The 72,089-nt window shown below is 39.8% G+C and overlaps 3 protein-coding genes across 3 annotated transcripts; 2 read left to right on the top strand and 1 right to left on the bottom strand.

Annotated features, from left to right (window-relative positions):
- Positions 1–47,723: 47,723 nt before the first annotated feature.
- LOC135157047 (uncharacterized) lies at positions 47,724–54,707 on the bottom strand. The gene is made up of 2 exons (XM_064111493.1): positions 53,920–54,707; positions 47,724–51,498 (listed from the first exon to the last, which is right to left on the bottom strand). The coding sequence occupies exons 1-2, from the start codon at positions 54,086–54,088 to the stop codon at positions 50,513–50,515; spliced, it is 1,155 nt and encodes a 384-aa protein (XP_063967563.1). The 5' UTR covers positions 54,089–54,707; the 3' UTR covers positions 47,724–50,512.
- Positions 54,708–55,615: 908 nt separating this feature from the next.
- LOC129267906 (uncharacterized) lies at positions 55,616–68,693 on the top strand. Its single transcript, XM_064111660.1, has 8 exons — positions 55,616–55,661; positions 59,692–59,840; positions 60,290–60,777; positions 61,548–61,713; positions 62,196–62,404; positions 63,087–63,200; positions 64,141–64,242; positions 65,086–68,693. The coding sequence occupies exons 2-8, from the start codon at positions 59,756–59,758 to the stop codon at positions 65,416–65,418; spliced, it is 1,497 nt and encodes a 498-aa protein (XP_063967730.1). The 5' UTR covers positions 55,616–55,661; positions 59,692–59,755; the 3' UTR covers positions 65,419–68,693.
- On the top strand, positions 56,967–58,826 carry LOC135156960 (uncharacterized). The gene has a single exon (XM_064110994.1). It carries the CDS (start codon positions 56,967–56,969, stop codon positions 58,824–58,826), a length of 1,860 nt encoding a protein of 619 aa, XP_063967064.1.
- Positions 68,694–72,089: the final 3,396 nt, after the last annotated feature.

The following is a 72,089-nucleotide window of genomic DNA, read 5'->3' as shown; positions in this document are numbered from 1 at the left end:
TATTATATACGTGTATTCCAACAAGTCCACTTTGGTCTGGTAATACATTCGCCGCTAATCGAAATCACCATTTTATGTCTTGAAAATCAACCAAATTGATCTTTATTTATCACTTCATCGATTTAGGGGTGAACATTGGTGCACAGAAAAGGGTGACGGTGTCTACGATGCCCCGAAAGGTAGGGGGTGCATGGACGAATATATAGCGCGTGTTATATAATTATGTATTATATACGTGTATTCCAACAATTCCACTTTGGTCTGGTAATACATTCGCCGCTAATCGTAATCACCTTTTTATGTCTTTGAAAATCGACCAAATTGATCTTTATAAATCACTTCATCGATATAGGGGTGAACATTGGTGCACAGAAAAGGGGGACGGGGTCTACGATGCCCCGAAAGGTAGGGGGTGCATGGACGAATATAGAGCGCGTGTTATATAATTATGTATTATATACGTGTATTCCAACAATTCCACTTTGGTCTGGTAATACATTCGCCGCTAATCGAAATCACCTTTTTATGTCTTGAAAATCAACCAAATTGATCTTTATTAATCACTTCATCGATTTAGGGGTGAACATTGGTGCACAGAAAAGGGGGACGGGGTCTACGATGCCCCGAAAGGTAGGGGGTGCATGGACGAAAATATAGCGCGTGTTATATAATTATGTATTATATACGTGTATTCCAACAATTCCACTTTGGTCTGGTAATACATTCGCCGCTAATCGAAATCACCATTTTATGTCTTGAAAATCAACCAAATTGATCTTTATTAATCACTTCATCGATTTAGGGGTGAACATTGGTGCACAGAAAAGGGGGACGGGGTCTACGATGCCCCGAAAGGTAGGGGGTGCATGGACGAAAATATAGCGCGTGTTATATAATTATGTATTATATACGTGTATTCCAACAATTCCACTTTAGTCTGGTAATACATTCGCCGCTAATCGAAATGACCATTTTATGTCTTGAAAATCAACCAAATTGATTTTTATTAATCACTTTATCGATTTAGGGGTGAACATTGGTGCACAGAAAAGGGTGACGGGGTCTACGATGCCCCGAAAGGTAGGGGGTGCATGGACGAAAATATAGCGCGTGTTATATAATTATGTATTATATACGTGTATTCCAACAATTCCACTTTGGTCTGGTAATACATTCGCCGCTAATCGAAATCACCTTTTTATGTCTTGAAAATCAACCAAATTGATCTTTATTAATCACTTCATCGATTTAGGGGTGAACATTGGTGCACAGAAAAGGGGGACGGGGTCTATGATGCCCCGAAAGGTAGGGGGTGCATGGACGAAAATATAGCGCGTGTTATATAATTATGTATTATATACGTGTATTCCAACAAGTCCACTTTGGTCTGGTAATACATTCGCCGCTAATCGAAATCACCTTTTTATGTCTTGATAATCGACCAAATTGATCTTTATAAATCACTTCATCGATCTAGGGGTGAACATTGGTGCACAGAAAAGGGGGACGGTGTCTACGATGCCCCGAAAGGTAGGGGGTGCATGGACGAAATTATAGCGCGTGTTATATAATTATGTATTATATACGTGTATTCCAACAATTCCACTTTGGTCTGGTAATACATTCGCCGCTAATCGAAATCACCTTTTTATGTCTTGAAAATCAACCAAATTGATCTTTATTAGTCACTTCATCGATTTAGGGGTGAACATTGGTGCACGGAAAAGGGGGACGGGGTCTACGATGCCCCGAAAGGTAGGGGGTGCATGGACGAAAATATAGCGCGTGTTATATAATTATGTATTATATACGTGTATTCCAACAATTCCACTTTTGTCTGGTAATACATTCGCCGCTCATCAAAATCACCATTTTATGTCTTGAAACACTCAATCGGACCATGACATTAAACATGCAAAGGATAATACTGTTGTGGTAGAAGATGCTATGATGAGACAGGGCGTCCAAACCACAATCGACTCTCGGCATACAGGAAATAACGAAAAAGACGAAAATCCAGCAAGTAAGCACAATACAAAGAATTCTTCGCAGACACAAATGAAAGCAGATGTGCTGATAATTGGAGACTCTATGACTAAACAAATAAGACCATCAAAACTTTCTCGAAGTAAGAAAATAGTTTGCAGAACTTTGAACGGAGCTAGGATTGAAGATGCGTACAGTGATGTACATAAACTAGCCAATGAATACGGAGTGAGCGAAGTTGTGGTGCATCTCGGCACAAATAACATTAGATGCGATGAGGCAGATGAAATAATCGCCAAGACAATATCCCTTCTTGAACAAATATATGAAATTCCAGGAGTCAAAACCATTGCTGTATCAACCATCATGCACAGACAGAACGAAGACCACAGAGAATACACCAAAGTTTCAGATGTGAACGCAGCTATCAAACTTTCAGCCAATCAGCGAGGCTGGTTCATCATTAGCAACGACAACATCGTCCCCGACCGTCACTTGAACGTAGATGGCGTGCATCTAAATCGTACCGGGACAATCACCTTCGCACAAAATATTATCAGTTTTCTCCGGCGTACATCGAGATCTGCATCGAATGACTCGCGATATAGGTCCTATGATGCTGACTTTCCTCCTCTGAATAACGACGGAATCCCATGGAATGGAGCAGATGGTGCATTGACATCAACTCGTGATTTGTATCCACGTTGGACGCCATATGAAGACTCTCAAATGAGCAATGAACCTCCACCTTTTCCTTGGCGAAGTTATACCAAGTCACGACGGAAACCAGAGAACAGAATGTTTCCAAAGGATTGGATGGACTGTCTCACGACAGCAAAGAACCTTCTAAACAATCCTCACAGTTAAATGTTAACAATTGTGATGAAAACAGCTCTATGAGTACTTTTTCATTTTACCCACAACATGATGTAAATTGGGCCCATACATGTAAATATTTCGGAACCCAGGATAAATTGTTTAGATTTCTTCCAAAGAAGGGTTTAAAGTTATGTCACATTAATATAAATTCACTAGTGTCAAAGCTATCTGAACTTAAATTTTTCCTACGAAATCATCCTTTCCATGTTGTTGCCATCTCGGAGACCAAATGTGATGGTACAATATCTGATTCTGAATTAGATATTGAACACTACAATGTTTTCCGCAAAGACCGCAATCGACATGGAGGAGGTGTAGCACTCTACGTGAAAGATGACATAAATTGTTTGTATGACAATTATATCGTGTGTGACGATATTGAAGCTCTTTGGGTTAAACTGTCAATAAAACACTCAAAAACAATGCTTATATGTGTTATATACAGACCACCGAACTCGGCGTCTAATTTTTTTGATTTATTGAACAGAATGTTAAATCAAGCTATTACAAACACAGATGTAGAAATTATATTACTTGGAGATCTGAACTGTGATATGTCTCCATGCTATATTGATTCTTTGTCTCGATCTCTTGATGAAATCATGACTGGTTTTTTGTTTGATCAATTAATTGATATACCAACACGAGTGACGACAACGTCACAAACTATTATTGATCTTATATATTCCACTGATATAGACAACCACTTAATGAATGGAGTAATAAAAACATCTTTCAGTGATCACTATACGATTTTTACTGTCTACGGTGATATAGATATTAATCAAAAAGAAAATATTATAGAATGGAGAGATTTCAAAGGCTTTGAATTCTCTGAATTTCAGTCTTTATTATCCCAAGTTCATTTTGAAGATGTATATCAATGTGAAGATGTAAATTGTGCATGGGACATATGGTACAAGCCGCTGATGGAAATTATAAACAAATGTGCACCATACAAAAGAAAACGTATACGAAATAAGGCGTGTCCGTGGGTGACAGGTGATGTAATTGCATTGATGAATACAAGGGATTACTTACATGAAAAAGCAATCAAACTGTCGTCATCATATCTTTGGAATCAATATAAAAGGTATAGAAACCTGGTGACAAGGGAACTCAATAAGCTTAAAAAATCATATATTACCTCTTTATTAGATGTTAAATCAGGTAACGCAAATGCACTGTGGGATGTTATGCGGCGTCTGACTAAGAAAAAGCAACCTAAAAATATGACATTGAACGTAAACGATGCCGAAATATCTGACTTGAAAGAAATTGTTGAGCTCTTCAATACATATTTTATTGACTCAGTTCAGGAACTCACTAACAATTTTGAACAAAGTGTTGAGAATTCCAAAGAATGTGAACACATCAATGAAGAAAATTCGGAAAAGCAGACAAAAAGTGATTTGTTTAATTTCTCTATTATTTCTATAGATTTCGTCATCAAAGAGATAAAATCTTATAGTTGCAAAAAAGCAACTGGATATGACGAACTCTCCGTCAAAATACTGAAATATATTTGTGATATTCCTTGTGTAATTGGAAGCTTAGTATATATATTGAATCTGTCCTTAAAGTCTTCTGTATACCCTGATGCTTGGAAAATAGCCAGAGTCCAACCGATTCCAAAAGGAGGGGATTCAGCCACACTGAAAAATTACAGGCCTGTATCTATACTGCCGATTTTATCTAAAATAATCGAAAGGGCAGTGTATTTAAACGTATTTGATTATATATCTCAGAAAGACTACTTATATAAGAATCAGTTTGGGTTTCGCCCTAAGCATTCATGCGAAACAGCTTTATTATGCATGGTGAATCAATGGTCAGAGAATGTAGATAAAGGACACCTGAATGGTATAGCTTTTATAGACCTTCGACGTGCATTTGATACGGTTAACCACTCCCTACTATTAGATAAATTATATCAATATGGATTCTCATCTAGTGTCATCAAATGGTTTGATTCTTACTTGAAAAACCGCCAACAATATGTATCTTTAGGAAAAGAAAAATCTACTCTACGAAACATTACAATGGGTGTGCCACAGGGTTCGATCTTAGCCCCGATACTTTTCACTTTATTCATTAATGATCTCCCAAACGCTATACCAAATGGCACCGTTTACATGTATGCTGACGATACTACTATTTCTGTTTGGGGGGGATCGAAGCAAGAGGTTGAGCTAAAACTGTCAAAAGCTCTTAGGGATTTGGACTCTTGGCTCAATAAAAACAATTTGATTTTGAATAGTGACAAGACCAAAACGATGCTACTAGGATCAAAACAAAAGCTAAGGTCACTAGACAGCAATATGCTATCGATAGTGTTAAATGGATGTCAATTGGAATGTGTAAATGAATATAAATGTTTAGGAGTTATCATAGATAACAATCTCGACTTTAAAAAACACGTTGACAGCATATCTTTAATTGTAAAACAAAAACTAGGAACTATTCGCCGCTGTAAACAGTATTTTGATAAAGCACAATTGAATAAGCTGTATTGGGCTTTTGTAATGCCCCATATAATGTATTGCTGTACCGTCTGGTCGGAAAGATCTGAAATTAATCACAGTAAGTTAGAGAGATTACATAAGAGGGCAGCATACATGGTATCTAACTTCTCTTGGGAAACTCCATCTGAACAAATTTTCAAAATATTATCCTGGCCCAAAATACGCAATGTCTTTTTTAGAGCATCTCGCTTAATGGTTCATAAATGTTTACACGAAGCTGCTCCCCAGGTGCTTTGTGATAAGTTTATTTATATAGAGAAAATATCCTCCCGAACAACTAGAAGCACAAATAAGATGATAATCAGGGTGCCATATGCTCGTACAACCTTTTATCAGAAATCATTTTTTGTCACAGGCCCATTACATTGGAATAAACTACCCGAACACCTCCGATTCATAGAAAACATTAAACAGTTCAAACGGGAAATGGCTAAATGGGAAAAAACCTTTAATATGTAATAGGGACTAATGGTGGAATCTATTTTATTCTTTCTCCTCATTTTGTACATATTTTATATCTTTTCATGTGTATATAATGTTTTCGTTTAGTTTTAGGTAACATCTGTACAGTATCATATTTTATTTGTTCTGTTATTTTCCATAGTTAATTATGCTTATTTCATTTCATTTTTTTTTTTTTCTTCAATATTAGTATTTATGCTCTATTCTTTGTTTATACTTGAATATGTTACCATGTTTTATATTTGTGTTTGTTCACGAAGGGCCTCAACGAAAACCAGCTTGTTGCTGATTGAGCTACCCTTCTTTTAAATATTTGAAATAAATAAATAAATAAATAAATTGGTGCACAGAAAAGGGGGACGGGGTCTACGATGCCCCGAAAGGTAGGGGGTGCATGGACGAAAATATAGCGCGTGTTATATAATTATGTATTATATACGTGTATTCCAACAATTCCACTTTGGTCTGGTAATACATTCGCCGCTAATCGAAATCACCATTTTATGTCTTGAAAATCGACCAAATTGATCTTTATAAATCACTTCATCGATCTAGGGGTGAACATTGGTGCGCAGAAAAGGGGGACGGGGTCTACGATGCCCCGAAAGGTAGGGGGTGCATGGACGAAAATATAGCGCGTGTTATATAATTATGTATTATATACGTGTATTCCAACAATTCCACTTTGGTCTGGTAATACATTCGCCGCTAATCGAAATCACCATTTTATGTCTTGAAAATCAACCAAATTGATCTTTATTAATCACTTCATTGATTTAGGGGTGAACATTGGTGCACAGAAAAGGGGGACGGGGTCTACGATGCCCCGAAAGGTAGGGGGTGCATGGACGAAAATATAGCGCGTGTTATATAATTATGTATTATATACGTGTATTCCAACAATTCCACTTTGGTCTGGTAATACATTCGCCGCTAATCGAAATCACCATTTTATGTCTTGAAAATCAACCAAATTGATCTTTATTAATCATTTCATCGATTTAGGGGTGAACATTGGTGCACAGAAAAGGGGGACGGGGTCTACGATGCCCCGAAAGGTAGGGGGTGCATGGACGAAAATATAGCGCGTGTTATATAATTATGTATTATATACGTGTATTCCAACTATTCCACTTTGGTCTGGTAATACATTCGCCGCTAATCGAAATCACCATTTTATGTCTTGAAAATCAACCAAATTGATCTTTATTAATCACTTCATCGATTTAGGGGTGAACATTGGTGCACAGAAAAGGGGGACGGGGTCTACGATGCCCCGAAAGGTAGGGGGTGCATGGACGAAAATATAGCGCGTGTTATATAATTATGTATTATATACGTGTATTCCAACAATTCCACTTTGGTCTGGTAATACATTCGCCGCTAATCGAAATCACCTTTTTATGTCTTGAAAATCGACCAAATTGATCTTTATAAATCACTACATCGATCTAGGGGTGAACATTGGTGCACAGAAAAGGGGGACGGGGTCTACGATGCCCCGAAAGGTAGGGGGTGCATGGACGAAAATATAGCGCGTGTTATATAATTATGTATTATATACGTGTATTCCATTAATTTCACTTTGGTCTGGTAATACATTCGCCGCTAATCGAAATCACCTTTTTATGTCTTGAAAATCGACCAAATTGATCTTTATAAATCACTTCATCGATCTAGGGGTAAACATTGGTGCACAGAAAAGGGGGACGGGGTCTACGATGCCCCGAAAGGTAGGGGGTGCATGGACGAAAATATAGCGCGTCTTATATAATTATGTATTATATACGTGTATTCCAACAATTCCACTTTGGTCTGGTAATACATTCACCGCTAATCGAAAGCACCTTTTTATGTCTTGAAAATCGACCAAATTGATCTTTATAAATCACTTCATCGATCTAGGGGTAAACATTGGTGCACAGAAAAGGGGGACGGGGTCTACGATGCCCCGAAAGGTAGGGGGTGCATGGACGAAAATATAGCGCGTGTTATATAATTATGTATTATATACGTGTATTCCAACAATTCCACTTTGGTCTGGTAATACATTCGCCGCTAATCGAAATCACCATTTTATGTCTTGAAAATCAACCAAAGTGATCTTTATTATTCACTTCATCGATTTAGGGGTGAACATTGGTGCACAGAAAAGGGGGACGGGGTCTACGATGCCCCGAAAGGTAGGGGGTGCATGGACGAAAATATAGCGCGTGTTATATAATTATGTATTATATACGTGTATTCCAACAATTCCACTTTGGTCTGGTAATACATTCGCCGCTAATCGAAATCACCTTTTTATGTCTTGAAAATCGACCAAATTGATCTTTATAAATCACTACATCGATCTAGGGGTGAACATTGGTGCACAGAAAAGGGGGACGGGGTCTACGATGCCCCGAAAGGTAGGGGGTGCATGGACGAAAATATAGCGCGTGTTATATAATTATGTATTATATACGTGTATTCCAACAATTCCACTTTGGTCTGGTAATACATTCGCCGCTAATCGAAATCACCTTTTTATGTCTTGAAAATCGACCAAATTGATCTTTATAAATCACTTCATCGATCTAGGGGTAAACATTGGTGCACAGAAAAGGGGGACGGGGTCTACGATGCCCCGAAAGGTAGGGGGTGCATGGACGAAAATATAGCGCGTGTTATATAATTATGTATTATATACGTGTATTCCAACAATTCCACTTTGGTCTGGTAATACATTCACCGCTAATCGAAAGCACCTTTTTATGTCTTGAAAATCGACCAAATTGATCTTTATAAATCACTTCATCGATCTAGGGGTGAACATTGGTGCACAGAAAAGGGGGACGGGGTCTTCGATGCCCCGAAAGGTAGGGGGTGCATGGACGAAAATATAGCGCGTGTTATATAATTATGTATTATATACGTGTATTCCAACAATTCCACTTTGGTCTGGTAATACATTCGCCGCTAATCGAAATCACCTTTTTATGTCTTGAAAATTGACCAAATTGATCTTTATAAATCACTTCATCGATCTAAGGGTGAACATTGGTGCAAAGAAAAGGGGGACGGGGTCTACGATGCCCCGAAAGGTAGGGGGTGCATGGACGAAAATATAGCGCATGTTATATAATTATGTATTATATACGTGTATTCCAACAATTCAACTTTGGTCTGGTAATACATTCGCCGCTAATCGAAATCACCTTTTTATGTCTTGAAAATCAACCAAATTGATCTTTATTAATCACTTCATCGATTTAGGGGTGAACATTGGTGCACAGAAAAGGGGGACGGGGTCTACGATGCCCCGAAAGGTAGGGGGTGCATGGACGAAAATATAGCGCGTGTTATATAATTATGTATTATATACGTGTATTCCAACAATTCCACTTTGGTCTGGTAATACATTCGCCGCTAATCGAAATCACCTTTTTATGTCTTGAAAATCGACCAAATTGATCTTTATAAATCACTTCATCGATCTAGGGGTAAACATTGGTGCACAGAAAAGGGGGACGGGGTCTACGATGCCCCGAAAGGTAGGGGGTGCATGGACGAAAATATAGCGCGTCTTATATAATTATGTATTATATACGTGTATTCCAACAATTCCACTTTGGTCTGGTAATACATTCACCGCTAATCGAAAGCACCTTTTTATGTCTTGAAAATCGACCAAATTGATCTTTATAAATCACTTCATCGATCTAGGGGTAAACATTGGTGCACAGAAAAGGGGGACGGGGTCTACGATGCCCCGAAAGGTAGGGGGTGCATGGACGAAAATATAGCGCGTGTTATATAATAATGTATTATATACGTGTATTCCAACAATTCCACTTTGGTCTGGTAATACATTCGCCGCTAATCGAAATCACCATTTTATGTCTTGAAAATCAACCAAAGTGATCTTTATTAATCACTTCATCGATTTAGGGGTGAACATTGGTGCACAGAAAAGGGGGACGGGGTCTACGATGCCCCGAAAGGTAGGGGGTGCATGGACGAAAATATAGCGCGTGTTATATAATTATGTATTATATACGTGTATTCCAACAATTCCACTTTGGTCTGGTAATACATTCGCCGCTAATCGAAATCACCTTTTTATGTCTTGAAAATCGACCAAATTGATCTTTATAAATCACTACATCGATCTAGGGGTGAACATTGGTGCACAGAAAAGGGGGACGGGGTCTACGATGCCCCGAAAGGTAGGGGGTGCATGGACGAAAATATAGCGCGTGTTATATAATTATGTATTATATACGTGTATTCCAACAATTCCACTTTGGTCTGGTAATACATTCGCCGCTAATCGAAATCACCTTTTTATGTCTTGAAAATCGACCAAATTGATCTTTATAAATCACTTCATCGATCTAGGGGTAAACATTGGTGCACAGAAAAGGGGGACGGGGTCTACGATGCCCCGAAAGGTAGGGGGTGCATGGACGAAAATATAGCGCGTGTTATATAATTATGTATTATATACGTGTATTCCAACAATTCCACTTTGGTCTGGTAATACATTCACCGCTAATCGAAAGCACCTTTTTATGTCTTGAAAATCGACCAAATTGATCTTTATAAATCACTTCATCGATCTAGGGGTGAACATTGGTGCACAGAAAAGGGGGACGGGGTCTTCGATGCCCCGAAAGGTAGGGGGTGCATGGACGAAAATATAGCGCGTGTTATATAATTATGTATTATATACGTGTATTCCAACAATTCCACTTTGGTCTGGTAATACATTCGCCGCTAATCGAAATCACCATTTTATGTCTTGAAAATCAACCAAATTGATCTTTATAAATCACTTCATCGATCTAGGGGTGAACATTGGTGCACAGAAAAGGGGGACGGGGTCTACGATACCCCGAAAGGTAGGGGGTGCATGGACGAAAATATAGCGCGTGTTATATAATTATGTATTATATACGTGTATTCCAACAATTCCACTTTGGTCTGGTAATACATTCACCGCTAATCGAAAGCACCTTTTTATGTCTTGAAAATCGACCAAATTGATCTTTATAAATCACTTCATCGATCTAGGGGTGAACATTGGTGCACAGAAAAGGGGGACGGGGTCTACGATGCCCCGAAAGGTAGGGGGTGCATGGACGAAAATATAGCGCGTGTTATATAATTATGTATTATATACGTGTATTCCAACAATTCCACTTTGGTCTGGTAATACATTCGCCGCTAATCGAAATCACCTTTTTATGTCTTGAAAATCAACCAAATTGATCTTTATTAATCACTTCATCGATTTAGGGGTGAACATTGGTGCACAGAAAAGGGGGACGGGGTCTACGATGCCCCGAAAGATAGGGGGTGCATGGACGAACATATAGCGCGTTTTATATAATTATGTATTATATACGTGTATTCCAACAATTCCATTTTGGTCTGGTAATACATTCGCCGCTAATCGAAATCACCATTTCATGTCTTGAAAATCAACCAAATTGATCTTTATTAATCACTTCATCGATTTAGGGGTGAACATTGGTGCAGAGAAAAGGGGGACGGGGACTACGATGCCCCGAAAGGTAGGGGGTGCATGGACGAAAATATAGCGCGTGTTATATAATTATGTATTATATACGTGTATTCCAACAATTCCACTTTGGTCTGGTAATACATTCGCCGCTAATCGAAATCACCATTTTATGTCTTGAAAATCAACCAAATTGATTTTTATTAATCACTTTATCGATTTAGGGGTGAACATTGGTGCACAGAAAAGGGTGACGGGGTCTACGATGCCCCGAAAGGTAGAGGGTGCATGGACGAAAATATAGCGCATGTTATATAATTATGTATTATATACGTGTATTCCAACAAGTCCACTTTGGTCTGGTAATACATTCGCCGCTAATCGTAATCACCTTTTTATGTCTTGAAAATCGACCAAATTGATCTTTATAAATCACTTCATCGATCTAGGGGTGAACATTGGTGCACAGAAAAGGGGGACGGTGTCTACAATGCCCCGAAAGGTAGGGGGTGCATGGACGAAATTATAGCGCGTGTTATATAAATATGTATTATATACGTGTATTCCAACAATTCCACTTTGGTCTGGTAATACATTCGCCGCTAATCGAAATCACCTTTTTATGTCTTGAAAATCAACCAAATTGATCTTTATTAATCACTACATCGATTTAGGGGTGAACATTGGTGCACAGAAAAGGGGGACGGGGTCTACGATGCCCCGAAAGGTAGGGGGTGCATGGACGAAAATATAGCGCGTGTTATATAATTATGTATTATATACGTGTATTCCAACAATTCCACTTTGGTCTGTTAATACATTCGCCGCTAATCGAAATCACCTTTTTATGTCTTGATAATCGACCAAATTGATCTTTATAAATCACTTCATCGATCTAGGGGTGAACATTGGTGCACAGAAAAGGGGGACGGTGTCTACGATGCCCCGAAAGGTAGGGGGTGCATGGACGAAATTATAGCGCGTGTTATATAATTATGTATTATATACGTGTATTCCAACAATTCCACTTTGGTCTGGTAATACATTCGCCGCTAATCGAAATCACCTTTTTATGTCTTGAAAATCAACCAAATTGATCTTTATTAGTCACTTCATCGATTTAGGGGTGAACATTGGTGCACGGAAAAGGGGGACGGGGTCTACGATGCCCCGAAAGGTAGGGGGTGCATGGACGAAAATATAGCGCGTGTTATATAATTATGTATTATATACGTGTATTCCAACAATTCCACTTTTGTCTGGTAATACATTCGCCGCTCATCAAAATCACCATTTTATGTCTTGAAAATCAACCAAATTGATCTTTATTAATCACTACATCGATTTAGGGGTGAACATTGGTGCACAGAAAAGGGGGACGGGGTCTACGATGCCCCGAAAGGTAGGGGGTGCATGGACGAAAATATAGCGCGTGTTATATAATTATGTATTATATACGTGTATTCCAACAATTCCACTTTGGTCTGGTAATACATTCGCCGCTAATCGAAATCTCCATTTTATGTCTTGAAAATCAACCAAATTGATCTTTATTAATCACTTCATTGATTTAGGGGTGAACATTGGTGCACAGAAAAGGGGGACGGGGTCTACGATGCCCCGAAAGGTAGGGGGTGCATGGACGAAAATATAGCGCGTGTTATATAATTATGTATTATATACGTGTATTCCAACAATTCCACTTTGGTCTGGTAATACATTCGCCGCTAATCGAAATCACCATTTTATGTCTTGAAAATCAACCAAATTGATCTTTATTAATCACTTCATCGATTTAGGGGTGAACATTGTTGCACAGAAAAGGGGGACGGGGTCTACGATGCCCCGAAAGGTAGGGGGTGCATGGACGAAAATATAGCGCGTGTTATATAATTATGTATTATATACGTGTATTCCAACTATTCCACTTTGGTCTGGTAATACATTCGCCGCTAATCGAAATCACCATTTTATGTCTTGAAAATCAACCAAATTGATCTTTATTAATCACTTCCTCGATTTAGGGGTGAACATTGGCGCACAGAAAAGGGGGACGGGGTCTACGATGCCCCGAAAGGTAGGGGGTGCATGGACGAAAATATAGCGCGTGTTATATAATTATGTATTATATACGTGTATTCCAACTATTCCACTTTGGTCTGGTAATACATTCGCCGCTAATCGAAATCACCATTTTATGTCTTGAAAATCAACCAAATTGATCTTTATTAATCACTTCATCGATTTAGGGGTGAACATTGGTGCACAGAAAAGGGGGACGGGGTCTACGATGCCCCGAAAGGTAGGGGTGCATGGACGAAAATATAGCGCGTGTTATATAATTATGTATTATATACGTTTATTCCAACAATTCCACTTTGGTCTGGTAATACATTCGCCGCTAATCGAAATCACCTTTTTATGTCTTGAAAATCGACCAAATTGATCTTTATAAATCACTTCATCGATCTAGGGGTGAACATTGGTGCACAGAAAAGGGGGACGGGGTCTACGATGCCCCGAAAAGTAGGGGGTGCATGGACGAAAATATAGCGCGTGTTATATAATTATGTATTATATACGTGTATTCCAACAATTCCACTTTGGTCTGGTAATACATTCACCGCTAATCGAAAGCACCTTTTTATGTCTTGAAAATCGACCAAATTGATCTTTATAAATCACTTCATCGATTTAGGGGTGAACATTGGTGCACAGAAAAGGGGGACGGTGTCTACGATGCCCCGAAAGGTAGGGGGTGCATGGACGAAAATATAGCGCGTGTTATATAATTATGTATTATATACGTGTATTCCAACAATTCCACTTTGGTCTGGTAATACATTCGCCGCTAATCGAAATCACCTTTTTATGTCTTGAAAATCTACCAAATTGATCTTTATAAATCACTACATCGATCTAGGGGTGAACATTGGTGCACAGAAAAGGGGGACGGGGTCTACGATGCCCCGAAAGGTAGGGGGTGCATGGACGAAAATATAGCGCGTGTTATATAATTATGTATTATATACGTGTATTCCATTAATTCCACTTTGGTCTGGTAATACATTCGCCGCTAATCGAAATCACCTTTTTATGTCTTGAAAATCGACCAAATTGATCTTTATAAATCACTTCATCGATCTAGGGGTGAACATTGGTGCGCAGAAAAGGGGGACGGGGTCTACGATGCCCCGAAAGGTAGGGGGTGCATGGACGAAAATATAGCGCGTGTTATATAATTATGTATTATATACGTGTATTCCAACAATTCCACTTTGGTCTGGTAATACATTCGCCGCTAATCGAAATCACCATTTTATGTCTTGAAAATCAACCAAATTGATCTTTATTAATCACTTCATTGATTTAGGGGTGAACATTGGTGCACAGAAAAGGGGGACGGGGTCTACGATGCCCCGAAAGGTAGGGGGTGCATGGACGAAAATATAGCGCGTGTTATATAATTATGTATTATATACGTGTATTCCAACAATTCCACTTTGGTCTGGTAATACATTCGCCGCTAATCGAAATCACCATTTTATGTCTTGAAAATCAACCAAATTGATCTTTATTAATCACTTCATCGATTTAGGGGTGAACATTGGTGCACAGAAAAGGGGGACGGGGTCTACGATGCCCCGAAAGGTAGGGGGTGCATGGACGAAAATATAGCGCGTGTTATATAATTATGTATTATATACGTGTATTCCAACTATTCCACTTTGGTCTGGTAATACATTCGCCGCTAATCGAAATCACCATTTTATGTCTTGAAAATCAACCAAATTGATCTTTATTAATCACTTCCTCGATTTAGGGGTGAACATTGGTGCACAGAAAAGGGGGACGGGGTCTACGATGCCCCGAAAGGTAGGGGGTGCATGGACGAAAATATAGCGCGTGTTATATAATTATGTATTATATACGTGTATTCCAACAATTCCACTTTGGTCTGGTAATACATTCGCCGCTAATCGAAATCACCTTTTTATGTCTTGAAAATCGACCAAATTGATCTTTATAAATCACTACATCGACCTAGGGGTGAACATTGGTGCACAGAAAAGGGGGACGGGGTCTACGATGCCCCGAAAGGTAGGGGGTGCATGGACGAAAATATAGCGCGTGTTATATAATTATGTATTATATACGTGTATTCCATTAATTTCACTTTGGTCTGGTAATACATTCGCCGCTAATCGAAATCACCTTTTTATGTCTTGAAAATCGACCAAATTGATCTTCATAAATCACTTCATCGATCTAGGGGTGAACATTGGTGCACAGAAAAGGGGGACGGTGTCTACGATGCCCCGAAAGGTAGGGGGTGCATGGACGAAATTATAGCGCGTGTTATATAATTATGTATTATATACGTGTATTCCAACAATTCCACTTTGGTCTGGTAATACATTCGCCGCTAATCGAAATCACCTTTTTATGTCTTGAAAATCAACCAAATTGATCTTTATTAGTCACTTCATCGATTTAGGGGTGAACATTGGTGCACGGAAAAGGGGGACGGGGTCTACGATGCCCCGAAAGGTAGGGGGTGCATGGACGAAAATATAGCGCGTGTTATATAATTATGTATTATATACGTGTATTCCAACAATTCCACTTTTGTCTGGTAATACATTCGCCGCTCATCAAAATCACCATTTTATGTCTTGAAAATCAACCAAATTGATCTTTATTAATCACTACATCGATTTAGGGGTGAACATTGGTGCACAGAAAAGGGGGACGGGGTCTACGATGCCCCGAAAGGTAGGGGGTGCATGGACGAAAATATAGCGCGTGTTATATAATTATGTATTATATACGTGTATTCCAACAATTCCACTTTGGTCTGGTAATACATTCACCGCTAATCGAAATCTCCATTTTATGTCTTGAAAATCAACCAAATTGATCTTTATTAATCACTTCATTGATTTAGGGGTGAACATTGGTGCACAGAAAAGGGGGACGGGGTCTACGATGCCCCGAAAGGTAGGGGGTGCATGGACGAAAATATAGCGCGTGTTATATAATTATGTATTATATACGTGTATTCCAACAATTCCACTTTGGTCTGGTAATACATTCGCCGCTAATCGAAATCACCATTTTATGTCTTGAAAATCAACCAAATTGATCTTTATTAATCACTTCATCGATTTAGGGGTGAACATTGTTGCACAGAAAAGGGGGACGGGGTCTACGATGCCCCGAAAGGTAGGGGGTGCATGGACGAAAATATAGCGCGTGTTATATAATTATGTATTATATACGTGTATTCCAACTATTCCACTTTGGTCTGGTAATACATTCGCCGCTAATCGAAATCACCATTTTATGTCTTGAAAATCAACCAAATTCATCTTTATTAATCACTTCCTCGATTTAGGGGTGAACATTGGCGCACAGAAAAGGGGGACGGGGTCTACGATGCCCCGAAAGGTAGGGGGTGCATGGACGAAAATATAGCGCGTGTTATATAATTATGTATTATATACGTGTATTCCAACAATTCCACTTTGGTCTGGTAATACATTCGCCGCTAATCGAAATCACCATTTTATGTCTTGAAAATCAACCAAATTGATCTTTATTAATCACTTCATCGATTTAGGGGTGAACATTGGTGCACAGAAAAGGGGGACAGGGTCTACGATGCCCCGAAAGGTAGGGGTGCATGAACGAAAATATAGCGCGTGTTATATAATTATGTATTATATACGTTTATTCCAACAATTCCACTTTGGTCTGGTAATACATTCGCCGCTAATCGAAATCACCTTTTTATGTCTTGAAAATCGACCAAATTGATCTTTATAAATCACTTCATCGATCTAGGGGTGAACATTGGTGCACAGAAAAGGGGGACGGGGTCTACGATGCCCCGAAAAGTAGGGGGTGCATGGACGAAAATATAGCGCGTGTTATATAATTATGTATTATATACGTGTATTCCAACAATTCCACTTTGGTCTGGTAATACATTCACCGCTAATCGAAAGCACCTTTTTATGTCTTGAAAATCGACCAAATTGATCTTTATAAATCACTTCATCGATTTAGGGGTGAACATTGGTGCACAGAAAAGGGGGACGGGGTCTACGATGCCCCGAAAGGTAGGGGGTGCATGGACGAAAATATAGCGCGTGTTATATAATTATGTATTATATACGTGTATTCCAACAATTCCACTTTGGTCTGGTAATACATTCGCCGCTAATCGAAATCACCTTTTTATGTCTTGAAAATCAACCAAATTGATCTTTATTAATCACTTCATCGATTTAGGGGTGAACATTGGTGCACAGAAAAGGGTGACGGGGTCTACGATGCCCCGAAAGGTAGAGGGTGCATGGACGAAAATATAGCGCATGTTATATAATTATGTATTATATACGTGTATTCCAACAAGTCCACTTTGGTCTGGTAATACATTCGCCGCTAATCGTAATCACCTTTTTATGTCTTGAAAATCGACCAAATTGATCTTTATAAATCACTTCATCGATCTAGGGGTGAACATTGGTGCACAGAAAAGGGGGACGGTGTCTACAATGCCCCGAAAGGTAGGGGGTGCATGGACGAAATTATAGCGCGTGTTATATAAATATGTATTATATACGTGTATTCCAACAATTCCACTTTGGTCTGGTAATACATTCGCCGCTAATCGAAATCACCTTTTTATGTCTTGAAAATCAACCAAATTGATCTTTATTAATCACTACATCGATTTAGGGGTGAACATTGGTGCACAGAAAAGGGTGACGGTGTGTACCATGCCCCGAAAGGTAGGGGGTGCATGGACGAAATTATAGCGCGTGTTATATAATTATGTATTATATACGTGTATTCCAACAATTCCACTTTGGTCTGGTAATACATTCGCCGCTAATCGAAATCACCTTTTTATGTCTTGAAAATCAACCAAATTGATCTTTATTAATTACTTAATCGATTTAGGGCTGAACATTGGTGCACAGAAAAGGGGGACGGGGTCTACGATGCCCCGAAAGATAGGGGGTGCATGGACGAACATATAGCGCGTTTTATATAATTATGTATTATATACGTGTATTCCAACAATTCCATTTTGGTCTGGTAATACATTCGCCGCTAATCGAAATCACCATTTTATGTCTTGAAAATCAACCAAATTGATCTTTATTAATCACTTCATCGATTTAGGGGTGAACATTGGTGCACAGAAAAGGGGGACGGGGACTACGATGCCCCGAAAGGTAGGGGGTGCATGGACGAAAATATAGCGCGTGTTATATAATTATGTATTATATACGTGTATTCCAACAATTCCACTTTGGTCTGGTAATACATTCGCCGCTAATCGAAATCACCATTTTATGTCTTGAAAATCAACCAAATTGATTTTTATTAATCACTTTATCGAATTAGGGGTGAACATTGGTGCACAGAAAAGGGTGACGGGGTCTACGATGCCCCGAAAGGTAGGGGGTGCATGGACGAAAATATAGCGCGTGTTATATAATTATGTATTATATACGTGTATTCCAACAATTCCACTTTGGTCTGGTAATACATTCGCCGCTAATCGAAATCACCTTTTTATGTCTTGAAAATCGACCAAATTGATCTTTATAAATCACTTCATCGATCTAGGGGTGAACATTGGTGCACAGAAAAGGGGGACGGTGTCTACGATGCCCCGAAAGGTAGGGGGTGCATGGACGAAATTATAGCGCGTGTTATATAATTATGTATTATATACGTGTATTCCAACAATTCCACTTTGGTCTGGTAATACATTCGCCGCTAATCGAAATCACCTTTTTATGTCTTGAAAATCGACCAAATTGATCTTTATTAATCACTTCATCGATTTAGGGGTGAACATTGGTGCACAGAAAAGGGGGACGGGTTCTACGATGCCCCGAAAGGTAGGGGGTGCATGGACGAAAATATAGCGCGTGTTATATAATTATGTATTATATACGTGTATTCCAACAATTCCACTTTGGTCTGGTAATACATTCGCCGCTAATCGTAATCACCTTTTTATGTCTTGAAAATCGACCAAATTGATCTTTATAAATCACTTCATCGATATAGGGGTGAACATTGGTGCACAGAAAAGGGGGACGGGGTCTACGATGCCCCGAAAGGTAGGGGGTGCATGGACGAATATAGAGCGCGTGTTATATAATTATGTATTATATACGTGTATTCCAACAATTCCACTTTGGTCTGGTAATACATTCGCCGCTAATCGAAATCACCTTTTTATGTCTTGAAAATCAACCAAATTGATCTTTATTAATCACTTCATCGATTTAGGGGTGAACATTGGTGCACAGAAAAGGGGGACGGGGTCTACGATGCCCCGAAAGGTAGGGGGTGCATGGACGAAAATATAGCGCGTGTTATATAATTATGTATTATATACGTGTATTCCAACAATTCCACTTTGGTCTGGTAATACATTCGCCGCTAATCGAAATCACCATTTTATGTCTTGAAAATCAACCAAATTGATCTTTATTAATCACTTCATCGATTTAGGGGTGAACATTGGTGCACAGAAAAGGGGGACGGGGTCTACGATGCCCCGAAAGGTAGGGGGTGCATGGACGAAAATATAGCGCGTGTTATATAATTATGTATTATATACGTGTATTCCAACAATTCCACTTTAGTCTGGTAATACATTCGCCGCTAATCGAAATGACCATTTTATGTCTTGAAAATCAACCAAATTGATTTTTATTAATCACTTTATCGATTTAGGGGTGAACATTGGTGCACAGAAAAGGGTGACGGGGTCTACGATGCCCCGAAAGGTAGGGGGTGCATGGACGAAAATATAGCGCGTGTTATATAATTATGTATTATATACGTGTATTCCAACAATTCCACTTTGGTCTGGTAATACATTCGCCGCTAATCGAAATCACCTTTTTATGTCTTGAAAATCAACCAAATTGATCTTTATTAATCACTTCATCGATTTAGGGGTGAACATTGGTGCACAGAAAAGGGGGACGGGGTCTATGATGCCCCGAAAGGTAGGGGGTGCATGGACGAAAATATAGCGCGTGTTATATAATTATGTATTATATACGTGTATTCCAACAAGTCCACTTTGGTCTGGTAATACATTCGCCGCTAATCGAAATCACCATTTTATGTCTTGAAAATCAACCAAATTGATCTTTATTAATCACTTCATCGATTTAGGGGTGAACATTGGTGCACAGAAAAGGGTGACGGTGTCTACGATGCCCCGATAGGTAGGGGGTGCATGGACGAAAATATAGCGCGTGTTATATAATTATGTATTATATACGTGTATTCCAACAATTCCACTTTGGTCTGGTAATACATTCGCCGCTAATCGAAATCACCATTTTATGTCTTGAAAATCAACCAAATTGATTTTTATTAATCACTTTATCGATTTAGGGGTGAACATTGGTGCACAGAAAAGGGTGACGGGGTCTACGATGCCCCGAAAGGTAGCGGGTGCATGGACGAAAATATAGCGCGTGTTATATAATTATGTATTATATACGTGTATTCCAACAAGTCCACTTTGGTCTGGTAATACATTCGCCGCTAATCGAAATCACCATTTTATGTCTTGAAAATCAACCAAATTGATCTTTATTAATCACTTCATCGATTTAGGGGTGAACATTGGTGCACAGAAAAGGGTGACGGTGTCTACGATGCCCCGATAGGTAGGGGGTGCATGGACGAAAATATAGCGCGTGTTATATAATTATGTATTATATACGTGTATTCCAACAATTCCACTTTGGTCTGGTAATACATTCGCCGCTAATCGAAATCACCATTTTATGTCTTGAAAATCAACCAAATTGATTTTTATTAATCACTTTATCGATTTAGGGGTGAACATTGGTGCACAGAAAAGGGTGACGGGGTCTACGATGCCCCGAAAGGTAGGGGGTGCATGGACGAAAATATAGCGCGTGTTATATAATTATGTATTATATACGTGTATTCCAACAATTCCACTTTGGTCTGTTAATACATTCGCCGCTAATCGAAATCACCTTTTTATGTCTTGATAATCGACCAAATTGATCTTTATAAATCACTTCATCGATCTAGGGGTGAACATTGGTGCACAGAAAAGGGGGACGGTGTCTACGATGCCCCGAAAGGTAGGGGGTGCATGGACGAAATTATAGCGCGTGTTATATAATTATGTATTATATACGTGTATTCCAACAATTCCACTTTGGTCTGGTAATACATTCGCCGCTAATCGAAATCACCTTTTTATGTCTTAAAAATCAACCAAATTGATCTTTATTAGTCACTTCATCGATTTAGGGGTGAACATTGGTGCACGGAAAAGGGGGACGGGGTCTACGTTGCCCCGAAAGGTAGGGGGTGCATGGACGAAAATATAGCGCGTGTTATATAATTATGTATTATATACGTGTATTCCAACAATTCCACTTTTGTCTGGTAATACATTCGCCGCTCATCAAAATCACCATTTTATGTCTTGAAAATCAACCAAATTGATCTTTATTAATCACTACATCGATTTAGGGGTGAACATTGGTGCACAGAAAAGGGGGACGGGGTCTACGATGCCCCGAAAGGTAGGGGGTGCATGGACGAAAATATAGCGCGTGTTATATAATTATGTATTATATACGTGTATTCCAACAATTCCACTTTGGTCTGGTAATACATTCGCCGCTAATCGAAATCTCCATTTTATGTCTTGAAAATCAACCAAATTGATCTTTATTAATCACTTCATTGATTTAGGGGTGAACATTGGTGCACAGAAAAGGGGGACGGGGTCTACGATGCCCCGAAAGGTAGGGGGTGCATGGACGAAAATATAGCGCGTGTTATATAATTATGTATTATATACGTGTATTCCAACAATTCCACTTTGGTCTGGTAATACATTCGCCGCTAATCGAAATCACCATTTTATGTCTTGAAAATCAACCAAATTGATCTTTATTAATCACTTCATCGATTTAGGGGTGAACATTGTTGCACAGAAAAGGGGGACGGGGTCTACGATGCCCCGAAAGGTAGGGGGTGCATGGACGAAAATATAGCGCGTGTTATATAATTATGTATTATATACGTGTATTCCAACTATTCCACTTTGGTCTGGTAATACATTCGCCGCTAATCGAAATCACCATTTTATGTCTTGAAAATCAACCAAATTGATCTTTATTAATCACTTCATCGATTTAGGGGTGAACATTGGCGCACAGAAAAGGGGGACGGGGTCTACGATGCCCCGAAAGGTAGGGGGTGCATGGACGAAAATATAGCGCGTGTTATATAATTATGTATTATATACGTGTATTCCAACAATTCCACTTTGGTCTGGTAATACATTCGCCGCTAATCGAAATCACCATTTTATGTCTTGAAAATCAACCAAATTGATCTTTATTAATCACTTCATCGATTTAGGGGTGAACATTGGTGCACAGAAAAGGGGGACGGGGTCTACGATGCCCCGAAAGGTAGGGGTGCATGGACGAAAATATAGCGCGTGTTATATAATTATGTATTATATACGTTTATTCCAACAATTCCACTTTGGTCTGGTAATACATTCGCCGCTAATCGAAATCACCTTTTTATGTCTTGAAAATCGACCAAATTGATCTTTATAAATCACTTCATCGATCTAGGGGTGAACATTGGTGCACAGAAAAGGGGGACGGGGTCTACGATGCCCCGAAAAGTAGGGGGTGCATGGACGAAAATATAGCGCGTGTTATATAATTATGTATTATATACGTGTATTCCAACAATTCCACTTTGGTCTGGTAATACATTCACCGCTAATCGAAAGCACCTTTTTATGTCTTGAAAATCGACCAAATTGATCTTTATAAATCACTTCATCGATTTAGGGGTGAACATTGGTGCACAGAAAAGGGGGACGGTGTCTACGATGCCCCGAAAGGTAGGGGGTGCATGGACGAAAATATAGCGCGTGTTATATAATTATGTATTATATACGTGTATTCCAACAATTCCACTTTGGTCTGGTAATACATTCGCCGCTAATCGAAATCACCTTTTTATGTCTTGAAAATCTACCAAATTGATCTTTATAAATCACTACATCGATCTAGGGGTGAACATTGGTGCACAGAAAAGGGGGACGGGGTCTACGATGCCCCGAAAGGTAGGGGGTGCATGGACGAAAATATAGCGCGTGTTATATAATTATGTATTATATACGTGTATTCCATTAATTCCACTTTGGTCTGGTAATACATTCGCCGCTAATCGAAATCACCTTTTTATGTCTTGAAAATCGACCAAATTGATCTTTATAAATCACTTCATCGATCTAGGGGTGAACATTGGTGCGCAGAAAAGGGGGACAGGGTCTACGATGCCCCGAAAGGTAGGGGGTGCATGGACGAAAATATAGCGCGTGTTATATAATTATGTATTATATACGTGTATTCCAACAATTCCACTTTGGTCTGGTAATACATTCGCCGCTAATCGAAATCACCATTTTATGTCTTGAAAATCAACCAAATTGATCTTTATTAATCACTTCATTGATTTAGGGGTGAACATTGGTGCACAGAAAAGGGGGACGGGGTCTACGATGCCCCGAAAGGTAGGGGGTGCATGGACGAAAATATAGCGCGTGTTATATAATTATGTATTATATACGTGTATTCCAACAATTCCACTTTGGTCTGGTAATACATTCGCCGCTAATCGAAATCACCATTTTATGTCTTGAAAATCAAACAAATTGATCTTTATTAATCACTTCATCGATTTAGGGGTGAACATTGGTGCACAGAAAAGGGGGACGGGGTCTACGATGCCCCGAAAGGTAGGGGGTGCATGGACGAAAATATAGCGCGTGTTATATAATTATGTATTATATACGTGTATTCCAACTATTCCACTTTGGTCTGGTAATACATTCGCCGCTAATCGAAATCACCTTTTTATGTCTTGAAAATCAACCAAATTGATCTTTATTAATCACTTCCTCGATTTAGGGGTGAACATTGGTGCACAGAAAAGGGGGACGGGGTCTACGATGCCCCGAAAGGTAGGGGGTGCATGGACGAAAATATAGCGCGTGTTATATAATTATGTATTATATACGTGTATTCCAACAATTCCACTTTGGTCTGGTAATACATTCGCCGCTAATCGAAATCACCTTTTTATGTCTTGAAAATCGACCAAATTGATCTTTATAAATCACTACATCGATCTAGGGGTGAACATTGGTGCACAGAAAAGGGGGACGGGGTCTACGATGCCCCGAAAGGTAGGGGGTGCATGGACGAAAATATAGCGCGTGTTATATAATTATGTATTATATACGTGTATTCCATTAATTTCACTTTGGTCTGGTAATACATTCGCCGCTAATCGAAATCACCTTTTTATGTCTTGAAAATCGACCAAATTGATCTTTATAAATCACTTCATCGATCTAGGGGTGAACATTGGTGCACAGAAAAGGGGGACGGTGTCTACGATGCCCCGAAAGGTAGGGGGTGCATGGACGAAATTATAGCGCGTGTTATTATGTATTATATACGTGTATTCCAACAATTCCACTTTGGTCTGGTAATACATTCGCCGCTAATCGAAATCACCTTTTTATGTCTTGAAAATCAACCAAATTGATCTTTATTAGTCACTTCATCGATTTAGGGGTGAACATTGGTGCACGGAAAAGGGGGACGGGGTCTACGATGCCCCGAAAGGTAGGGGGTGCATGGACGAAAATATAGCGCGTGTTATATAATTATGTATTATATACGTGTATTCCAACAATTCCACTTTTGTCTGGTAATACATTCGCCGCTCATCAAAATCACCATTTTATGTCTTGAAAATCAACCAAATTGATCTTTATTAATCACTACATCGATTTAGGGGTGAACATTGGTGCACAGAAAAGGGGGACGGGGTCTACGATGCCCCGAAAGGTAGGGGGTGCATGGACGAAAATATAGCGCGTGTTATATAATTATGTATTATATACGTGTATTCCAACAATTCCACTTTGGTCTGGTAATACATTCGCCGCTAATCGAAATCTCCATTTTATGTCTTGAAAATCAACCAAATTGATCTTTATTAATCACTTCATTGATTTAGGGGTGAACATTGGTGCACAGAAAAGGGGGACAGGGTCTACGATGCCCCGAAAGGTAGGGGGTGCATGGACGAAAATATAGCGCGTGTTATATAATTATGTATTATATACGTGTATTCCAACAATTCCACTTTGGTCTGGTAATACATTCGCCGCTAATCGAAATCACCATTTTATGTCTTGAAAATCAACCAAATTGATCTTTATTAATCACTTCATCGATTTAGGGGTGAACATTGTTGCACAGAAAAGGGGGACGGGGTCTACGATGCCCCGAAAGGTAGGGGGTGCATGGACGAAAATATAGCGCGTGTTATATAATTATGTATTATATACGTGTATTCCAACTATTCCACTTTGGTCTGGTAATACATTCGCCGCTAATCGAAATCACCATTTTATGTCTTGAAAATCAACCAAATTCATCTTTATTAATCACTTCCTCGATTTAGGGGTGAACATTGGCGCACAGAAAAGGGGGACGGGGTCTACGATGCCCCGAAAGGTAGGGGGTGCATGGACGAAAATATAGCGCGTGTTATATAATTATGTATTATATACGTGTATTCCAACAATTCCACTTTGGTCTGGTAATACATTCGCCGCTAATCGAAATCACCATTTTATGTCTTGAAAATCAACCAAATTGATCTTTATTAATCACTTCATCGATTTAGGGGTGAACATTGGTGCACAGAAAAGGGGGACGGGGTCTACGATGCCCCGAAAGGTAGGGGTGCATGGACGAAAATATAGCGCGTGTTATATAATTATGTATTATATACGTTTATTCCAACAATTCCACTTTGGTCTGGTAATACATTCGCCGCTAATCGAAATCACCTTTTTATGTCTTGAAAATCGACCAAATTGATCTTTATAAATCACTTCATCGATCTAGGGGTGAACATTGGTGCACAGAAAAGGGGGACGGGGTCTACGATGCCCCGAAAAGTAGGGGGTGCATGGACGAAAATATAGCGCGTGTTATATAATTATGTATTATATACGTGTATTCCAACAATTCCACTTTGGTCTGGTAATACATTCACCGCTAATCGAAAGCACCTTTTTATGTCTTGAAAATCGACCAAATTGATCTTTATAAATCACTTCATCGATTTAGGGGTGAACATTGGTGCACAGAAAAGGGGGACGGGGTCTACGATGCCCCGAAAGGTAGGGGGTGCATGGACGAAAATATAGCGCGTGTTATATAATTATGTATTATATACGTGTATTCCAACAATTCCACTTTGGTCTGGTAATACATTCGCCGCTAATCGAAATCACCTTTTTATGTCTTGAAAATCTACCAAATTGATCTTTATAAATCACTACATCGATCTAGGGGTGAACATTGGTGCACAGAAAAGGGGGACGGGGTCTACGATGCCCCGAAAGGTAGGGGGTGCATGGACGAAAATATAGCGCGTGTTATATAATTATGTATTATATACGTGTATTCCATTAATTCCACTTTGGTCTGGTAATACATTCGCCGCTAATCGAAATCACCTTTTTATGTCTTGAAAATCGACCAAATTGATCTTTATAAATCACTTCATCGATCTAGGGGTGAACATTGGTGCGCAGAAAAGGGGGACGGGGTCTACGATGCCCCGAAAGGTAGGGGGTGCATGGACGAAAATATAGCGCGTGTTATATAATTATGTATTATATACGTGTATTCCAACAATTCCACTTTGGTCTGGTAATACATTCGCCGCTAATCGAAATCACCATTTTATGTCTTGAAAATCAACCAAATTGATCTTTATTAATCACTTCATTGATTTAGGGGTGAACATTGGTGCACAGAAAAGGGGGACGGGGTCTACGATGCCCCGAAAGGTAGGGGGTGCATGGACGAAAATATAGCGCGTGTTATATAATTATGTATTATATACGTGTATTCCAACAATTCCACTTTGGTCTGGTAATACATTCGCCGCTAATCGAAATCACCATTTTATGTCTTGAAAATCAACCAAATTGATCTTTATTAATCAATTCATCGATTTAGGGGTGAACATTGGTGCACAGAAAAGGGGGACGGGGTCTACGATGCCCCGAAAGGTAGGGGGTGCATGGACGAAAATATAGCGCGTGTTATATAATTATGTATTATATACGTGTATTCCAACTATTCCACTTTGGTCTGGTAATACATTCGCCGCTAATCGAAATCACCATTTTATGTCTTGAAAATCAACCAAATTGATCTTTATTAATCACTTCCTCGATTTAGGGGTGAACATTGGTGCACAGAAAAGGGGGACGGGGTCTACGATGCCCCGAAAGGTAGGGAGTGCATGGACGAAAATATAGCGCGTGTTATATAATTATGTATTATATACGTGTATTCCAACAATTCCACTTTGGTCTGGTAATACATTCGCCGCTAATCGAAATCACCTTTTTATGTCTTGAAAATCGACCAAATTGATCTTTCTAAATCACTACATCGATCTAGGGGTGAACATTGGTGCACAGAAAAGGGGGACGGGGTCTACGATGCCCCGAAAGGTAGGGGGTGCATGGACGAAAATATAGCGCGTGTTATATAATTATGTATTATATACGTGTATTCCATTAATTTCACTTTGGTCTGGTAATACATTCGCCGCTAATCGAAATCACCTTTTTATGTCTTGAAAATCGACCAAATTGATCTTTATAAATCACTTCATCGATCTAGGGGTGAACATTGGTGCACAGAAAAGGGGGACGGGGTCTACGATGCCCCGAAAGGTAGGGGGTGCATGGACGAAAATATAGCGCGTCTTATATAATTATGTATTATATACGTGTATTCTAACAATTCCACTTTGGTCTGGTAATACATTCACCGCTAATCAAAAGCACCTTTTTATGTCTTGAAAATTGCCCAAATTGATCTTTATAAATCACTTCATCGATCTAGGGGTAAACATTGGTGCACAGAAAAGGGGGACGGGGTCTACGATGCCCCGAAAGGTAGGGGGTGCATGGACGAAAATATAGCGCGTGTTATATAATTATGTATTATATACGTGTATTCCAACAATTCCACTTTGGTCTGGTAATACATTCGCCGCTAATCGAAATCACCATTTTATGTCTTGAAAATCAACCAAAGTGATCTTTATTAATCACTTCATCGATTTAGGGGTGAACATTGGTGCACAGAAAAGGGGGACGGGGTCTACGATGCCCCGAAAGGTAGGGGGTGCATGGACGAAAATATAGCGCGTGTTATATAATTATGTATTATATACGTGTATTCCAACAATTCCACTTTGGTCTGGTAATACATTCGCCGCTAATCGAAATCACCTTTTTATGTCTTGAAAATCGACCAAATTGATCTTTATAAATCACTACATCGATCTAGGGGTGAACATTGGTGCACAGAAAAGGGGGACGGGGTCTACGATGCCCCGAAAGGTAGGGGGTGCATGGACGAAAATATAGCGCGTGTTATATAATTATGTATTATATACGTGTATTCCAACAATTCCACTTTGGTCTGGTAATACATTCGCCGCTAATCGAAATCACCTTTTTATGTCTTGAAAATCGACCAAATTGATCTTTATAAATCACTACATCGATCTAGGGGTGAACATTGGTGCACAGAAAAGGGGGACGGGGTCTACGATGCCCCGAAAGGTAGGGGGTGCATGGACGAAAATATAGCGCGTGTTATATAATTATGTATTATATACGTGTATTCCATTAATTTCACTTTGGTCTGGTAATACATTCGCCGCTAATCGAAATCACATTTTTATGTCTTGAAAATCGACCAAATTGATCTTTATAAATCACTTCATCGATCTAGGGGTGAACATTGGTGCACAGAAAAGGGGGACGGGGTCTACGATGCCCCGAAAGGTAGGGGGTGCATGGACGAAAATATAGCGCGTCTTATATAATTATGTATTATATACGTGTATTCCAACAATTCCACTTTGGTCTGGTAATACATTCACCGCTAATCGAAATCACCTTTTTATGTCTTGAAAATCGACCAAATTGATCTTTATAAATCACTTCATCGATCTAGGGGTGAACATTGGTGCACAGAAAAGGGGGACGGGGTCTACGATGCCCCGAAAGGTAGGGGGTGCATGGACGAAAATATAGCGCGTCTTATATAATTATGTATTATATACGTGTTTTCCAACAATTCCACTTTGGTCTGGTAATACATTCACCGCTAATCAAAAGCACCTTTTTATGTCTTGAAAATTGCCCAAATTGATCTTTATAAATCACTTCATCGATCTAGGGGTAAACATTGGTGCACAGAAAAGGGGGACGGGGTCTACGATGCCCCGAAAGGTAGGGGGTGCATGGACGAAAATATAGCGCGTGTTATATAATTATGTATTATATACGTGTATTCCAACAATTCCACTTTGGTCTGGTAATACATTCGCCGCTAATCGAAATCACCATTTTATGTCTTGAAAATCAACCAAAGTGATCTTTATTAATCACTTCATCGATTTAGGGGTGAACATTGGTGCACAGAAAAGGGGGACGGGGTCTACGATGCCCCGAAAGGTAGGGGGTGCATGGACGAAAATATAGCGCGTGTTATATAATTATGTATTATATACGTGTATTCCAACAATTCCACTTTGGTCTGGTAATACATTCGCCGCTAATCGAAATCACCTTTTTATGTCTTGAAAATCGACCAAATTGATCTTTATAAATCACTACATCGATCTAGGGGTGAACATTGGTGCACAGAAAAGGGGGACGGGGTCTACGATGCCCCGAAAGGTAGGGGGTGCATGGACGAAAATATAGCGCGTGTTATATAATTATGTATTATATACGTGTATTCCATTAATTTCACTTTGGTCTGGTAATACATTCGCCGCTAATCGAAATCACCTTTTTATGTCTTGAAAATCGACCAAATTGATCTTTATAAATCACTTCATCGATCTAGGGGTGAACATTGGTGCACAGAAAAGGGGGACGGGGTCTACGATGCCCCGAAAGGTAGGGGGTGCATGGACGAAAATATAGCGCGTCTTATATAATTATGTATTATATACGTGTATTCCAACAATTCCACTTTGGTCTGGTAATACATTCACCGCTAATCGAAAGCACCTTTTTATGTCTTGAAAATTGCCCAAATTGATCTTTATAAATCACTTCATCGATCTAGGGGTAAACATTGGTGCACAGAAAAGGGGGACGGGGTCTACGATGCCCCGAAAGGTAGGGGGTGCATGGACGAAAATATAGCGCGTGTTATATAATTATGTATTATATACGTGTATTCCAACAATTCCACTTTGGTCTGGTAATACATTCGCCGCTAATCGAAATCACCATTTTATGTCTTGAAAATCAACCAAAGTGATCTTTATTAATCACTTCATCGATTTAGGGGTGAACATTGGTGCACAGAAAAGGGGGACGGGGTCTACGATGCCCCGAAAGGTAGGGGGTGCATGGACGAAAATATAGCGCGTGTTATATAATTATGTATTATATACGTGTATTCCAACAATTCCACTTTGGTCTGGTAATACATTCGCCGCTAATCGAAATCACCTTTTTATGTCTTGAAAATCGACCAAATTGATCTTTATAAATCACTACATCGATCTAGGGGTGAACATTGGTGCACAGAAAAGGGGGACGGGGTCAACGATGCCCCGAAAGGTAGGGGGTGCATGGACGAAAATATAGCGCGTGTTATATAATTATGTATTATATACGTGTATTCCAACAATTCCACTTTGGTCTGGTAATACATTCGCCGCTAATCGAAATCACCTTTTTATGTCTTGAAAATCGACCAAATTGATCTTTATAAATCACTTCATCGATCTAGGGGTAAACATTGGTGCACAGAAAAGGGGGACGGGGTCTACGATGCCCCGAAAGGTAGGGGGTGCATGGACGAAAATATAGCGCGTGTTATATAATTATGTATTATATACGTGTATTCCAACTATTCCACTTTGGTCTGGTAATACATTCACCGCTAATCGAAAGCACCTTTTTATGTCTTGAAAATCGACCAAATTGATCTTTATAAATCACTTCATCGATCTAGGGGTGAACATTGGTGCACAGAAAAGGGGGACGGGGTCTACGATGCCCCGAAAGGTAGGGGGTGCATGGACGAAAATATAGCGCGTGTTATATAATTATGTATTATATACGTGTATTCCAACAATTCCACTTTGGTCTGGTAATACATTCGCCGCTAATCGAAATCACCATTTTATGTCTTGAAAATCAACCAAATTGATCTTTATTAATCACTTCATTGATTTAGGGGTGAACATTGGTGCACAGAAAAGGGGGACGGGGTCTACGATGCCCCGAAAGGTAGGGGGTGCATGGACGAAAATATAGCGCGTGTTATATAATTATGTATGATATACGTGTATTCCAACAATTCCACTTTGGTCTGGTAATACATTCGCCGCTAATCGAAATCACCATTTTATGTCTTGAAAATCAACCAAATTGATCTTTATTAATCACTTCATCGATTTAGGGGTGAACATTGGTGCACAGAAAAGGGGGACGGGGTCTACGATGCCCCGAAAGGTAGGGGGTGCATGGACGAAAATATAGCGCGTGTTATATAATTATGTATTATATACGTGTATTCCAACTATTCCACTTTGGTCTGGTAATACATTCGCCGCTAATCGAAATCACCATTTTATGTCTTGAAAATCAACCAAATTGATTTTTATTAATCACTTCCTCGATTTAGGGGTGAACATTGGTGCACAGAAAAGGGGGACGGGGTCTACGATGCCCCGAAAGGTAGGGGGTGCATGGACGAAAATATAGCGCGTGTTATATAATTATGTATTATATACGTGTATTCCAACAATTCCACTTTGGTCTGGTAATACATTCGCCGCTAATCGAAATCACCATTTTATGTCTTGAAAATCAACCAAATTGATCTTTATTAATCACTTCATCGATTTAGGGGTGAACATTGGTGCACGGAAAAGGGGGACGGGGTCTACGATGCCCCGAAAGGTAGGGGGTGCATGGACGAAAATATAGCGCGTGTTATATAATTACTTATTATATACGTTTATTCCAACAATTCCACTTTGGTCTGGTAATACATTCGCCGCTAATCGAAATCACCTTTTTATGTCTTGAAAATCGACCAAATTGATCTTTATACATCACTTCATCGATCTAGGGGTGAACATTGGTGCACAGAAAAGGGGGATGGGGTCTACGATGCCCCGAAAGGTAGGGGGTGCATGGACGAAAATATAGCGCGTGTTATATAATTATGTATTATATACGTGTATTCCAACAATTCCACTTTGGTCTGGTAATACATTCACCGCTAATCGAAAGCACCTTTTTATGTCTTGAAAATCGACCAAATTGATCTTTATAAATCACTTCATCGATTTAGGGGTGAACATTGGTGCACAGAAAAGGGGGACGGGGTCTACGATGCCCCGAAAGGTAGGGGGTGCATGGACGAAAATATAGCGCGTGTTATATAATTATGTATTATATACGTGTATTCCAACAATTCCACTTTGGTCTGGTAATACATTCGCCGCTAATCGAAATCACCTTTTTATGTCTTGAAAATCGACCAAATTGATCTTTATAAATCACTTCATCGATCTAGGGGTGAACATTGGTGCACAGAAATGGGGGACGGGGTCTACGATGCCCCGAAAGGTAGGGGGTGCATGGACGAAAATATAGCGCGTGTTATATAATTATGTATTATATACGTGTATTCCATTAATTCCACTTTGGTCTGGTAATACATTCGCCGCTAATCGAAATCACCTTTTTATGTCTTGAAAATCGACCAAATTGATCTTTATAAATCATTCCATCGATCTAGGGGTGAACATTGGTGCACAGAAAAGGGGGACGGGGTCTACGATGCCCCGAAAGGTAGGGGGTGCATGGACGAAAATATAGCGCGTGTTATATAATTATGTATTATATACGTGTATTCCAACAATTCCACTTTGGTCTGGTAATACATTCTCCGCTAATCGAAATCACCATTTTATGTCTTGAAAATCAACCAAATTGATCTTTATTAATCACTTCATTGATTTAGGGGTGAACATTGGTGCACAGAAAAGGGGGACGGGGTCTACGATGCCCCGAAAGGTAGGGGGTGCATGGACGAAAATATAGCGCGTGTTATATAATTATGTATTATATACGTGTATTCCAACAATTCCACTTTGGTCTGGTAATACATTCGCCGCTAATCGAAATCACCATTTTATGTCTTGAAAATCAACCAAATTGATCTTTATTAATCACTTCATCGATTTAGGGGTGAACATTGGTGCACAGAAAAGGGGGACGGGGTCTACGATGCCCCGAAAGGTAGGGGGTGCATGGACGAAAATATAGCGCGTGTTATATAATTATGTATTATATACGTGTATTCCAACTATTCCACTTTGGTCTGGTAATACATTCGCCGCTAATCGAAATCACCATTTTATGTCTTGAAAATCAACCAAATTGATCTTTATTAATCACTTCCTCGATTTAGGGGTGAACATTGGTGCACAGAAAAGGGGGACGGGGTCTACGATGCCCCGAAAGGTAGGGGGTGCATGGACGAAAATATAGCGCGTGTTATATAATTATGTATTATATACGTGTATTCCAACAATTCCACTTTGGTCTGGTAATACATTCGCCGCTAATCGAAATCACCATTTTATGTCTTGAAAATCAACCAAATTGATCTTTATAAATCACTTCATCGATCTAGGGGTGAACATTGGTGCACAGAAAAGGGGGACGGGGTCTACGATGCCCCGAAAGGTAGGGGGTGCATGGACGAAAATATAGCGCGTGTTATATAATTATGTATTATATACGTTTATTCCAACAATTCCACTTTGGTCTGGTAATACATTCGCCGCTAATCGAAATCACCTTTTTATGTCTTGAAAATCGACCAAATTGATCTTTATAAATCACTTCATCGATCTAGGGGTGAACATTGGTGCACAGAAAAGGGGGACGGGGTCTACGATGCCCCGAAAGGTAGGGGGTGCATGGATGAAAATATAGCGCGTGTTATATAATTATGTATTATATACGTGTATTCCAACAATTCCACTTTGGTCTGGTAATACATTCACCGCTAATCGAAAGCACCTTTTTATGTCTTGAAAATCGACCAAATTGATCTTTATAAATCACTTCATCGATTTAGGGGTGAACATTGGTGCACAGAAAAGGGGGACGGGGTCTACGATGCCCCGAAAGGTAGGGGGTGCATGGACGAAAATATAGCGCGTGTTATATAATTATGTATTATATACGTGTATTCCATTAATTCCACTTTGGTCTGGTAATACATTCGCCGCTAATCGAAATCACCTTTTTATGTCTTGAAAATCGACCAAATTGATCTTTATAAATCACTTCATCGATCTAGGGGTGAACATTGGTGCACAGAAAAGGGGGACGGGGTCTACGATGCCCCGAAAGGTAGGGGGTGCATGGACGAAAATATAGCGCGTGTTATATAATTATGTATTATATACGTGTATTCCAACAATTCCACTTTGGTCTGGTAATACATTCACCGCTAATCGAAAACACCTTTTTATGTCTTGAAAATCGACCAAATTGATCTTTATAAATCACTTCATCGATCTAGGGGTGAACATTGGTGCACAGAAAAGGGGGACGGGGTCTACGATGCCCCGAAAGGTAGGGGGTGCATGGACGAAAATATAGCGCTTGTTATATAATTATGTATTATATACGTGTATTCCAACAATTCCACTTTGGTCTGGTAATACATTCGCCGCTAATCGAAATCACCATTTTATGTCTTGAAAATCAACCAAAGTGATCTTTATTAATCACTTCATCGATTTAGGGGTGAACATTGGTGCACAGAAAAGGGGGACGGGGTCTACGATGCCCCGAAAGGTAGGGGGTGCATGGACGAAAATATAGCGCGTGTTATATAATTATGTATTATATACGTGTATTCCAACAATTCCACTTTGGTCTGGTAATACATTCGCCGCTAATCGAAATCACCTTTTTATGTCTTGAAAATCGACCAAATTGATCTTTATAAATCACTACATCGATCTAGGGGTGAACTTGGTGCACAGAAAAGGGGGACGGGGTCTACGATGCCCCGAAAGGTAGGGGGTGCATGGACGAAAATATAGCGCGTGTTATATAATTATGTATTATATACGTGTATTCCAACAATTCCACTTTGGTCTGGTAATACATTCGCCGCTAATCGAAATCACCTTTTTATGTCTTGAAAATCGACCAAATTGATCTTTATAAATCACTTCATCGATCTAGGGGTGAACATTGGTGCACAGAAAAGGGGGACGGGGTCTACGATGCCCCGAAAGGTAGGGGGTGCATGGACGAAAATATAGCGCGTGTTATATAATTATGTATTATATACGTGTATTCCAACAATTCCACTTTGGTCTGGTAATACATTCGCCGCTAATCGAAATCACCATTTTATGTCTTGAAAATCAACCAAATTGATCTTTATTAATCACTTCATCGATTTAGGGGTGAACATTGGTGCACAGAAAAGGGGGACGGGGTCTACGATGCCCCGAAAGGTAGGGGGTGCATGGACGAAAATATAGCGCGTGTTATATAATTATGTATTATATACGTTTATTCCAACAATTCCACTTTGGTCTGGTAATACATTCGCCGCTAATCGAAATCACCTTTTTATGTCTTGAAAATCGACCAAATTGATCTTTATAAATCACTTCATCGATCTAGGGGTAAACATTGGTGCACAGAAAAGGGGGACGGGGTCTACGATGCCCCGAAAGGTAGGGGGTGCATGGATGAAAATATAGCGCGTGTTATATAATTATGTATTATATACGTGTATTCCAACAATTCCACTTTGGTCTGGTAATACATTCACCGCTAATCGAAAGCACCTTTTTATGTCTTGAAAATCGACCAAATTGATCTTTATAAATCACTTCATCGATTTAGGGGTGAACATTGGTGCACAGAAAAGGGGGACGGGGTCTACGATGCCCCGAAATGTAGGGGGTGCATGGACGAAAATATAGCGCGTGTTATATAATTATGTATTATATACGTGTATTCCAACAATTCCACTTTGGTCTGGTAATACATTCGCCGCTAATCGAAATCACCTTTTTATGTCTTGAAAATCGACCAAATTGATCTTTATAAATCACTTCATCGATCTAGGGGTGAACATTGGTGCACAGAAAAGGGGGACGGGGTCTACGATGCCCCGAAAGGTAGGGGGTGCATGGACGAAAATATAGCGCGTGTTATATAATTATGTATTATATACGTGTATTCCATTAATTCCACTTTGGTCTGGTAATACATTCGCCGCTAATCGAAATCACCTTTTTATGTCTTGAAAATCGACCAAATTGATCTTTATAAATCACTTCATCGATCTAGGGGTGAACATTGGTGCACAGAAAAGGGGGACGGGGTCTACGATGCCCCGAAAGGTAGGGGGTGCATGGACGAAAATATAGCGCGTGTTATATAATTATGTATTATATACGTGTATTCCAACAATTCCACTTTGGTCTGGTAATACATTCACCGCTAATCGAAAGCACCTTTTTATGTCTTGAAAATCGACCAAATTGATCTTTATAAATCACTTCATCGATCTAGGGGTGAACATTGGTGCACAGAAAAGGGGGACGGGGTCTACGATGCCCCGAAAAGTAGGGGGTGCAATGGACGAAAATATAGCGCTTGTTATATAATTATGTATTATATACGTGTATTCCAACAATTCCACTTTGGTCTGGTAATACATTCGCCGCTAATCGAAATCACCATTTTATGTCTTGAAAATCAACCAAAGTGATCTTTATTAATCACTTCATCGATTTAGGGGTGAACATTGGTGCACAGAAAAGGGGGACGGGGTCTACGATGCCCCGAAAGGTAGGGGGTGCATGGACGAAAATATAGCGCGTGTTATATAATTATGTATTATATACGTGTATTCCAACAATTCCACTTTGGTCTGGTAATACATTCGCCGCTAATCGAAATCACCTTTTTATGTCTTGAAAATCGACCAAATTGATCTTTATAAATCACTACATCGATCTAAGGCTGAACTTGGTGCACAGAAAAGGGGGACGGGGTCTACGATGCCCCGAAAGGTAGGGGGTGCATGGACGAAAATATAGCGCGTGTTATATAATTATGTATTATATACGTGTATTCCAACAATTCCACTTTGGTCTGGTAATACATTCGCCGCTAATCGAAATCACCTTTTTATGTCTTGAAAATCGACCAAATTGATCTTTATAAATCACTTCATCGATCTAGGGGTGAACATTGGTGCACAGAAAAGGGGGACGGGGTCTACGATGCCCCGAAAGGTAGGGGGTGCATGGACGAAAATATAGCGCGTGTTATATAATTATGTATTATATACGTGTATTCCAACAATTCCACTTTGGTCTGGTAATACATTCACCGCTAATCGAAAGCACCTTTTTATATCTTGAAAGTCGACCAAATTGATCTTTATAGATCACTTCATCGATCTAGGGGTGAAAATTGGTGCACAGAAAAGGGGGACGGGGTCTACGATGCCCCGAAAGGTAGGGGGTGCATGGACGAAAATATAGCGCGTGTCATATAATTATGTATTATATACGTGTATTCCAACAATTCCACTTTGGTCTGGTAATACATTCGCCGCTAATCGAAATCACCTTTTTATGTCTTGAAAATTGACCAAATTGATCTTTATAAATCACTTCATCGATCTAAGGGTGAACATTGGTGCACAGAAAAGGGGGACGGGGTCTACGATGCCCCGAAAGGTAGGGGGTGCTTGGACGAAAATATAGCGCGTGTTATATAATTATGTATTATATACGTGTATTCCAACAATTCAACTTTGGTCTGGTAATACATTCGCCGCTAATCGAAATCACCTTTTTATGTCTTGAAAATCAACCAAATTGATCTTTATTAATCACTTCATCGATTTAGGGGTGAACATTGGTGCACAGAAAAGGGGGACGGGGTCTACGATGCCCCGAAAGGTAGGGGGTGCATGGACGAAAATATAGCGCGTGTTATATAATTATGTATTATATACGTGTATTTCAACAATTCCACTTTGGTCTGGTAATACATTCGCCGCTAATCGAAATCACCATTTTATGTCTTGAAAATCAACCAAATTGATCTTTATAAATCACTTCATCGATCTAGGGGTGAACATTGGTGCACAGAAAAGGGGGACAGGGTCTACGATGCCCCGAAAGGTAGGGGGTGCATGGACGAAAATATAGCGCGTGTTATATAATTATGTATTATATACGTGTATTCCAACAATTCCACTTTGGTCTGGTAATACATTCACCGCTAATCGAAAGCACCTTTTTATGTCTTGAAAATCGACCAAATTGATCTTTATAAATCACTTCATCGATCTAGGGGTGAACATTGGTGCACAGAAAAGGGGGACGGGGTCTACGATGCCCCGAAAGGTAGGGGGTGCATGGACGAAAATATAGCGCGTGTTATATAATTATGTATTATATACGTGTATTCCAACAATTCCACTTTGGTCTGGTAATACATTCGCCGCTAATCGAAATCACCTTTTTATGTCTTGAAAATCGACCAAATTGATCTTTATAAATCACTACATCGATCTAGGGGTGAACATTGGTGCACAGAAAAGGGGGACGGTGTCTACGATGCCCCGAAATGTAGGGGGTGCATGGACGAAAATATAGCGCGTGTTATATAATTATGTATTATATACGTGTATTCCAACAATTCCACTTTGGTCTGGTAATACATTCGCCGCTAATCGAAATCACCTTTTTATGTCTTGAAAATCGACCAAATTGATCTTTATAAATCACTTCATCGATCTAGGGGTGAACATTGGTGCACAGAAAAGGGGGACGGGGTCTACGATGCCCCGAAAGGTAGGGGGTGCATGGACGAAAATATAGCGCGTGTTATATAATTATGTATTATATACGTGTATTCCAACAATTCCACTTTGGTCTGGTAATACATTCACCGCTAATCGAAAGCACCTTTTTATGTCTTGAAAATCGACCAAACTGATCTTTATAAATCACTTCATCGATCTAGGGGTGAACATTGGTGCACAGAAAAGGGGGACGGGGTCTACGATGCCCCGAAAGGTAGGGGGTGCATGGACGAAAATATAGCGCGTGTTATATAATTATGTATTATATACGTGTATTCCAACAATTCCACTTTGGTCTGGTAATACATTCGCCGCTAAACGAAATCACCTTTTTATGTCTTGAAAATCGACCAAATTGATCTTTATAAATCACTACATCGATCTAGGGGCGAACATTGGTGCACAGAAAAGGGGGACGGGGTCTACGATGCCCCGAAAGGTAGGGGGTGCATGGACGAAAATATAGCGCGTGTTATATAATTATGTATTATATACGTGTATTCCATTAATTCCACTTTGGTCTGGTAATACATTCGCCGCTAATCGAAATCACCATTTTATGTCTTGAAAATCGACCAAATTGATCTTTATAAATCACTTCATCGATCTAGGGGTGAACATTGGTGCACAGAAAAGGGGGACGGGGTCTACGATGCCCCGAAAGGTAGGGGGTGCATGGACGAAAATATAGCGCGTGTTATATAATTATGTATTATATACGTGTATTCCAACAATTCCACTTTGGTCTGGTAATACATTCGCCGCTAATCGAAATCACCATTTTATGTCTTGAAAATCAACCAAATTGATCTTTATTAATCACTTCATTGATTTAGGGGTGAACATTGGTGCATAGAAAAGGGGGACGGGGTCTACGATGCCCCGAAAGGTAGGGGGTGCATGGACGAAAATATAGCGCGTGTTATATAATTATGTATTATATACGTGTATTCCAACAATTCCACTTTGGTCTGGTAATACATTCGCCGCTAATCGAAATCACCATTTTATGTCTTGAAAATCAACCAAATTGATCTTTATTAATCACTTCATCGATCTAGGGGTGAACATTGGTGCACAGAAAAGGGGGACGGGGTCTACGATGCCCCGAAAGGTAGGGGGTGCATGGACGAAAATATAGCGCGTGTTATATAATTATGTATTATATACGTGTATTCCAACAATTCCACTTTGGTCTGGTAATACATTCGCCGCTAATCGAAATCACCATTTTATGTCTTGAAAATCAACCAAATTGATCTTTATTAATCACTTCATTGATTTAGGGGTGAACATTGGTGCATAGAAAAGGGGGACGGGGTCTACGATGCCCCGAAATGTAGGGTGTGCATGGACGAAAATATAGCGCGTGTTATATAATTATGTATTATATACGTGTATTCCAACAATTCCACTTTGGTCTGGTAATACATTCGCCGCTAATCGAAATCACCATTTTATGTCTTGAAATTCAACCAAATTGATCTTTATTAATCACTTCATCGATTTAGGGGTGAACATTGGTGCACAGAAAAGGGGGACGGGGTCTACGATGCCCCGAAAGGTAGGGGGTGCATGGACGAAAATATAGCGCGTGTTATATAATTATGTATTATATACGTGTATTCCAACTATTCCACTTTGGTCTGGTAATACATTCGCCGCTAATCGAAATCACCATTTTATGTCTTGAAAATCAACCAAATTGAACTTTATTAATCACTTCCTCGATTTAGGGGTGAACATTGGTGCACAGAAAAGGGGGACGGGGTCTACGATGCCCCGAAAGGTAGGGGGTGCATGGACGAAAATATAGCACGTGTTATATAATTATGTATTATATACGTGTATTCCAACAATTCCACTTTGGTCTGGTAATACATTCGCCGCTAATCGAAATCACCATTTTATGTCTTGAAAATCAACCAAATTGATCTTTATTAATCACTTCATCGATCTAGGGGTGAACATTGGTGCACAGAAAAGGGGGACGGGGTCTACGATGCCCCGAAAGGTAGGGGGTGCATGGACGAAAATATAGAGCGTGTTATATAATTATGTATTATATACGTTTATTCTAACAATTCCACTTTGGTCTGGTAATACATTCGCCGCTAATCGAAATCACCTTTTTATGTCTTGAAAATCGACCAAATTGATCTTTATAAATCACTTCATCGATCTAGGGGTGAACATTGGTGCACAGAAAAGGGGGACGGGGTCTACGATGCCCCGAAAGGTAGGGGGTGCATGGACGAAAATATAGCGCGTGTTATATAATTATGTATTATATACGTGTATTCCAACAATTCCACTTTGGTCTGGTAATACATTCACCGCTAATCGAAAGCACCTTTTTATGTCTTGAAAATCGACCAAATTGATCTTTATAAATCACTTCATCGATTTAGGGGTGAACATTGGTGCACAGAAAAGGGGGACGGGGTCTACGATGCCCCGAAAGGTAGGGGGTGCATGGACGAAAATATAGCGCGTGTTATATAATTATGTATTATATACGTGTATTCCAACAATTCCACTTTGGTCTGGTAATACATTCGCCGCTAATCGAAATCACCTTTTTATGTCTTGAAAATCGACCAAATTGATCTTTATAAATCACTACATCGATCTAGGGGTGAACATTGGTGCACAGAAAAGGGGGACGGGGTCTACGATGCCCCGAAAGGTAGGGGGTGCATGGACGAAAATATAGCGCGTGTTATATAATTATGTATTATATACGTGTATTCCATTAATTCCACTTTGGTCTGGTAATACATTCGCCGCTAATCGAAATCACCTTTTTATGTCTTGAAAATCGACCAAATTGATCTTTATAAATCACTTCATCGATCTAGGGGTGAACATTGGTGCACAGAAAAGGGGGACGGGGTCTACGATGCCCCGAAAGGTAGGGGGTGCATGGACGAAAATATAGCGCGTGTTATATAATTATGTATTATATACGTGTATTCCAACAATTCCACTTTGGTCTGGTAATACATTCACCGCTAATCGAAAGCACCTTTTTATGTCTTGAAAATCGACCAAATTGATCTTTATAAATCACTTCATCGATCTAGGGGTGAACATTGGTGCACAGAAAAGGGGGACGGGGTCTATGATGCCCCGAAAGGTAGGGGGTGCATGGACGAAAATATAGCGCGTGTTATATAATTATGTATTATATACGTGTATTCCATTAATTCCACTTTGGTCTGGTAATACATTCGCCGCTAATCGAAATCACCATTTTATGTCTTGAAAATCAACCAAAGTGATCTTTATTAATCACTTCATCGATTTAGGGGTGAACATTGGTGCACAGAAAAGGGGGACGGGGTCTACGATGCCCCGAAAGGTAGGGGGTGCATGGACGAAAATATAGCGCGTGTTATATAATTATGTATTATATACGTTTATTCCAACAATTCCACTTTGGTCTGGTAATACATTCGCCGCTAATCGAAATCACCTTTTTATGTCTTGAAAATCGACCAAATTGATCTTTATAAATCACTTCATCGATCTAGGGGTGAACATTGGTGCACAGAAAAGGGGGACGGGGTCTACGATGCCCCGAAAGGTAGGGGGTGCATGGACGAAAATATAGCGCGTGTTATATAATTATGTATTATATACGTGTATTCCAACAATTCCACTTTGGTCTGGTAATACATTCACCGCTAATCGAAAGCACCTTTTTATGTCTTGAAAATCGACCAAATTGATCTTTATAAATCACTTCATCGATTTAGGGGTGAACATTGGTGCACAGAAAAGGGGGACGGGGTCTACGATGCCCCGAAAGGTAGGGGGTGCATGGACGAAAATATAGCGCGTGTTATATAATTATGTATTATATACGTGTATTCCATTAATTCCACTTTGGTCTGGTAATACATTCGCCGCTAATCGAAATCACCTTTTTATGTCTTGAAAATCGACCAAATTGATCTTTATAAATCACTTCATCGATCTAGGGGTGAACATTGGTGCACAGAAAAGGGGGACGGGGTCTACGATGCCCCGAAAGGTAGGGGGTGCATGGACGAAAATATAGCGCGTGTTATATAATTATGTATTATATACGTGTATTCCAACAATTCCACTTTGGTCTGGTAATACATTCACCGCTAATCGAAAGCACCTTTTTATGTCTTGAAAATCGACCAAATTGATCTTTATAAATCACTTCATCGATCTAGGGGTGAACATTGGTGCACAGAAAAGGGGGACGGGGTCTATGATGCCCCGAAAGGTAGGGGGTGCATGGACGAAAATATAGCGCGTGTTATATAATTATGTATTATATACGTGTATTCCAACAATTCCACTTTGGTCTGGTAATACATTCGCCGCTAATCGAAATCACCATTTTATGTCTTGAAAATCAACCAAAGTGATCTTTATTAATCACTTCATCGATTTAGGGGTGAACATTGGTGCACAGAAAAGGGGGACGGGGTCTACGATGCCCCGAAAGGTAGGGGGTGCATGGACGAAAATATAGCGCGTGTTATATAATTATGTATTATATACGTGTATTCCAACAATTCCACTTTGGTCTGGTAATACATTCGCCGCTAATCGAAATCACCTTTTTATGTCTTGAAAATCGACCAAATTGATCTTTATAAATCACTACATCGATCTAGGGGTGAACATTGGTGCACAGAAAAGGGGGACGGGGTCTACGATGCCCCGAAAGGTAGGGGGTGCATGGACGAAAATATAGCGCGTGTTATATAATTATGTATTATATACGTGTATTCCAACAATTCCACTTTGGTCTGGTAATACATTCGCCGCTAATCGAAATCACCTTTTTATGTCTTGAAAATCGACCAAATTGATCTTTATAAATCACTTCATCGATCTAGGGGTGAACATTGGTGCACAGAAAAGGGGGACGGGGTCTACGATGCCCCGAAAGGTAGGGGGTGCATGGACGAAAATATAGCGCGTGTTATATAATTATGTATTATATACGTGTATTCCAACAATTCCACTTTGGTCTGGTAATACATTCACCGCTAATCGAAAGCACCTTTTTATGCCTTGAAAATCGACCAAATTGATCTTTATAAATCACTTCATCGATCTAGGGGTGAACATTGGTGCACAGAAAAGGGGGACGGGGTCTACGATGCCCCGAAAGGTAGGGGGTGCATGGACGAAAATATAGCGCGTGTCATATAATTATGTATTATATACGTGTATTCCAACATCCACTTTGGTCTGGTAATACATTCGCCGCTAATCGAAATCACCTTTTTATGTCTTGAAAATTGACCAAATTGATCTTTATAAATCACTTCATCGATCTAAGGGTGAACATTGGTGCACAGAAAAGGGGGACGGGGTCTACGATGCCCCGAAAGGTAGGGGGTGCATGGACGAAAATATAGCGCGTGTTATATAATTATGTATTATATACGTGTATTCCAACAATTCAACTTTGGTCTGGTAATACATTCGCCGCTAATCGAAATCACCTTTTTATGTCTTGAAAATCAACCAAATTGATCTTTATTAATCACTTCATCGATTTAGGGGTGAACATTGGTCCACAGAAAAGGGGGACGGGGTCTACGATGCCCCGAAAGGTAGGGGGTGCATGGACGAAAATATAGCGCGTGTTATATAATTATGTATTATATACGTGTATTTCAACAATTCCACTTTGGTCTGGTAATACATTCGCCGCTAATCGAAATCACCATTTTATGTCTTGAAAATCAACCAAATTGATCTTTATAAATCACTTCATCGATCTAGGGATGAACATTGGTGCACAGAAAAGGGGGACGGGGTCTACGATGCCCCGAAAGGTAGGGGGTGCATGGACGAAAATATAGCGCGTGTTATATAATTATGTATTATATACGTGTATTCCAACAATTCCACTTTGGTCTGGTAATACATTCGCCGCTAATCGAAATCACCATTTTATGTCTTGAAAATCGACCAAATTGATCTTTATAAATCACTTCATCGATCTAGGGGTGAACATTGGTGCACAGAAAAGGGGGACGGGGTCTACGATGCCCCGAAAGGTAGGGGGTGCATGGACGAAAATATAGCGCGTGTTATATAATTATGTATTATATACGTGTATTCCAACAATTCCACTTTGGTCTGGTAATACATTCGCCGCTAATCGAAATCACCATTTTATGTCTTGAAAATCAACCAAATTGATCTTTATTAATCACTTCATTGATTTAGGGGTGAACATTGGTGCATAGAAAAGGGGGACGGGGTCGACGATGCCCCGAAATGTAGGGGGTGCATGGACGAAAATATAGCGCGTGTTATATAATTATGTATTATATACGTGTATTCCAACAATTCCACTTTGGTCTGGTAATACATTCGCCGCTAATCGAAATCACCATTTTATGTCTTGAAAATCAACCAAATTGATCTTTATTAATCACTTCATCGATTTAGGGGTGAACATTGGTGCACAGAAAAGGGGGACGGGGTCTACGATGCCCCGAAAGGTAGGGGGTGCATGGACGAAAATATAGCGCGTGTTCTATAATTATGTATTATATACGTGTATTCCAACAATTCCACTTTGGTCTGGTAATACATTTGCCGCTAATCGAAATCACCATTTTATGTCTTGAAAATCAACCAAATTGATCTTTATTAATCACTTCATCGATTTAGGGGTGAACATTGGTGCACAGAAAAGGGGGACGGGGTCTACAATGCCCCGAAAGGTAGGGGTTGCATGGACGAAAATATAGCGCGTGTTATATAATTATGTATTATATACGTGTATTCCAACTATTCCACTTTGGTCTGGTAATACATTCGCCGCTAATCGAAATCACCATTTTATGTCTTGAAAATCAACCAAATTGAACTTTATTAATCACTTCCTCGATTTAGGGGTGAACATTGGTGCACAGAAAAGGGGGACGGGGTCTACGATGCCCCGAAAGGTAGGGGGTGCATGGACGAAAATATAGCACGTGTTATATAATTATGTATTATATACGTGTATTCCAACAATTCCACTTTGGTCTGGTAATACATTCGCCGCTAATCGAAATCACCATTTTATGTCTTGAAAATCAACCAAATTGATCTTTATTAATCACTTCATCGATCTAGGGGTGAACATTGGTGCACAGAAAAGGGGGACGGGGTCTACGATGCCCCGAAAGGTAGGGGGTGCATGGACGAAAATATAGCGCGTGTTATATAATTATGTATTATATACGTTTATTCCAACAATTCCACTTTGGTCTGGTAATACATTCGCCGCTAATCGAAATCACCTTTTTATGTCTTGAAAATCGATCAAATTGATCTTTATAAATCACTTCATCGATCTAGGGGTGAACATTGGTGCACAGAAAAGGGGGACGGGGTCTACGATGCCCCGAAAGGTAGGGGGTGCATGGACGAAAATATAGCGCGTGTTATATAATTATGTATTATATACGTGTATTCCAACAATTCCACTTTGGTCTGGTAATACATTCACCGCTAATCGAAAGCACCTTTTTATGTCTTGAAAATCGACCAAATTGATCTTTATTAATCACTTCATCGATTTAGGGGTGAACATTGGTCCACAGAAAAGGGGGACGGGGTCTACGATGCCCCGAAAGGTAGGGGGTGCATGGACGAAAATATAGCGCGTGTTATATAATTATGTATTATATACGTGTATTCCAACAATTCCACTTTGGTCTGGTAATACATTCGCCGCTAATCGAAATCACCTTTTTATGTCTTGAAAATCGACCAAATTGATCTTTATAAATCACTACATCGATCTAGGGGTGAACATTGGTGCACAGAAAAGGGGGACGGGGTCTACGATGCCCCGAAAGGTAGGGGGTGCATGGACGAAAATATAGCGCGTGTTATATAATTATGTATTATATACGTGTATTCCATTAATTCCACTTTGGTCTGGTAATACATTCGCCGCTAATCGAAATCACCTTTTTATGTCTTGAAAATCGACCAAATTGATCTTTATAAATCACTTCATCGATCTAGGGGTGAACATTGGTGCACAGAAAAGGGGGACGGGGTCTACGATGCCCCGAAAGGTAGGGGGTGCATGGACGAAAATATAGCGCGTGTTATATAATTATGTATTATCTCAACCCAGACAAAATACACGAGAGGCGAGTAAATGCATTTTCCGTGGAGTTTAATAACAATTGTTTCTGAAAAGCATCTTCCAAATGATGTATACCAAAATGTAAAATGATGTGTTGTCAACATAATATAATGCAACAATCAAAACATAATAATATAAACGTAAAGCCTCCTGAGATGTGTCATATGCGAAAAATTAAAGTTATTAAACCAATCTCCTCAATTGACAATTAAAACAGTCCATCCACATTCATGACAAAGACACCAGTTTGTCATGTTGGCCAAATGTGGGCAACGTAAAATTCCATCTGCAAAGCTACGAAGCAAAGATTCCCGTTTGCAACACGAGCTTATGCAGGAAAACTTTTAAAACAGAAACTAGTGCTCAGAAGCCCCACCAACGGCCCTGAACTAGAATGTGAACGAGGCAACGTTAATGTTCGGTCCGAAATGGAATTCGCTGGTGGCCTCATCCAAATCGGGTGACGAACCAAGCCCCGTTCACATTATAACATGAGGAGTGGAATATACGAAATTGGTCTAAATAAATGAAAAATATTATCTCAGGAAGCCCAAAATAAGTGAAGAATCATAATGTGATAGGAAAAGGCCGAGCTCCAGCAAGGGCGAAAACACCCCCCTGAACACCTGATGATAAATTAACTAAACTGGTAAACCAAAGTAAAATACAAAAAGGTATCCAAAATTAGGTGAACAGGTTGGATGGAATTACCTTGCGGCCCACTTTGGGTGTGCGACCAGGCTTAAAGCCCGAAGCTCACATTCAGGTTAGAATGAATAACATGAAACAAAACATCTTGACGTTGAAAATTAGTGGGGGTGACAAGGGGATGGAGGAGGGAAAAATACAGGAAGTATGTTGCACAAGACAGGTGAATTGAGATGGAAGATGCTTTCAAATCGACTCCACGAAGAAGAATGCTAACTTGTTAGAAATTGGCTTTTGCCCCCTCCCGAAATTACCACGTCAGCTAACGCGACGTAGCATTTTTAGCCACGCCTCCTTGTAATGTCCGAAAAATACCAAAATTCGCAACGCAACATTTTTTGGCCACGCCTCCTCGTGAAGTCCGACAAAATACCATATTTGGCATCGCAACATATCTCCGCCAGGGCAAAGGAATTCGCCTGACCAGGCCCCTTTCTTGTAAAACACCTGTTAGTACCGCTGGCGGGCTATGTTGTTGTCCAGCTAGTCTGACCTGAGATAACCTCTCATTAACTCGCTTCGCGCGTTAAGAGGTATTATCTCAACCCAGACAAAATACACGAGAGGCGAGTAAATGCATTTTCCGTGGAGTTTAATAACAATTGTTTCTGAAAAGCATCTTCCAAATGATGTATACCAAAATGTAAAATGATGTGTTGTCAACATAATATAATGCAACAATCAAAACATAATAATATAAACGTAAAGCCTCCTGAGATGTGTCATATGCGAAAAATTAAAGTTATTAAACCAATCTCCTCAATTGACAATTAAAACAGTCCATCCACATTCATGACAAAGACACCAGTTTGTCATGTTGGCCAAATGTGGGCAACGTAAAATTCCATCTGCAAAGCTACGAAGCAAAGATTCCCGTTTGCAACACGAGCTTATGCAGGAAAACTTTTAAAACAGAAACTAGTGCTCAGAAGCCCCACCAACGGCCCTGAACTAGAATGTGAACGAGGCAACGTTAATGTTCGGTCCGAAATGGAATTCGCTGGTGGCCTCATCCAAATCGGGTGACGAACCAAGCCCCGTTCACATTATAACATGAGGAGTGGAATATACGAAATTGGTCTAAATAAATGAAAAATATTATCTCAGGAAGCCCAAAATAAGTGAAGAATCATAATGTGTTGTGGCAAAAATGGAATGCCGCCAAACGGGATGACTCATCGTCAGCCCGCCGCCACAACACAATATGATGCCAATAGTTCAAACCATACTGTATTTACAAGGTCCACGCTAAGAAGCTGGGAAAAGGGGGGGGTGCATTAAACGAACAGGGACGCACAATTAAACCATCTAGGAGGATTCATGCTCACTCAGTCCACTTGCGAAGAGTCTAGTGCCCTAAAATAAAGGAGAGGCGGGGGGGGCGGGGATTTGTAACTAAATAGTGAAGTTTGTAGTAAGGACTTGAGATCTGATGATACCACGTGTGAGTTCTGGATAAGGTATTCAGGTCATAACATCTGCTCATAAAAAAGTTCCAACCGTTCGCGACGTCCGAGCCAGCGAGTCCTCGACGGAGGTAAAACAGCTGTTACTCTAGTGATTTCGCTCCGCGACAAAGAAATCAAGTGTTCTCCTGTTCGCGGATGCATTGAGTTTTTAGGACCCGGCCACGTGCCGAGTAGTGAGGGCCCGCCCCCAACTAGAGCGGGACTGCCCGCGTCAGCGAAACGTGAATTGTCCCCTTCCTCTCTTACGATTCCGTGGAATGCTGACACAACCCACGTTGAGACTCAAAATAACTGCACATGGAAGAGAGAAAAGGAAAGAAACAGCGGCACCAATTGTACATTTTAAAAGGGGGGGGGTACATAGTTACCATAAACACGATAAGTGTAGCAAAGACCACAATCTACTAACAGTGGGCGAGCAATTCTGCCTGCGCCCATGGAACTATTAACGGGTAAGATAACCATCGCCGTCACCATGGCAACAAGCGAGAGAGAGAGAGAGAGAGTAAGGTTAATATTTACTGCTCGTTAGGGGTTGTCAAAAAACAAAACCAATAAACATTAGGTCGATATTAAATTGTGCACAAACTGGTATTAAACATAGAAGGGTGATAAACATACTGGCAAAATTGCTTAAATTAAGGGGGGAGAGGTTGTCGAATATACAATCTGTGTGTGTTGGAAGCCCAGCGCCCCATATTTTGAATGCAAACATCGGGAACACCTGCCATGGCTGCAGAAGTTGCCGCCCCAATACGGAAAGAATGGGAAGAGAAATGGGCAACGGGTAGCCCGCAAAAACTAATGGCACGCTTTAAAACTTGGCCAAATTGGTGCCTCGTTAGGGGTGACGAGTCAAAGTGACGGAAAAAGGCAGAGCCGACCGAGCTCCGCAGAGCGAGGTAATCATTTACAGCGCGAAGTGGGCATAAATACGAAACAACATTCTGTGGAATTAAAATCGAGCATCCACGTCCAGTTTGATCTGTTTTAGACCTCGCAATCACAATGCGCAATTTTGCTTGATTACCCATCCCTTGAATAATAACATCTTTTTCTGATAAAGGAACGGGTTCATGTCTAGATCGAGACGTGAACTCCCCTACTCGAAGAAAACCAAAGAAAGCGATTAGAAAGGCAGCCCGAAACAATGCCAGATCATACGTATTAACGCATACGTGAGTCAATGAATTTAGGATGGATTTGAGAATAGGCAGGGTTATGGGACACCTGGTATCACGGCGAGCATTTTTCCGCCTGCACCCGTCTACCAGCCGCCGGATTACAAACGCGTCAGTCACATCAGGCCAACCCAATGTTTGCATCGTAAAAGCCAGGCCTGATATATATGTACTTATTGTTGCCCCCGCATACCCATTCCAGGAGAGATAAGCAATAAATTGAGCGACCTGCTCAACGTCAGGACGTATACTTAGATCATAATGATATTGCAGCCGAAACTGCTTAAACACAGACCAAGCGTTCCTATAAGTATGATGAGTGCCGGGCGCCCGCGAAGAAAACAACAGATGCTCTCTCTCTATATGAAGCTGCTCCAAAGATGGGCGGGAAGCTTGCTGCCAGCCAGATCTGCGCCTGGTGCTAACCTGCGAAACCTGTCCATCTGAAAACGAGAGAGGGCATCAGCCTTTTCATTGCGAGAGCCTGGCACGTAACGTGCTTTGAACATAATATTATGTTCCAAACAAAGAACTACAAGCAAACGAACCAGTTTCATTACACTAGGACATTTCGAAGTTAAGGAATTAACAACATGAACAACTGTTTGATTATCTGACCAAAATAAGACCTTAGAATTAGCTAGAAGAGGCCCCCACATACGTATACCGACTACTATTGGGAAAAGCTCTAGAAAAGCGATGGAATAATTCTTCTCCAGTATTTCAGCTGGCCATTTCCCTTGAGCCCACTTATCCTGGAAGGATATACCAAAGCCAATGCTACCCGCAGCGTCAGTAAAGAACTGAAAATGAGCATTAGTTACCCATGTTGAGTGTGAAAACATAACTGTGCCATTGAAATCGGACAGAAACGTAAGCCAGGCCTGCATGTCCTCTTTTGCGCCGCGTGAAAGCTTTATCCGGTGGTTTGGGGTGCGGACCCCTTTAGTAAGATCGATAAGTCTCCTTAGGAAGGCTCTTCCGGGAGCCACGGCTTTACACACGAAATTAAGGCTGCCAATTAGCGACTGCAACTGCCGCAACGAGAGCTTATCTTTCTTAACAAAATCAATGAGCATTGCCTGTAACACGTTTACTTTCTCCTTGGGTACCCGAACTCTCTGCTCAGCCGCGTCGATTTCAAGCCCTAAAAATATGATAGTGGGAACGGGCCCCTCAGTCTTCTCCTCCGCTATCGGGACGCCAAAAACCTCGCACATCGCCTTAAAATGATACATCAAGGAACGACATTCCTGCCGTGTTGCGCCAACGAAAAAGAAATCATCCAAATAATGCAAAATTTGCTCTGAATTCGCAATTTCACGGCAACATGACTCAAGAAAAGTGCTAAAACGCTCAAAATGGGCACATGAAATTGAGCAGCCCATTGGCAAGCATTTATCAAAGTAATACGCGCCATCAATGCAAAACCCCAGAAGGTCAAAATCGGAGGGATTCACTGGTAGTAAGCGAAAAGCGGATTTTATATCCGTTTTTCCCATGAGAGCACTAGCTCCCAAGCGAGCAACGAGATCAACCGCCTTGTCAAATGAAGTGTAATTCACGGAACATAAATCGGAATCAATGTGGTCATTAACCGAAGCCCCCCGAGGAGAAGATAGATGCTGAATTAGACGGAATTCTCCCGGATTTCGCTTGGGTACGAGCCCTACCGGGGAGCAGCGAAAGTTATCGAAAGGCGGGTCTTGGAAAGGACCTGACATTCTCCCTAAACTAATTTCCTTACCAACTTTCTCCAACAGCATGTCCCTATGCTCCCTAGCAGATTTCAAATTACGCGAGAACACAGAGCGACGCTCGCCTGTGAAACCCAATGAAAAACCAAACCTAAAACCAGAAATCAGAAAAGCTGCATTATGTTGATTATGGTGCCGTCTAAGAAATGGGAGCATGCTGCCAAGTTTAATTGGAGTTGGAGCTAGGCTTCTGTTTGGCGATTGCAGCGGCAGAGTTGCAGGCGTGTGAGCCATGCGCTGCTGAGGAGCATTTTCCGCACCGGTGAGCATAACGACAGGCGGTGCGTTGGCATGACCCAGCGTTAAAGGCGAAACAGACTGGTGAGGAGCGGAAGGGGGCAGGCGCGGCGCCAGGGGCCCGAATTGCCCCTTGTCTGTTGGCATATCCTGAGGATGGAAAACTACCCCGCCGAAACGACCGGTTGTATGGCCGAAAGGGCTGGTTACCCCCAAAAGACGAAAACGCTGCTCGACCGGGCGTCGAAGCTACTGTCAGCCATAGCTCGGTGTCTATGACAGCCCAGGAACGATATGGATGACGGGCCTGACGTAACCGAAATTGAATGTCATAGGCCCGCCAATTGAAACCCCCAAAACGCACAATAGAGCGAACGATATCCATATACTTGAGGAGCTCGCGCGCACGCATACAGTGTCGCTCCAAGTATATAGATGCGTAAATAATGAACGCAGATGTCCATTGTTCTATGCTGGCGATCACCGGAGCCTTGCTTTGGGGGCGAAGCATTAAAGCGGACCCGGTGGCACAAAGGCTGAAGGCCTGCAACTGGGAACTTTCCTCACTTAAGCTTTCCCTTTTTAGTAATCCACCTAACTCTACAAATTCACCTTTCCAAATCTTCTCCTTAACACTGGAAGGCACCTCCCCGCCCAAATCATCACACACACAGCTAAGCATATCTGGCTGCGCAGACAGCGTAGGAAAAGGAGGGTTGGGGGCTGGTGTAAAATTATCATGACTATTAAGCCCCTCAACTACAGGGGCAGGAGGGATAGAAGGGGGAGCTTGGGATTGAATTTGGGGAATGACCGGATCTTGTGGAGAAGTCACAAGAGGCCAGGAGCCCCCCATTGTCCCGAACTCACCGTTGGTTGTCGACGCCGAACTTCCAGCAGCTGGGCTCTGCGTAGAAGTAAAAACTTGGCCGACGTCTGTCTCGAGGTCGACAGGAGAAGGCTGGCTGGCGGCATCTCGGACCGAACGACGAGTAGACTTCCTCTGACTTAACTTTTTGCCTGGCTTAACCTTGGGCATGATTGAATAATGCAGGGGTGGCGAAATTGAAAAGTCCTTAGAGCAAACTGTGACTGCTAACAGCTCAAAAGTCCAACAAACGGATATAACACAAATATACAGGTATGTTCCAAGATAAAAGAATAAATTCTCAACTGCAAAGCGTTCTCTAAGATATATGAATGGGTAAGAAAGACAATTAGAAGGATCACAACTAAAGTAAAGAGTTCCACGAACGAATAACAAAAATACAGGAAGTATGTTGCACAAGACAGGTGAATTGAGATGGAAGATGCTTTCAAATCGACTCCACGAAGAAGAATGCTAACTTGTTAGAAATTGGCTTTTGCCCCCTCCCGAAATTACCACGTCAGCTAACGCGACGTAGCATTTTTAGCCACGCCTCCTTGTAATGTCCGAAAAATACCAAAATTCGCAACGCAACATTTTTTGGCCACGCCTCCTCGTGAAGTCCGACAAAATACCATATTTGGCATCGCAACATATCTCCGCCAGGGCAAAGGAATTCGCCTGACCAGGCCCCTTTCTTGTAAAACACCTGTTAGTACCGCTGGCGGGCTATGTTGTTGTCCAGCTAGTCTGACCTGAGATAACCTCTCATTAACTCGCTTCGCGCGTTAAGAGGTATTATATACGTGTATTCCAACAATTCCACTTTGGTCTGGTAATACATTCACCGCTAATCGAAAGCACCTTTTTATGTCTTGAAAATCGACCAAATTGATCTTTATAAATCACTTCATCGATCTAGGGGTGAACATTGGTGCACAGAAAAGGGGGACGGGGTCTACGATGCCCCGAAAGGTAGGGGGTGCATGGACGAAAATATAGCGCGTGTTATATAATTATGTATTATATACGTGTATTCCAACAATTCCACTTTGGTCTGGTAATACATTCGCCGCTAATCGAAATCACCATTTTATGTCTTGAAAATCAACCAAAGTGATCTTTATTAATCACTTCATCGATTTAGGGGTGAACATTGGTGCACAGAAAAGGGGGACGGGGTCTACGATGCCCCGAAAGGTAGGGGGTGCATGGACGAAAATATAGCGCGTGTTACACTGTAAAAAGACAGAACACATGACGTGTTTATTATGTCACTGGTGTGTTTAGGCTTGCGTTTATAATTACACGTTATGTGTTTACGGAATGCGGGTATAGTTTTCTCATACGTTTAGGGGTTTAGGTGCCGTTTAGGTGTTTATTTATCGGCGGCGTGATCATTGATAAATAAGCATGTTTCCAAATTCCAAAATTCATTGAAAGCTTTTATGTTATACACATATACAGGTTATTATATGACTATGATGCTTTTAATCTATAACGTGTTTTATTTATAACAATTAATTTTGTGAAATTTTACGTTTAACGCGATAATGTTTATTACATCAGTCAAATAAACACTTCTAGCATAAACACTTGGTTATGATCGATCGCGTGATCGTTTTTGGGGGCGCACAACGCATGCGCGTTGGTGCAATTCCTTAACGCCACATCGACTGTCTAAATGTGCTGGCTGCGCTGGAGTTCTGGTGTAATCTGCGGGAAATCCTGTCAATCTTTTAATGTAAGTTTATGAATTTGATCAACAAGTCAAAAATATTACCAATAGTACATGGACTCATAATTTTTACGAATATTCTTCAAATGTTAAACCGTAAAGAGCTGTCAGTGTACAGTAGATCTACATCATTATAGGTCTACGTGTCAGCCGCGCCGCGGGCCAGTGAGAGTAGTTATTTCGATCAGTAGAGCTAACGCTAGCTTAGAGATGTTCTAACTGTTAGTGGCTTAGCCTTAGTAGGCTAATTAGTCTTTACAGATCTCGGCCTCAGTACATGCAAGTTAGATCGATCTCTATGACTCTAATCAGTAACTTGGTCTAGGCCTATTCCGTATTCGGGTCTCGGACTCGGTCTTTTGCTTGGTCTTACTCTAGTCTCTAACGTTAGATAGTCTTCGCAGTCTATAGACTAGTCTATAGCCTGGGCCCCGCTGGGGTGCTTCTGAAACTTCTCAGGAATTGGAATTAACTTAGCTTAGTCTCATTAAGCACACGTCTATCTGAACTAAAGTACATACATCATGTAGCAATTAAGTCTAATGGGTCTATTAAAACTTTAAAGTCTTAGTTAAAGACTCTTAATTTATTGAATCACTGCCACTGAAAATGGGTTTGAGTTGACTTTGAGTCTGACTTTCTTGGAATATTGTTTGAATTAGGAAGAGTGTGGACATAGGCCTAGCCTAGGTCTAGGTCTAAGTTTTGTTGCTGAAGTGGCAATATTTATTCTTAGCTCAGGTACGTTCATGGCTGATAAAATATTAATGATTAATGTTGCTTGTTGCACTCACACTGTCACAATTTAAATTGACTGCTCCATTTTCTACATCATGCAAAATGGCTGAAATAGTTGGTCCAGGTGATGAGCAGAATTTCAAATGTTATATGTGCTGCTTTGCCTGCAATTCATATGATAAATTCGTTTCTCATGTGGTTCGTTTACATCAGCATGATCCAAATTTTTTAGTTTGTTGCAGTGTCCCTGATTGTTTGTATTCAAGCAAATCATGGGGAGCATTCAAAGCTCATGTTTGTCGAAAGCACAAGGATGTAATTGATAATGGTGGTATCGAGAGAGATGAGGACGTTCCTGGTGATGGGGAGAATGATGGTGTTGATGTGCATGCTGCAGAAAATCAAGATGTGAGAATGTCACAGACTAGTGTTGAGAAATTGAATGCTGCTTCATTTACACTAGCTCTGGAATGTGAACATAATCTATCTAAAAAATCAGTGAATAAGATTATTGAGTCTGTTGTTAATGTGGTTTATGAACAGTTATCCAAAAATAATGCACAAATTTGCAACATGTTATTAAATGCAAATGTTTCTGCAGAAGTGGTAAACTCCATCAAGAGACCCAACTCGTCAACACCTTTGCATGATTTAACAACAAAGAGGTCCAGAGACTCATTTTACAAGAAAGAATTGTCGTACATCCCACCAGCTGCAGTTAAACTTGGTGAACGATATGTTACTGTTAAGGGCAGACTTGTGAAGAAAGATGTCACAGCGTATAAGATTCCTTTTTTGGAGAGCATTGTTAATTTGCTTCATGTGCCAGAAATATGGAAGTATGTAAACAATGGGCATGCAAGTTCTTCTGGTTTCATGTGTGACATTGGAGATGGAAATTACGTCAAGTCTAATGACTTATTCAGCAGAAACCCAAAAGCCCTTCAAATAATCCTCAACACAGATGACATTGAAATTGTCAACCCAATTGGCTCTCACACAAAGAAACACAAACTGAGTATGTTTTACTTCACTCTTGCAAACATTCCCCCAGAATTGAGATCAGGACTACATGCCATACAACTTTTGGGTGTTGCTAAAGCAAAGGATATTAGGAAGTATGGGCCTCAATCTTTGTTGGATGAATTCATCACAACAGTGAGGTCATTGTCAAGTGGAGGAATCAATGTTGAAATAAATGGTGAGCAAGTGCTCATTGAAGGAAATCTTGTCATTGTGCCATGTGACACCCTTGCAGCACAATGGCTTGCTGGCTTCAAAGAAGGTGTTGGATTTGCCCACAAGGCATGCAGAGAATGTGAGGCTACACAAGTTGAAATGCAAAGAGAGTTTGTCGATAGCAACTTTAGGAAGAGGGATGAGGAAGAACATAAAAGGAGATGTGATGCCCTAGAATCACCCCTATCTAAAGAAGCAAAAACATACTGGAGCAAGGAATGGGGTGTGAACACCAGAAGCTGTCTGTCTGAAATTCCTGATTTCAAACTTTGCTCAGGTTTTGTACAAGACCCCATGCACATTTTGCTTGAAGGCTTAGTCCCATATGAGCTCAAGCTTTTGCTTACAGATTTTGTTAAAGAGTCCAAGTATTTCACCTTGAAGTGGCTCAATTTCAAAATTCTTTCTTTCCCATACACCTATTTGGAGTGTGCAGCCCGTCCAGAAATAATTGATGCTAATTCCCTCAAGGATAAGGGCAGAATCAAACAGACATCTGCAGCAATGATGACCCTTATTACTATCCTTCCTCTGGTTGTTGCTGATAAAGTACCAAAGATGAATGAAAAATGGCTCAATTTTCTCAGGCTTGTTCAAATGACCCTTCTTGCCACATCCCCAACTTGTATGTTGACTACTGCAGCACTTCTAAGACAATTTACGTATGAACATCACACAAAATTTGTGTCTCTCTATCCAAGGGCACGGGTCATTCCAAAAATGCACTATTGCTTGCATTTGCCGGAACAGCTTGTGCAGTATGGTCCCTTGAGGAACCACTGGTGTATGCGCTTTGAAGCCAAACATGGCTTTTTCAAGACAAAGAAATGGAGATGCTTCAAAAATTTGCCTTTGAGCATAAGCACTAAACACCAAAAGTACATGTGTTACAAACAACATGGTGCCACAAATGGTAAAAGATCAGAGTCCTTCCTATATGCAGGTGACATCGTCAAGGAAGGAGATACTGTTGTCTTCCAAGAAGCATTTCCTCACCTTGTTGCGTCCATGACTGATATCCTTGGTCATGAAATGGACGAGAACTTCCGTGTGTACGGGACAAACGATGTTGTGATTTTGGGTCGTGACTATACAGATGTGGTTGCTGTCTGGTTTTGGCTTACCAAGATGACATGCCACAGTTCGGACTTGTTGAGGGCATTTTCCTCTTTGAAGGAAATACAATGTTTATAGTGAAGTGCATGCATATTCAATGCTTTGACACCCATGTCTTGGCATATATCCTTGAACCAACTCGTGAGTACCGGATTGTACCATATGCAAAGCTATTTTCCAAATGGCCTCTGAGCGTGCATAAACATCATGGTGACATATGTGTCATGAACAAGTATACTTACACTTGTGAAAGCCTTTGAGAAGTTGCTGACAAAATGAGCAGCATTTTGTTTTGCTTAGCTTTATTATTAAATTTCATTTCATTTATAAACATACAGTGTAAGACAGTAAGGCCGATATGTACAAATTAGGGGTAAATGTTTATTAATACAATGTAGGTCGAGATCAAATAACTACAAAGGCATAATTTCATTCAATCAGTATAATATTTTTGTGTTAAAGTCACCATGACGGGGTGACTTTGAACACTGGATTTGTGAAAATAAAGTTTTATAATCCGCTAGAAGCTCAGTTATTTTGTTTCTAAAATACGGTCTATGGTACACTCTTTCACGTGTACAGTTTGATAGATACACTCAAGTGTGAAGTATTAAAGCATGGGTCCATTTTTGCAGGTTGTTCAAGGTCACCACTCATCCCACCTTGGGGTGACTTTGAACACCCTCTCTATAATTAGAATCATAATAGATCAACAAAATCAAATTCAACAGGAAAAAAAATAATCTTGTAGAATATTATGATAGTAATTTATTAGTATCATGTGGAAGGAAAACTGATGAAATTGATATAATATCGCTGCTCAAATTCTTATGCACATTTGGATTTACACTATGAGTCTATGTATGATTAATGAAATTTGGATTGAAAATCAGTCTGTTTGTAAACATATGTAAATACAGGATTTCTTTTGTATTCTGCACAGAACTACTGTCTGCCATTAGAGGCTAATCAAGCAGATTTAGAACATTACACTGTATAACTGCAGCATGCCAGTATTCAAGCTGTGGAGGGCCAACCGCCTTGAAAAAAAGATGGCTGTGGCGAACACATATGAAGAACTCTGCGAAAAAGGTATTTTTTCTTGTTGATAACCACCAGTCCACCAGTGATGGTTCAGTTCCATGCATGAATTATGTCATGTGCATATGTTTTATGTTCCATGTTACGGTTTCATTTTTTTTGTGTGATAACTTTTATAGCACAAATATAGGTCTTAAGGTGTAGATGTGCAAAACACATATCAACAGCGGTGAAAGGTGCATTGCCATAGTAACAGCATATTATGGCCAAAAAAGTGAGGTAAGGTGATACTAGATTGTTTGATGGTGGTATTAATCACCTTCGGCTATATTTCTAGTTCCATTTGAAATGATGTTTTACCTCAGTTTTTATGAAACACACAAGTTATGTGATCAATATTATGGACATTAATGGTATGATAATGAGAGCATTTAAACATGGCAAAAGCAATTTACGATAGTTAATATTTCAAGTGAATTTTCTCTAATTTGTGTCCATAGCTAAAGTGAAGCTTGGGATGGCAAGAATTGAGGGAATCGTGCTGGAGGAGGATGGTACTGAAATCGACGACGACGAGGTTCTGCTGGAATGTAGCAATTCTACCTTGATGGTTTTAGAGGAGGGAGAGCACTGGGAATTGAGGGGTGAAGCAGAGCAAAAAGTGGAAAATCGACATTTGACAGGTGCAGCAGCTGGAGGAGATGGCGATAACTTCAGACTCCAAGAAACTGAACAAAGTCCACAAAATGCTAATGACACTGAACGGCGGATTACTGCAGGAACGCCACTACCACCTTTCAGCCAAAGAGTACTACGACACCTAGAGATTGGCAAGGAGTATGTGATCTGGAAAGAACTGATCTCAGAAGCTGCCAATTACTATCTTACAGAATTTCCAACCATCAACTCCTCCACCGAGTATGCCAAGATTGGCCAGAAAATATACTCGCAGTACCCTACAATACGACGTGAAGGGGAACACCAGTGGGTATGTATCCATGCCTGCATTGGGCGATTTGAGGCTATTTGTATGTATGATCTCGATACCAGCTCAGCTCCATTTTCCAAGGTTACAGCTCCAACCTACTTATGGGTTATGGCTAATGAAGCCAAATTTGGAGCTGGGCTGGTATCGAGATCCTACCCTTTGGTGTCGATATTAGCTGTCTAAACTTGCCAACAATGTCTGCACTATCACATTCAGATATTTTCAGTGTGAGTGCTGAAGTTAGAGTACAGTTTAGAGAGGTAACACGAACAATGAAATTTAACACAGAACTTGAAGGTAATGATGAGTTGTGGTCACGGGGTAGAAATTTTATCTTCAAAGATACTGATTTTTTTTTAAACATCTGTAAGAATTTTTCCCATATACACAAGAAAATGAAAAATGACAATTCCATAATTCAAAGAAAATGATATAAACTTTATTTTGTGACCTAAAACAAAATTGTATATGGCGTTCAAGGCATTTTTACAACACCTTTCCCCAAAGCTTCCATTTTGGGGCAATAATTGGGTTACTCAATTATTAAAAATTATTGTTAGCCTAAATCAGCGTTCACATATCAGATAATTGAATTCTCAGGATTTTTAGACCGAGGAACAACGACCATGGTCGTCATTTCAATTACTACAATAACCTTCAAGTCATAAATTTGACTGAAATTGGTGTAGGCCCCCTTTCATGACCTGTAAATAATACCCAATAAGATATCTTTACCCACTTGTTTTTCTTCAATTTCTCTTATGATATAGTCCTTCTTCACAAAATGTCTCAGTCAGAAAATTCGGCACATCAGATGGCAACAGAAAAAGAAGACGAATCCAAAAACAGAACCAGATCAAGGAAAGGTAAAGAGAACCAATGTGAATGATCAGGCGGGAATGGCAAAACGAGCGCGATGTGCTCAAATGGCTCAAGGTAGGTTTTATTCCTCTCAATCCCTCTCCCCTCCACATTGAGCAGTGTACATCATCAGCAAACACAAAACTGTGTGAAAATGATATCTTTTTCATCACTGGCGCATACATGTAATGCACATACCGTGTTTAGGGTATCAAAAAACAGGATAGCATTGGCAATCCTCATATATGGTGTACATTACCATGCAAGATATTAAAATCCCTGTTAAGGGTCTAAAATAGGAAATTATGTTAAGACTGCTTGCCCTGTTCAAGAGATCTTGGTGGGGGGGGGGGATTCTGCCTCCCCTCGGCTGTGAGATGGGTCCAAAAGACCCGGCTTTTTTAGTGTTACAGAGAAATGTTCGGCATTTTTTTTCTTTTTCCTTTTCATCCCCCCAGTATTAAAGTACTTTGATCTGAGTATCATTCATGAAAAGGACTACATAATAAAAAATAATGATATTACTGTATTATTAGCCTACTCTATCTCTCTTTCAGAAAACACTGTGACAGATGACAGTGCAGATCAGTGTCTCAAGGAACTGTCAAAAGAGTGGACCAAGCCTGCAGAAAAAAGGTGCTTGGGACATATCCGTCTTCTGCTGGAAAAGACATTTGCAACGAATCAAAAATGGATAATGTCTCTTCCTGATGCCCAAGTAGAGCCCATATTGAAGCGAATCCCATGCTACAGTGATGGAAGAATGGTAAGACTAGTATACCTGAAGAAAGTAATCATGGGAAATGGCCTTAAGTTTGTTCTTGAGGATTACATGTATTTATGCATTATGACAAAGGTAATTAGCTGCAGCTGGCCTTCAGTACTCTTGCAAGTTTCGACGTCATTTGCATTGCTGAAAATAAAAGTCATCCTTTGATGGCTAAGTGAGCATTTTTTTTTGGGGGGGGATACTCGATGTGAATTCTTTGTAATTTTCCACACAAAACGTTATTCACATTAAAAAGTAATGGAAACAAAATAAAAAGGTAATATATAGTACATGCAAGCCACACTTGCTGTTCATAATGCATCTTTAAAATTAATAATTTTGTGCAAATATGGGTATTTTCGTTTTACTTATGGTTTATTTCAGTCATGCCTACGTTTCTTTTTTGTGAGAACCCTGTAGTTTCAAAGATGTGAATAATTGTTTATCATTAATTAATAGCAATTATCTACAGATACCTGGCCTGACTGGCTAGGGGCACTTTTTTCCATTTCAGAACTTGTTATTTTTTTGTAATTTGGCCAACCTAACATTATTTTGTCATGGCATTAATCTCCATACCATGTGGAAGTGAATCAATTCTCTAATCAAAGGTAGCAATTAGGTTGTGTAGATGTTCACATAACATAAATTTTGTTGTTTTCTTTCTTTTTTATTTTAGATCCTCCATGACTTTCAGCTCTTAAGAGGACGTGACTCATTAGATGAACTGGAATCTTGTCTTCAAAAGTTCATGAGAGCCATTGAAGAACTCAAGAGTACTGGCAGCAAAGAGGTAAGCCCATTTATTTTGTGTATGATGAGGCCTGTTGCATAAAACCTTATGTATAATTTATGTCAAAAGTCACTGCATAAATCGTTTGTTTTCAAATTTAATTTGTATGCAACAGACTCCAGGTATATTTTGGTATGGCATTAATGTTGAGGTTTCAGTTGGAATGGAATACCTTGTAGATTTGTTTTATAAACCTCACCTGAGTCAAAGATTCATGTGAGGTATTGCTATCACATCCCATTTATCATCCGTAGTGCATTGTCCAAAAACCATTTTATATTTTCATCTTCTCCAGAACATGTGGGTAGATCTCAACCAGACTTGGTGGAAGCCATCTTTGGGGTTAAAAAGAAAATGGGGGGGGGGACTTCACTGTAATGATGTAAATAAATGACTTTAGGAAAATTGTGTCAAATGCATTGATTGCCTTCCTCAGGTGATGCCACATGGAGCTCGTTTTTATGTCTTTTTCCCCCAACTAGTTGTTATGTAGAATGTCTGCCAAACAAGTTGAAGATTGTGAGTTGTGAGTTCGAATCTTGTTGGAGTCCAGTTCAAAGAGTTAAAAATTGTACTCAGTGTTATTTCTTTCTCCTCTCTCTCTCTTCTTTTTTTTTGGGGGGGAGGGGGATCCATGGAATCAGAAAGAAATTGGGCTGCAAACTATAACGATATAAAAAAAAAAATAGAACCCAACTTTGAACAAATTGTGTTTAAAAATGGGAAATGGCACAAGAACATGATGTTTTCTCTTATATATATATATATATATATATATATACACCAAACACGTTTGACTCACAACACATGCAGTCAACCCATCTTTACCATTGTCTAGTGGTGTTGTAGTGTCTCCTGCATGCAGGTAGTGTTATTGTTTAGAATCATATTCTATATGTCATAAGCATTATAATTCTATTATTGTTTCAATCTACTGCAGGGACCACTGGAATTGCTTCCCCTTATCCAGTACATCGAAAAAAAGACGGCATTTGACAGGGGAAAAGGGAGTAAAACTGAAGCTGTCATCTCAATCAAAAAGGTACGTGTGGATTTCTTTCCCCATATTTTTCCCCATTACAGAAATTAAACATGCTCCTGCACCCTGTAGCCAGCTGGCCATTGGTGTTGGTTCGTGTATCATTCTGTTTATTCTCATTTTTGTGGATGTGAATTTACTGATCACCTTTGTTAGGGTTAAACAACACTGAATATGCACGTTTACTGGAGAGGTAATGACCTCATTAAATTTTTAGGTCACAAGATCAAAGGCTATACACTCATGTGGAATATCACAAAAATAATTACTTTTATCTTTTAAGATGATGTAGCAGATTTCTTATCTTAATATTCTTACAACATCAGTAGTTTTCTATTTTCTATGTGATAAACAACTGATTATTGGGTTTCTTGGTATAATCTATGAACAAGGTGGGATCAAATGAGTGACACGAGGTGAAAGCCAAGTTAATAGTTTGACTATCTCAAACAGGTCCATTAATTATTATTCAGAAGTATCGAAATCTCAAAGTATGCATGTATTTTTTTCCATTCAGGTCCAAATGACAAAGCATCTTGAACTTGAACTGGATTTGAGTACATAAACGCAAACTTGGTGGACTTACTGGGTAGTTTTGACAAGCATATGTTGCACACTTTTGATGATATCTATACCCCCCATTTTCCCCATCGTCTCAGTTGGTATCAAAATTAGGTTAAGGTAAATGGAACAAACCTAAAATGTATGATCGATTATTCATTGGATAATAGACAGTTCACTGATATATTCAGATTTCATTCTTGGCTATCAAACATTCTTCAAGTCAGTTTGTTAAGAATTTGAGACTTTTTGTTTGTTTTTTAATCTCTCTATCCATAATTACAGGAAGTTCCGGATGAGGACGTAGAAGCCCATTTGACAAGTGGCAAGAAAGAGCCGCCTCGACTGGTCATCTTTGTTACCGGAGAGGAAGATGTGACTGGATGTTTCATCGTATCTGATGAGGTCACAATTGATTGCAAAGTTACAAATCTCACCAAGGCATTCATGCAGCTTATCGCTGCATACTACGTTTTCAACCTCGAATATCCGAAGATGTATTCGCAGCTGCTGGGTCTAGTGCAGAGCTATGTGCTCAAGGAACCATACAACGGCCAAAAGAGTTCCAAGTATAGAAACTTTGAGGTTCTCCTCCGACAGCAGTTGGGGATGCAGTAGATTTAGACAGCCTTGGGTATTTTGAAGTGGCACTGTATAACACATCAGTCTTTGCCGGATCCTTGCATCTATTTTTCCATAGCTTACATTTGAATACACTGATTTTATGATTTTTGGTTTTCGGTCATAATGATTCTGAAATGGTATCTGGCAAGTGCCCTCAGCCACTGATAAACGGGAAAGAATTGCTATTTCGAAAGTTCGCCGCTATATCGGACAGCTTTATTTCCTTAGATATACATCTTTGACCGCAGGTGATTCTCGATGTTCAAAGGCCAAAAAAAATCATGCTTTTTATTGCGAAATGAGCATATTCAAATATATGCTATGGAAAAAAACAAGAAAACCCTCCATAGACTTTCATTTCTAAGTGCCGCTTACCCCCCCCCCCCCCATAATACATTACCCTATGGGAAAATCCCTTCAATTATTTGCTCTCACTCCTAGTTCACCACATAGAATCTGCCAGACGATGGTTTTCTAATATTGGGGCAAATAAGGATTCTGGCCAGATACCTGTCAAACAGTAACCAAACCAGCTAGGCTAGGCCCTGTAGTGCTCATAAACATAGTATAAGTGCATCCCACAAATGATGTGATTCTTAGTCAAATTTCTCCCACACATGCAATATTACTACATTTGTGAGAGAAATTTGACTATTAAAGAACTGCTACATTTGTTGGAAGCAATTTTTTTTGTCAGTTTACTACATTGGTGGGAGAATTAAGATTGCTACATTTGTGGGAGGGTGTTACTACATATGTGGGCATAATGTACATGTTTATCACACACTAACTTGTCATCTTTGTAATACCTGAGAGGAAGATGTGACTGGATGTTTCATCGTATCTGATGAGGTCACAATTGATTGCAAAGTTACAAATCTCACCAAGGCATTCATGCAGCTTAGCGCTGCATAATATGTCTTCAACCTCGAATATCTGAAGATGTATTCGCAGCTAGTGAAAGAAAATTATTCCTATATTTTACCATCTAATCAGTATAAAGGATTTGTGTGGAATCTTCCTGAAAATAAGGAATTGGTAGGAAATGGTCCCAAGTCATGTGGGGGGGGGGGGGGGCACTCGGATCTTTTGTGACTGACAAGGTTGTGCCTCGGTCAACCTCCGAAAAACACCCAAAACACACACCTACCACACATATGCACACACACACACAATCTGAAAGACAATCATTTATGCAATCATTTCAAGACCCTATATTTTGCCCTTGCAGGCAGTTCTTCAGACTGCAATTTGGAGGGTAGCTGAGGCACAACCTTGTAAATAAAAAGATACTAGTCACGCCCCCCCCCCCCCACATTCTTCTCATTTGATCGCTTTTTTAAAAACACATGTACACTTTACAGTCACCCAGCTTCATTCTGTGTGCATTTGTTCGTCATTTGTTCCCTTTTCGTGTTTTTTTTTTCCACAGACGTAAATCTGTTAGAATTTTTTTCATCAGATGAAAAGAATTATATCACAGATGATGGCAGTGTTTTTGTTTTTCCTTTTCCAGCAACGTTCGGTGGTTTCTGTTTTACAGAAAGTTACAGTTTTTTGCATGCACATGTCCATCTGTTGACGAAAACCACCGAACATCGGCAGTAAAGGAATGGGTTTGGGGGGGGGTGGAAATGGAACGAATGAACCGCTGTAGTGTGACAAGCGCTTATAATCCGTTGACACTTCATGGTCCCTTTGTAAAAATCCTTGTGTGCATTTTACATTTCATGCCTAATTCATATTGCATTTTAAAGATTTACATTGTCAGTATTGAATGTACATGTATTTTATAGTGTGATTAATCAATTGGTCAAGTCAAAACCTTACTAAGATTTAAGCCCATGTTCATTATTAGCAAGTGAAAGTATTATGTGCACATAATCAAAAGTCTCATTTAATTTCTAGGAGTATTGAAGTTGTTCTTTCTACATTGTTCTCTCCAGTATGCAAAATGCTTGGTCCAAACTATAGTGTAAAATTTAGAAGGGGCAAGCACTAAGTGTAATCAAGTGCAAACTTTAAACTCTTGTACACATCTCATTGGAGGGTACCAAGAGTAAATTTTGATAATTCCCAGTATAATGTTTTCAAGTCACATGCAAGAAAAGCCATGGAGAGATCAGTGTTGTTCTGAATAAATTAAATGGAGCAAATGATGCTTCCATTGGCAAAATTCAAATTTAATGAAAAAAGCACTAGTTTTTTGATCAGTTACTGTGTTGCTCAGAGACATTAAGGAAAATTTTGAATTGTGATTTTCCATATTTTGGCTTTCAAATGTTTTCATTATGCTAATCCTTGCAATGCCCTTGTACATTGAAATGTTTTTCCCCATTTCATTAATATTATCAAATGAAATTTAAGTTTCATGTTTTCAAGAACAAGGTAATATATACTGTGTGATGCACGTCGGTGACTAGAATGATTTTGAATTGTGATTTTCCATATTTTGACTTTCACATGTTCTCACTATGCAAATCCTTGCAATACCCTTGTATATAGAATTTTTTCCCCCATTTCATTAATATTATCAAATGAAATTTTATTTGCATGTATTCAAGAACAAGGTAATATAACTTGTGTGATGCATGATTGGAATCATTTTGCTTTAAATGATTTATTTCAATACGGTACAATACAATATGGAATATTCATATAGGGCTTAAGCAAACAAATTGATCTAAGCGCTCTACAATTATTTTATATGTTACACAATATGAGAACTTCATAAACATTTACCAGACATTGTTGTAACATTCCCGATTATTGTAACTTCCATGGAGGCAACCAATCAGCATACAGCATTACAGCTATTGCCATGATATTTACAGTACATGGAGAATTACAACAGTTGGAAAAGTTTATGACACGGCACCTTCTGACTGTTGCTAAAGCAAAAGATATTGACAAGTATATGGGCCTTGAACTCTGTTGGTTGACTTATAATTCATCTCGACAGTGAGCTATCAATAGCAATTCTGAGATTCAAGAAAATTTTACTTTACGACTCAGGAAAATTTTGAATAGTAAATTTCCCTACAGTGGACCTCACATCCCTGCAGTGCCCTTAATGTTTCTCAATATTCCATTTATATCTGTTTTTTTTTTTTCTTTCATGATTCAAGTGTGAAGAATTATATCAACTCATAAAGAAAATTAGCCAATTAGTTTTGATCAAGTAGTTTTTGTTTTGGCACACCATGTATATATAATCTGTTTATAAAGCTTGCAAGGATTTCACAATTTTGGAATGTTCTGTTTCAGATTTACATTTCTTGTATTGTAAACGCTTTATACCAGAAGTGTTTATTTTAAAAGTCATAAACATGTTTAAACGTTTACAAACTGTTACAAAAAAGTGTTTAACAGTAAATGTGTCAAACCATTTATAAAATAAATACACTGACGTGTTTAAAGATTAAACATGATGTTTATAATCTAAACATGTGTTTAGATGTGGTGTTCATTAAAGTGTTCTGGTGAAGTGTTTATGAACGTGTTTAAGTGTTTATGAAAGTGTTCTGGTGAAGTGTTAATAAACGTGTTTAAGTGTTTATGAACGTGTTCTGGTGGTGTGTTTATGAACGTGTTTAAGTGTTTATGAAAGTGTTCATCATAGTGTTTATCAATAATGAATAAACGTGTTTATGTGTTTATAAAGTATTACAGATAAGTGTTTAAGAAAGTGTTCAAAAGCTAAACACTACGTTTTACAGTGTATATAATTATGTATTATATACGTGTATTCCAACAATTCCACTTTGGTCTGGTAATACATTCACCGCTAATCGAAAGCACCTTTTTATGCCTTGAAAATCGACCAAATTGATCTTTATAAATCACTTCATCGATCTAGGGGTGAACATTGGTGCACAGAAAAGGGGGACGGGGTCTACGATGCCCCGAAAGGTAGGGGGTGCATGGACGAAAATATAGCGCGTGTCATATAATTATGTATTATATACGTGTATTCCAACATCCACTTTGGTCTGGTAATACATTCGCCGCTAATCGAAATCACCTTTTTATGTCTTGAAAATTGACCAAATTGATCTTTATAAATCACTTCATCGATCTAAGGGTGAACATTGGTGCACAGAAAAGGGGGACGGGGTCTACGATGCCCCGAAAGGTAGGGGGTGCATGGACGAAAATATAGCGCGTGTTATATAATTATGTATTATATACGTGTATTCCAACAATTCAACTTTGGTCTGGTAATACATTCGCCGCTAATCGAAATCACCTTTTTATGTCTTGAAAATCAACCAAATTGATCTTTATTAATCACTTCATCGATTTAGGGGTGAACATTAGTGCACAGAAAAGGGGGACGGGGTCTACGATGCCCCGAAAGGTAGGGGGTGCATGGACGAAAATATAGCGCGTGTTATATAATTATGTATTATATACGTGTATTTCAACAATTCCACTTTGGTCTGGTAATACATTCGCCGCTAATCGAAATCACCATTTTATGTCTTGAAAATCAACCAAATTGATCTTTATAAATCACTTCATCGATCTAGGGGTGAACATTGGTGCACAGAAAAGGGGGACGGGGTCTACGATGCCCCGAAAGGTAGGGGGTGCATGGACGAAAATATAGCGCGTGTCATATAATTATGTATTATATACGTGTATTCCAACATCCACTTTGGTCTGGTAATACATTCGCCGCTAATCGAAATCACCTTTTTATGTCTTGAAAATTGACCAAATTGATCTTTATAAATCACTTCATCGATCTAAGGGTGAACATTGGTGCTGAGAAAAGGGGGACGGGGTCTACGATGCCCCGAAAGGTAGGGGGTGCATGGACGAAAATATAGCGCGTGTTATATAATTATGTATTATATACGTGTATTCCAACAATTCAACTTTGGTCTGGTAATACATTCGCCGCTAATCGAAATCACCTTTTTATGTCTTGAAAATCAACCAAATTGATCTTTATTAATCACTTCATCGATTTAGGGGTGAACATTGGTGCACAGAAAAGGGGGACGGGGTCTACGATGCCCCGAAAGGTAGGGGGTGCATGGACGAAAATATAGCGCGTGTTATATAATTATGTATTATATACGTGTATTTCAACAATTCCACTTTGGTCTGGTAATACATTCGCCGCTAATCGAAATCACCATTTTATGTCTTGAAAATCAACCAAATTGATCTTTATAAATCACTACATCGATCTAGGGGTGAACATTGGTGCACAGAAAAGGGGGACGGGGTCTACGATGCCCCGAAAGGTAGGGGGTGCATGGACGAAAATATAGCGCGTGTTATATAATTATGTATTATATACGTGTATTCCAACAATTCCACTTTGGTCTGGTAATACATTCGCCGCTAATCGAAATCACCATTTTATGTCTTGAAAATCGACCAAATTGATCTTTATAAATCACTTCATCGATCTAGGGGTGAACATTGGTGCACAGAAAAGGGGGACGGGGTCTACGATGCCCCGAAAGGTAGGGGGTGCATGGACGAAAATATAGCGCGTGTTATATAATTATGTATTATATACGTGTATTTCAACAATTCCACTTTGGTCTGGTAATACATTCGCCGCTAATCGAAATCACCATTTTATGTCTTGAAAATCAACCAAATTGATCTTTATAAATCACTTCATCGATCTAGGGGTGAACATTGGTGCACAGAAAAGGGGGACGGGGTCTACGATGCCCCGAAAGGTAGGGGGTGCATGGACGAAAATATAGCGCGTGTTATATAATTATGTATTATATACGTGTATTCCAACAATTCCACTTTGGTCTGGTAATACATTCGCCGCTAATCGAAATCACCATTTTATGTCTTGAAAATCGACCAAATTGATCTTAATAAATCACTTCATCGATCTAGGGGTGAACATTGGTACACAGAAAAGGGGGACGGGGTCTACGATGCCCCGAAAGGTAGGGGGTGCATGGACGAAAATATAGCGCGTGTTATATAATTATGTATTATATACGTGTATTCCAACAATTCCACTTTGGTCTGGTAATACATTCGCCGCTAATCGAAATCACCTTTTTATGTCTTGAAAATCGACCAAATTGATCTTTATAAATCACTACATCGATCTAGGGGTGAACATTGGTGCACAGAAAAGGGGGACGGCGTCTACGATGCCCCGAAAGGTAGGGGGTGCATGGACGAAAATATAGCGCGTGTTATATAATTATGTATTATATACGTGTATTCCAACAATTCCACTTTGGTCTGGTAATACATTCGCCGCTAATCGAAATCACCTTTTTATGTCTTGAAAATCGACCAAATTGATCTTTATAAATCACTTCATCGATCTAGGGGTGAACATTGGTGCACAGAAAAGGGGGACGGGGTCTACGATGCCCCGAAAGGTAGGGGGTGCATGGACGAAAATATAGCGCGTGTTATATAATTATGTATTATATACGTGTATTCCAACATCCACTTTGGTCTGGTAATACATTCGCCGCTAATCGAAATCACCTTTTTATGTCTTGAAAATTGACCAAATTGATCTTTATAAATCACTTCATCGATCTAAGGGTGAACATTGGTGCACAGAAAAGGGGGACGGGGTCTACGATGCCCCGAAAGGTAGGGGGTGCATGGACGAAAATATAGCGCGTGTTATATAATTATGTATTATATACGTG

The sequence above is a fragment of the Lytechinus pictus genome, chromosome 16 (genome assembly GCF_037042905.1).
Source record: "Lytechinus pictus isolate F3 Inbred chromosome 16, Lp3.0, whole genome shotgun sequence".
NCBI classification, from domain to species: Eukaryota; Metazoa; Echinodermata; class Echinoidea; order Temnopleuroida; family Toxopneustidae; genus Lytechinus; species Lytechinus pictus.
The sequence above is the reverse complement of the archived record's forward strand: the minus strand, read 5'-3'. Positions and strand labels throughout refer to the sequence as shown.

Excerpts from the sequence above, each read along its gene's own strand:
- LOC135157047 (XM_064111493.1), bottom strand. The coding sequence starts at position 54,088 with ATGCCCAAGGTTAAGCCAGGCAAAAAGTTAAGTCAGAGGAAGTCTACT. Across the intron at positions 51,499-53,919 it reads TTCGGCGTCGACAACCAACG|ATGGACAGGTTTCGCAGGTT; the intron begins GTGAGTTCGGGA and ends TCTCGTTTTCAG.
- LOC135156960 (XM_064110994.1), top strand. The coding sequence starts at position 56,967 with ATGTTATTAAATGCAAATGTTTCTGCAGAAGTGGTAAACTCCATCAAG.
- LOC129267906 (XM_064111660.1), top strand. The coding sequence starts at position 59,756 with ATGCCAGTATTCAAGCTGTGGAGGGCCAACCGCCTTGAAAAAAAGATG. Across the intron at positions 63,201-64,140 it reads AGAGTACTGGCAGCAAAGAG|GGACCACTGGAATTGCTTCC; the intron begins GTAAGCCCATTT and ends AATCTACTGCAG. Across the intron at positions 64,243-65,085 it reads CTGTCATCTCAATCAAAAAG|GAAGTTCCGGATGAGGACGT; the intron begins GTACGTGTGGAT and ends CCATAATTACAG.